Source organism: Brachyhypopomus gauderio, chromosome 3 (assembly GCF_052324685.1).
Source record: "Brachyhypopomus gauderio isolate BG-103 chromosome 3, BGAUD_0.2, whole genome shotgun sequence".
NCBI lineage: Eukaryota > Metazoa > Chordata > Actinopteri > Gymnotiformes > Hypopomidae > Brachyhypopomus > Brachyhypopomus gauderio.
The window spans coordinates 33,347,936-33,415,752 of NC_135213.1; the positions used below are offsets into that span (position 1 = coordinate 33,347,936).

The 67,817-nt window shown below is 44.2% G+C and overlaps 9 protein-coding genes and 1 long non-coding RNA gene across 15 annotated transcripts; 5 read left to right on the plus strand and 5 right to left on the minus strand.

The window, feature by feature from the left end:
* Window positions 1-842: 842 nt before the first annotated feature.
* Window positions 843-4,061, minus strand: nrarpb (NOTCH regulated ankyrin repeat protein b). Of its 2 annotated transcripts, none has more exons than XM_076997736.1 (3): window positions 3,597-4,061; window positions 3,298-3,439; window positions 843-3,164 (listed from the first exon to the last, which is right to left on the minus strand). In XM_076997736.1, the coding sequence occupies exon 3, from the start codon at window positions 2,834-2,836 to the stop codon at window positions 2,501-2,503; it is 336 nt and encodes a 111-aa protein (XP_076853851.1). In that variant the 5' UTR covers window positions 2,837-3,164; window positions 3,298-3,439; window positions 3,597-4,061; the 3' UTR covers window positions 843-2,500. The 2 variants fall into 2 exon arrangements, with proteins under 2 accessions (XP_076853851.1, XP_076853850.1); XM_076997735.1 differs by having other exon boundaries at window positions 3,298-3,477.
* A 2,119-nt stretch (window positions 4,062-6,180) lies between these two features.
* On the plus strand, window positions 6,181-9,073 carry LOC143509235 (uncharacterized). Its single transcript, XR_013129613.1, has 4 exons — window positions 6,181-6,793; window positions 6,915-7,004; window positions 7,680-7,749; window positions 8,253-9,073. It is a non-coding gene; the product is annotated as an uncharacterized LOC143509235 (long non-coding RNA).
* On the minus strand, window positions 7,256-10,116 carry lcn15 (lipocalin 15). Its single transcript, XM_076997737.1, has 7 exons — window positions 9,735-10,116; window positions 9,069-9,211; window positions 8,852-8,928; window positions 8,458-8,568; window positions 8,259-8,360; window positions 7,855-7,879; window positions 7,256-7,743 (listed from the first exon to the last, which is right to left on the minus strand). Exons 1-7 carry the CDS (start codon window positions 9,831-9,833, stop codon window positions 7,719-7,721), a joined length of 582 nt encoding a protein of 193 aa, XP_076853852.1. The 5' UTR covers window positions 9,834-10,116; the 3' UTR covers window positions 7,256-7,718.
* A 713-nt stretch (window positions 10,117-10,829) lies between these two features.
* On the minus strand, window positions 10,830-15,958 carry slc2a8 (solute carrier family 2 member 8). Its single transcript, XM_076997739.1, has 10 exons — window positions 15,653-15,958; window positions 15,293-15,455; window positions 14,806-15,012; window positions 14,133-14,232; window positions 13,294-13,505; window positions 12,919-13,068; window positions 12,645-12,753; window positions 12,346-12,513; window positions 11,834-11,979; window positions 10,830-11,582 (listed from the first exon to the last, which is right to left on the minus strand). The coding sequence occupies exons 1-10, from the start codon at window positions 15,739-15,741 to the stop codon at window positions 11,436-11,438; spliced, it is 1,491 nt and encodes a 496-aa protein (XP_076853854.1). The 5' UTR covers window positions 15,742-15,958; the 3' UTR covers window positions 10,830-11,435.
* A 36-nt stretch (window positions 15,959-15,994) lies between these two features.
* Window positions 15,995-27,520, plus strand: LOC143509236 (tetratricopeptide repeat protein 16-like). Its single transcript, XM_076997738.1, has 13 exons — window positions 15,995-16,319; window positions 16,759-16,919; window positions 17,004-17,094; window positions 17,182-17,325; window positions 23,274-23,374; window positions 23,694-23,823; window positions 23,909-24,123; window positions 24,348-24,625; window positions 24,946-25,087; window positions 25,204-25,369; window positions 25,948-26,084; window positions 26,205-26,355; window positions 26,587-27,520. Exons 2-13 carry the CDS (start codon window positions 16,759-16,761, stop codon window positions 26,752-26,754), a joined length of 1,884 nt encoding a protein of 627 aa, XP_076853853.1. The 5' UTR covers window positions 15,995-16,319; the 3' UTR covers window positions 26,755-27,520.
* A 1,827-nt stretch (window positions 27,521-29,347) lies between these two features.
* Window positions 29,348-31,782, minus strand: mymk (myomaker, myoblast fusion factor). 2 transcript variants are annotated; one of them, XM_076998627.1, is made up of 6 exons: window positions 31,512-31,782; window positions 31,123-31,237; window positions 30,672-30,820; window positions 30,337-30,453; window positions 30,096-30,236; window positions 29,348-29,933 (listed from the first exon to the last, which is right to left on the minus strand). In XM_076998627.1, the coding sequence occupies exons 1-6, from the start codon at window positions 31,644-31,646 to the stop codon at window positions 29,814-29,816; spliced, it is 777 nt and encodes a 258-aa protein (XP_076854742.1). In that variant the 5' UTR covers window positions 31,647-31,782; the 3' UTR covers window positions 29,348-29,813. The 2 variants fall into 2 exon arrangements, with proteins under 2 accessions (XP_076854742.1, XP_076854743.1); XM_076998628.1 differs by lacking the exon at window positions 29,348-29,933 and having other exon boundaries at window positions 30,090-30,236.
* Window positions 31,783-35,734: 3,952 nt separating this feature from the next.
* Window positions 35,735-48,878, plus strand: LOC143509238 (ADAMTS-like protein 2). Of its 2 annotated transcripts, XM_076997740.1 has the most exons (19): window positions 35,735-35,864; window positions 39,118-39,220; window positions 39,396-39,538; window positions 39,785-39,860; window positions 40,108-40,210; window positions 40,295-40,440; window positions 40,681-40,804; window positions 40,934-41,014; window positions 42,054-42,229; window positions 42,738-43,035; window positions 44,161-44,521; window positions 45,573-45,673; window positions 45,805-45,931; window positions 46,101-46,314; window positions 46,479-46,634; window positions 46,839-47,009; window positions 47,132-47,308; window positions 47,459-47,603; window positions 47,754-48,878. In XM_076997740.1, the coding sequence occupies exons 2-19, from the start codon at window positions 39,119-39,121 to the stop codon at window positions 47,873-47,875; spliced, it is 2,823 nt and encodes a 940-aa protein (XP_076853855.1). In that variant the 5' UTR covers window positions 35,735-35,864; window position 39,118; the 3' UTR covers window positions 47,876-48,878. The 2 variants fall into 2 exon arrangements, with proteins under 2 accessions (XP_076853855.1, XP_076853856.1); XM_076997741.1 differs by lacking the exon at window positions 35,735-35,864 and having other exon boundaries at window positions 39,100-39,220.
* Window positions 48,879-49,488: 610 nt separating this feature from the next.
* fam163b (family with sequence similarity 163 member B) lies at window positions 49,489-52,465 on the minus strand. 3 transcript variants are annotated; one of them, XM_076998630.1, is made up of 5 exons: window positions 52,211-52,465; window positions 51,984-52,053; window positions 50,995-51,138; window positions 50,777-50,892; window positions 49,489-50,350 (listed from the first exon to the last, which is right to left on the minus strand). In XM_076998630.1, exons 4-5 carry the CDS (start codon window positions 50,867-50,869, stop codon window positions 49,904-49,906), a joined length of 540 nt encoding a protein of 179 aa, XP_076854745.1. In that variant the 5' UTR covers window positions 50,870-50,892; window positions 50,995-51,138; window positions 51,984-52,053; window positions 52,211-52,465; the 3' UTR covers window positions 49,489-49,903. The 3 variants fall into 3 exon arrangements, with proteins under 3 accessions (XP_076854745.1, XP_076854746.1, XP_076854744.1); XM_076998631.1 differs by lacking the exon at window positions 50,995-51,138; XM_076998629.1 differs by having other exon boundaries at window positions 51,984-52,465.
* A 7,386-nt stretch (window positions 52,466-59,851) lies between these two features.
* Window positions 59,852-61,200, plus strand: LOC143509827 (natterin-3-like). The gene is made up of 2 exons (XM_076998632.1): window positions 59,852-59,963; window positions 60,110-61,200. Exons 1-2 carry the CDS (start codon window positions 59,852-59,854, stop codon window positions 61,198-61,200), a joined length of 1,203 nt encoding a protein of 400 aa, XP_076854747.1.
* A 2,381-nt stretch (window positions 61,201-63,581) lies between these two features.
* Window positions 63,582-65,064, plus strand: LOC143509828 (natterin-3-like). Its single transcript, XM_076998634.1, has 2 exons — window positions 63,582-63,675; window positions 63,900-65,064. The coding sequence occupies exons 1-2, from the start codon at window positions 63,582-63,584 to the stop codon at window positions 64,988-64,990; spliced, it is 1,185 nt and encodes a 394-aa protein (XP_076854749.1). The 3' UTR covers window positions 64,991-65,064.
* The last annotated feature ends 2,753 nt before the right edge of the window (window positions 65,065-67,817 follow it).

Sequence of the window (67,817 nt, forward strand, 5' to 3'; positions counted from 1 at the left end):
GCAACTGCAGTCCTCCAGACATTAACAGGATTCTTCAGCTCTCTGTGATGTCCTCATAAAACAACCGTACAGAGCTGCAGCAGAGATGTGTGTATTCCTGGAAATGTTTCTTGGGATGTTTGGCCTGATCAACTCATTCCAAATATAACCCATCATAAAAAAGTAAGAAACACCAGCCAAGCTGGAAAGGACAATCAGGTGCGTTTCAAAGCTGATATACTCATCGGGTGTAAAATACACACATTTGTCATTTGTCAACGTGTGCTGCGTTTCTACTTTTGATAACATCCATGTGCAATGGTAATGTGGTAATGTGATTAGTTATCGCACTTGTGCTGTTGACTGATGGTATGCACCAATGTAATGGTAGCACTTATATTCATTATGACACCAAGAGGTGTGACCAGTCCAGTTTAGGAACTGTAGCTTCAGGTTCAGATTCATATACTAAGCAGGATTTAAGTATTTTTTAAATATATGTATTAATCATTCTGCCTCAGCACATGACTGTATGTTTCCCCACAAGTAAAGAGTATAAGTCAGCCAGTTGCCTGTACAGTCAATTGAGTGGATAGCTAAGTTTACAGCCTGGCTAGGCAGGCTGTAGCACTATGGTTCACTATTGTCTGTGGGCCCCTAGCATCTGTGGTGTATGCTACAAACCTGATTGAATGGGTAAGTGAGCTAACTTTGGGTTTCAGTTTCAGCATGGTTACACTGTCCTGAGCTGAACTGGATTCTGTGCAAGGCTATCTTCAATGGAACCAGTTAGCAGGCTAACATGATCCTTCAAAATACCCCCACAGATCTGGGCTAAATAAAGACCTAATACGCTTACTGAATTCTCTTAAAACAGCAGAATTTAATATTTTAAAATGCTTTTGTACAATGATACAAAATACAGTATGTAATATCTTCCAAAAATATTACCACTCATAACATTTAAAACAAACAAACAAAAGAAATGCTAAACAGATACAAAACACAACATATCAAAAATTCACAAAAAGCATAACAATGAAACCAGTTAAAGAAAATAAGATTTCAAAAGGCGGTCCGATAAAATCACAGTCATCCGACATTTATCTCCTCCGAAGAAGGTATTTTTACTCTCATGTCATAAATGTTATGGCATTATCAAGTAAAGACTTGTGTGCATTGTGCAACCTCTTGTTACACTGATTTTACCATGTAACATCCCCCTAAAAAGAGGAGGACGGGACTACGAGGAAGTGCTCCAAGATTTTCTGAACACGTTACCTGAATGTTCAACCATGAAAAGAATCAACAAGGAGTCCATGTTGTTCCAACTTGTTCCAACAATTTGTTATACTTGTCTGACAGCAGAGTGTCAGAATGTGCATGGATGAACACCAAGCAAAGTGCCTTACAAATTCAGCATTTACAGACATTTAAATGCCTTGGCAACAGTGAGAGAAGACTAACCTAACATGGAGCTTCCATACAATATGATATTTTTTCCATTTGGAAAAAATTGTATCTTTAAAAGTTGGTTTGACACCAACTGTTCATAAAACAGCCATCAGTGCAATATTTGAAAACATTCTCAAGTATAAATGATGCATATTTTTATACTGGCTTTGAATGATACGTTATCAGTGTTCGATCGCAACCGTTTCGACTTTTGAACACAGCTTTCCAGCATTGGTAGCCAGACAGGGGAAACAGGCCACTGTAATTCAGTATGCAGTGCACTGTACAGATGTGTGCGATACCTCAGAGTCCTCAAGATTTGCTCAACTTCTGAAGGCTGAAGCCAGTCAGTATTTCTGAGTGAGCGACCTGTCTTTCAAAAATGACTATAGCTTAAAATGATCATGGCTATTGGCGTGATCTTTCAGAGCCAAGCTACTCATCTCACAGACTGTGTCACATTCCATGCTGGTCTGATACGAGGCCTTCTAATTTGCTAAGAAAGGAATTGTATTAACAGTTTGCTTAAAAAGACATCAGAGTTGACAGGGAAATTGGCAACTGGCTAAATTGTGTTTTTACAAGCTGAGGTTTCTATTTGAAACATCCATTTGCAGCAGGCAGCTCTTAAAAAGGTCTGGAACAAATGCATATTTAGCTGTAGATCCTGAAATTTGTGTGCTAGCTTTCACAGCAGTCTTGAGGTCAGCATCCTAGCAATGTGGACCTTATGCGTGCAGCATTGTCAAATCAGGCTAATAACAGTTCCATATATATATATCAGCAATCTTAGAGGAAGTTAAATATCTACAGACGGCAATCTAGGGGAATCTACAACCACGCAATGATTATGATTTTAATATCGACCAGATTTGCTGTTGGCAGACTATATCTTTGACATTGTACCAACCCAACACTAGCTGCATTTTGGACTCGAATTCTGTGCCAGGTGATGTTAAATCAATTTCCCGAACATGCCACACTACACGACAAATAAACCGTCCCTTACTTTGGCACAAAAAGTAGTCAAACGTGATAGGCGTATAGGTACAGGTGTAGGCTTCCCTCAGAGAGCGCTGGACGAGTACTTCGCCCTTGTTATGAGGTAAAGGACGATGTCCTGGTGTCCTCCAAACGCCGCTATGTGCAAGGCGCTCCACCCGTCCCTGTTGGCCAGACGGATGTCCGCGCCGAACTTCACCAGCAGCTTCACCAACTCCAGGTTCCCGTCGATCACGGACTGGTGCAGCGCCGTCTGCCCCTCCGGGCCGAAGGAGTTGACGTTGAATTCACAGTTGGTCATGTTCTGCAGGAGCGAGTGCAGCTCCTTCGTGTTGCCTTTCTTCAGGGCTTCCTGAAACACTCTTTGACGCGCAGAGCAAGTCACGTCCGCCTGGCTCATGATTTCAGACTCAAATCCACCGCTTCCTCGCACCTCTCGCCCCTCGCTCTATTTTAAAGGGTTATTTGGAGAAAATAATCCACCTCAGATATATTGCACCTCAGTCAGGAGCAATAAGCAAACGTCGCTCGCGTAGGATACGATGGCCGGGGGGTTGAAGTACACCCTGATTCAAGAGATTAAATGACTTTAATCTGCTATATTCCTGTCCTACAGTTCACGTGTTCTCCAGAACTGCACGGTATTCACTCAACTCTCGTCCGTCTAGTTCGAGTAACTTCACACCTCCATTCTGCGTCCCAACGGCCACAAACTGTTCGGGATCAATCTGTTTAAGTAGGCGGGCATGTAAGAAACAATGAACATTTATTATCATTTATATAAGTATTTTATTATCTTGCTACGATTCTTGCAGTTATTCTAATGCACGGCTAATGGTTAAAGACGTGCTGGTACATTACCGTGATGGTTCCGTGGAGCCGGTCTTGTTCATCCGTGCCTCATCCGCGCTGTGAGACCCGGTCCGGATCCTCCGTTATAGCTAATCCCCTCTATTCCCCGGTTGGGCTCATTTGAATCACAATGGCCAGTCATAAACTTCGTCTGTTAGGGGAGGGATTTATGGTCATCTTTTTTTTAGGCTGCGGGAAGACCAGCGGTGATTATTCACTTTGCACCAACGGTGATTTAATAATGATTTAACAGATTATCTTAAAATCTTCCAAAATAAAATAAAAGAAAAAGAATAAGATGTACTTACATTTTTTAATTGTTGCTGTTAGTGGAATTGTCGGTAGTTAATTCCAAAACTTCATGGGAGGCAATTTTGGTTAAAAGTCACACCAGTTTCTCAATACCCATTCGGTTAGATTATGATATTGCGCAGAGATTGCTCCATCGCTATTGAAGTGTTAAAAATACGTTTGAGAATTTCGCAGGTTCTGTTTCCCTACACACCCACTTCTCCTTTTATATTCATGGTTTCAACCTTAGGAAAGAATAGTATCAAAATAATAACAAGAACATGTCAACATATAAAAAAAAAACCCCAATGTTCTCTACAGCTATAAATGAGACACCAGTTACATCTGCATGTCAGCAATCCATATGTCTGATGCGTGGTAGCAAATGGGAGCAGTGTCTTTTGTAACCGTGGGAGTTCGCGGAATGACACGGAATCCAGGAGAACCATGACACAGAATCCAGGAGAACCATGTCACAGAACCCAGGAGAAGTATGGAGACTACACTATGTGTGCTGGTTTTGCATTAGCCTTAAACTAGGCTGCTGGACCCAAAGAGGCATGACGAACAACTGACATGCAAATACCCAGAAAACAAGCAAAAATAGTTATAAGAACTGAAAGCATTAGGATGGAAATTTTATTTGCCTTCCCTGGTGCTCATAAAACACTCATTCGATAAATATTATTTTCCTCTCATTGACAGTACAAGTATTGGATGTAAGATATTAAATTTCCCTGCATATATGCCCTGTGCATATTGTATGCATTTGGGGTTTAAACAAATATATTTTTCAAACTTTTTTTCACATTTTTGAATTAGAATCTGTCTTGAATTAAGATACTACTTAATAAATAGTGACTACTATACTAAATAGTAACTCTACTGAAAAACACCATTTTGAAAAAGTCTTAACTGTCAGACTTGACTGAACTGGAGATAGTGTGCTTTCTTTGAATTTACCATGCTTTCTTCCCTCCCATTTCAATAGACTTCATTCAAATGCCCTAAAAAATCTCTGGCAGTGTGACAGGATCTCAGTGGTCAGGTTGCAGTGACGTTTCAATAGGGAGGTGGCTCAGTTGGGATCCAATTTTAAACCACGTGCTCAAGGACCGTGGGAAAGAGTCGAGTCTTTCTTCCCAGCATAGGGCTATGCACAGTTTCAGAGAGAGAGGGAAAGAGAGAGAGAGAAAGAGAGAGAGAGAGAGAAGGAGAGAGAGAGAGAGAGAGAGAGAGAGAGAGAGAGAAGGAGAGAGAGAGAGAGACTAGTCTAAAACACTTGCTTGTGGAAAGTTGGCATGTAGAAAGGATACCAGTGACTGCTTGGATGTTTGATAACCTCGAGTCAGCTAATGGGAACGTTATCAACTCTTACCAAATAGAAAATGTAGTGTCCATTATAAAGGAACCAATTTTCTCAAAATATGTAAAATGGGGTTTATAACACTCAAATGAGACAGGAATGTAGAAGTTGGTGTTAGGTTTGCAGAATGGTAGGGGCGTGTAAAAGGTAAAGGGTTTCAAGAGGCCACACTCCCTGCTCCTGACTGTGACCTATTGATTATGCATGGGAACTGACCCCTGCTGCTCAGGAACCCCCCACCCCCATCCCTAACCCACACCCCCAAGCTCGAATGCCTCATGACTGGTCAAGCTTAACAGATAACAAGCATGAAGCAAGACTCAATTACCTGGGACAATGACTGGGGAGCTGACGGCTTGGAAACCGTACCGATGTTATCGGCGGGTTTGTTTTAGAGCCGTTCCTGCATTCTTGCAAAGAATCTGGCAAACAGATCCTATGCTATTAAAGACAAAAAGAAGAGTGGTAATAAGCCTATAACAATTTTAGAATACTTTTCTTGTCCATTGGGTTGGAGATGGCCTTGTCTTTGATTTGTCTTGTGATTTAGCTTAAAGGGAGATGTCAGGTAATGTGGAAGGAGCAGCTCTAATGCAGATGTGTAGGGTTAAAGCCCTGGGCATAATGTCTGGAGGACTCATACTGTTGACCTGCAGCGTCAGACACTAGGAATGTCCTGTTTGTCTTGGTGTGTTTGTCCACTGTACAGTGTATTATGCTTACAAGGTTGGCATTTGTGCTAGTGTGTGTGCATATGTGTGTATGTCAGTTTTGTGTGTGTGTGTGTGTGTGTGTGTGTGAGAGAGAGAGAGAGAGAGAGAGAGAGGCAGTGTGCACCGGTCTGGGCGTTTGATACCTTTGTGTGGGAACCAAGCTGCTTCCTGCCCTTGGACCACAACAGCAAGCGCTCCTATTGCCAGAACACATAAGGTCAGGAACGAAAGAGTGAGTGAGCTAGGGAGAGAGAGAGAGCAAGAGAGAGAGTGTGCAAGTGAGATAGAGGGCAAGTGAAAGAGTGTGTGAGAGAGAGAGCATGCAAGAAAGAGAGAGTGCAAGAGAGAGTGTAAGAGAAAGAGCAAGAGAGTGTAAGAGAGTGTGAGATAGAGAGCATGCAAGACGGAGTGTGTGAGAGTGCGAGATATATAGAACATGCAAGAGAGAGTGTGTGTGAGAGAGTGCAAGATATAGAGAACATGTGAGAGAGAGTGCAAGAGTGAGAGAGAGATAGTCACTAAGAGACAGTGAGAGAGAGAGACTGTAAATAGTTCTACATCTACTTATGTTGTCAACAAATGATCTCTAAAAGGTCAAATTATAGGCACATTCGTGTCATGAGCGTGTCATGTACAGGCTGAACACGTGTGTCACTGCAGAGCAGCAGTGTGAGTCTCATGTTCACGGGGGCCGCGGTGGAAATGTCAGCGCTGTCCGAGGAGGGTGGGCCCTCCTGCGAGCACCCGCCTTCCTGTTGCCCTCCCATTCCCAGTCTCTGTGTTTGGCGCGGATATCCCCAGGAAAAAGCCACGAACACATCGTGATGTCAGCAGCTGCAAGGAGGCAGCCCTCCGCAGTGGGAACCAAAATGAGCGGGACGCACTAGCCGGGCATTTCGCACGGTCCAGGGGGTGCGGTCCCGCACGGAGGGGAGTCCTCCTGACGCTAATGGAGACTTGCGTCTCGCGGCCGGCCTCTGGGGGTTCTTCTCCTTCCCTCACTGGACCTCTCGTGTTTTTAGGTCACTCCAGTGTATATGCAGAGGGATGACTTTGAGTATTGTATGAAAGTTGTTGGATAACTGGTGTTTTACCCGAGGGAACCAGCTGAAGGGAGAGAATAACGCGTCTTGAGGTCTGTGTTTAAGTGAAGGGTTCCCATGGTGCTTTGTGTAACTCACCTGTAAAGCCGACGTCTTTAAAAATACGATTTCACGTCAGTTTAGTATTTGCTGAGACAATGTTTCTTTCTGTAGAGCCGTTATAAGTTTTTTTGCATCCCAGACTCTCCAAAGTGAAACATTCACATGCATATATGCTGATGGTTCCTGGGATAGTGTAAAGTGGTAAGTTTTGTCTCCCCTTGAAAATGAGCCTGATTACTTAAATTATGCAAAACATTAGAATAAATCTTAATTACAATTACTACAACAACAGATTTTGTGCAAAATATCTCCAATAAGAATATTGGAGAATATTAGTGTATAAATGTTACTTTTCAACCAAATTTATTTTAGTTTGTTTCAATCACTTGAATAGACAAAATACTCAATTTTAGTAAAAAAATTGAGACAAAATGAAGTATACCTGACATGCCTAGATTACTCAGCTAAATTTATTATGAAAACAGTTCAGTCATCTTGACTTTGGGGATTGTTACATTTGGGATTTATTGGCATTGAGAGTTTAACAACACTGACCTCCACTGGCAAGAAGGAACTTCACAAGTCATAATATAATGCTGTACCAATCTTTACTATTCGTGAAGCTAGTTTTTGACATCACAGTGGATTAGAGGAGAGTAAATAGGCAGTACTGGCACAAAAATACACAAAAATAAATTGTTCATGATTAAAAATATCATTATTTTAAGTACTATAATGCTACATATCACAGAAATAAAGGGATTATAAAATTATTATCAAAAGCAACAAAATGTAATGCAGTTGCACAGACATTTGGTTGACAACAAAAGTGTCATTAGTTTGACTATCCCATTAAAAATATTGTCCTTTACGCAGGCTTTAGAGGCAGACACAATAGCCCATCGGACAACTCTTCTAGGTCATCGTTTCTGTTGCATTGCTGAAGGTAGGAGGTTTCATTTTTTATTGAAAACCGTTACGTTTCATTCATATTTCTTTTGTGAAATATCACATATTAAAATATGACATTTATGGATTGCTTTCTCCTTACCTTGGTTCTGTAAAAGGGCATGGATCTGGAAGGGGGAGTAGTAGAATATTTTCTTTACATATTTTAGACATATATAATTCCACAAATTGTAGTTTGATGGGTGTAGTATGACATCAGAATGACATGTTCAGAACTGCTCCAGCATGGCCAAGGTTCAAATTGCCCTTTTAAACCTGACAGAGGTTCAGCCACTGCTGTCCAAACTGTAACATTAATCCTCATAACAAAAACAGCAAAACTGGTCTCAGGTCAGTTTAAAAGGGCAACCTTCACCACAGTTTGTTTGTCTGGAGTCCGGTAGAGATTATATTTGCTATGTAAATATCACAAAGGCCACTGTGCTCATGTCAGTCTAATGTCTTGGTTGTTTTGTTTTGCATTTTCTTCCACCGATTCAGACTTACCTATCGTGACTGGAACAGCAATGGCCTCCTCAGAAAATCCCAAAGACAGGACGATTGACTTGAACTTTTCAATCAGCTCAGGCCCAAGAACTGGGGTTCGCCCTAAAACACACTTGTTAAGATTACTGACTTATACCTTTATGGGTGGCTGAGAGAGTGTGGCAGACTCAGGAGGCCTGCAGGAGCATCAGGAACGTACCATAAAGGGCCACCTGGGTGTACTCTTTGTCCATCTTCTTGTATTTTAGAACTATCCCATAATCAGTGTAGTTGGTATCTACCACTGTGATGTCTTTCATCATCTTGTGCCCTTGCAGAGAAGAAAATTATTACACTGAACGATACAGACTCCTGCCATCACTGAAGTGCTGTGACTATGAAGAGTAGTCTGATCTGCATATAAGATCCCCTCTGTGGCTGATAACCTGACTTCACTATTGACTTCACTCAGCAGTAGTAAGATCAGATTTCCTCAGCTTGCCTTTGGCTCAATAAAGCAGCAATGATCTGGTCCATGTGTCTTTCTGTGGTGTGGTGTTTACTCACACTGGGAGAACTGTTGTTAGCAGAGGTGTGAGAGGAGTGTGGCTTACTTTGACTGAAATAAGTAAACAGTCCAGGAACATCTGTCTTCTCATAAACGTAAAAACTCGGGAAGCAGCCCTTTGACCTGAGTGTGAAAATAAAGACCAGTCAAATAGGAAAAACGTCCACTGATTCAGGCAACATTGCATCAATAAATATGCATGCATAGTAGCATTATTGTCAGCATGCATGGTTTGTCTGAAAACAGGGCAAAATGAACTGTACCCAAGCAGATTCCACATGGTCAGATTGGCACCTCCATTTTCATTAGGTACCAACAGGCCCTTGGATGTCATAACTTGGTCTTTGTATTTAATGAATGCTGGGGATTCATAGGCAATGCCCACACGATACCATTCACCTGCAAACTAACGTGAAGATCAAAATCATGCATTCGAAATTATTTTTGTTTTATAATGATGAAGTTTCACAGTTATTCCTCTTCTTACTCAGGTTACAATGCACACATTAGCATCATCCAGCAGGTTATTCTGATGTTTTTCTTCCATCATGCTGCTGTTTCCACTTAATGTAGCCTTCTATGTGGTCATTAAAGGCATGACAATGTTCCTTCTGTACAGTATCATCCCCCTGGCACTGAGTTGTTCTTAAACGTCTATTTCTGGTGCATAAATAAAGTGCATGATATTTTCAAATAAGGGGATGAGATAAAGTCTGAATTCATTTACTTCTAAGATATAAGAGGTCCTCAGGCTGCGCTGGGCAGAAATGCACCATTCTGTAATCTGGTGTGAATTTCCAAAAAGAAAAAAAAAAAACCTGCCGTCCTGATTTATTTACTTGATAAATACACAAACACACCGAGCTCCACACACATTCTATCAGACCCAGATCAAAGCATTCTTTCCCTCAGGTGTTTATTCCACTCACCTGCTGCAGATCAAAGTCCTGCTGAGGCTGAACATCAGTGAAATGGAGGCAGTGTGTCCACAGCACTATGCTACACAAAACCGCTACAGCCAGTATCATTTTGGACTGTGATCCAGACCCTGTGTTCAAGAGCAAAGCTCACACACAGCAACGCACCGACAGGGGCCGAGTGAACAGGCCGTTCCAGGAACTCGCCAGTTTTTATGTGCACGGCCAGCACTGGGATGGCCCTGCAGCCGTGCGTAAGCCAGGCCCACTAAACTCCAGGCTTATGTTTCCACTTTTAAAGGGAAACCCAACAGCATATTCCTCCAAACATGTTCAGGTAAGGATTGCAGGCTTAAAAACCTCCAACTTCTTAGATTCCACAGTCTTTAAATGACCCATTTCCCTTTGGCTAAAATTCAGGAGACACTCCTGGAAAATTTCAAGCCGCAACACGTTTTCCTCATGCCAGCTAAGGCCGTTAAAGTACGTTTAAAGGCATCAGCAGTTTGGTATTCCAGTTTCCAATGCTAGAATAACAAAATCCTAAAATAAAACCACCCCCAAACAAACTATATCGAATGAGACAACTGTTGCATGACCACAACATAGGATATGCCAGGATAACCTAAAATCTTTCAAATCAGCGAGACTTGCACATGGGGGACACCATTTCAACAACTGGAGATAGATTTACAATACAACTTCATGTACAGCAAATTCTGAGAAATCCACTATATAGACAACAGCCTATTTGATAAGGTGTTCACAAGCCTAATACTGCCCCAATCATTTCAGCTTTGATAGCATACACAGGTATTTTCACTATTCTGTATTATATATATGGAAACAATTAGTTGGGTACAAATTTCCCAACAGTGTCACCTAATTTACTCAAACAGCCAAACAATAAAATATAACTTGAAAGGAATACATTGTGTCATTTGCGTTATCTACAGGAAGCAAAAGGAAAGGCCATATGTTTACATAAAATCACTCCTGCTTCTTGAAAAGAGTAAGATTACTTTGTTTCTTAAAATATCAAGATTTGTCAGTGTTTTTGTTTTTTGAGGCGGGGTGTTGGTATGTGTTCTCAAACAGTCAACCACATGCAAAAAAGTACTATTCATTTAATTCACCCTTATAAAAGCATAAACACCAATTGTAAATTGAAAATGCTCCTTATTCTTCAGTATGTGTTAAAGTACCATCCTTCCTCACCAACATTTGGATAAGTGAACATTTTAGCTTATTGAATCTGCAGTTTTAATATGTTATCCAGTGTGAAAGTCTTTGTACAAAAGTGGCTTAATCAAGTATTTTTAACTGAACTGCAGTAATGTGAAGCGTAATCGTCTTGTATGGGACTGAAACATACACAGCACAAAGAAACAAACAGGTCAGCATTGTAAACAGAAGTTATCACTGTGAGAAACTGCCACTTGCTAAAATATCCTTGACAAAGTTAGCTTCACAGAATACAATTTTGGTTTTATGCTTGAGTAATGACTACTACAACAAAAACAACAACAAAAAACAGACTTCTTTGGAAATATTTAAGCTTTGTATATGGCATTCCTCTTTGGAAACAGTTGATCATATGGATTTGTGTGAAGAGCAATTAATCATGTGAAGTTTGAATTTTATCCAGTACCATGCATTCAGGAACTATCTAACTTTGGTATTGGCTTGAGACAAGAACCTTAAAAGGTTAGCTTAGCGATAGTGAGTTCTTTTAAAATGGGCCTGAATCTCCTCCAGTGTTTTGCCTTTAGTCTCTGGGACGAAGAAGATTGTGAAGATCACATTGAGTGCACAGAGGCCCGAGAACATCCAGAAGGTCCCCGCACTGGTTAGGAGATCCTGTGGGGATCCAAATACAGAGCAAATAACTTGGGTCAGATCTGTGGCTTGTAAATGACGATTCACAATTAAATGAGGTTTCTGGTCTCCTGGCTCAAAATGGAGCTGCTCATACCAGCATGATATAAGCAAAAACCAGTAATGGCATAAAACACAATACATTCTATATTCTGACAATATCTGCAAACACTTAAAGCTCAATAACCTGCGGTTAGCATTTTACCAACAGTAGCAGGAGAAGATCATCTCACCATGAGGTTCTGGAAGGTCTTGGTTACAATGAAGGCACAGGTCCAGTTGGTGAGCACACAGATGGCACTGCCAAACCCTCGTGCCCTTGTGGGGAAGATCTCAGACATCACCAGCCATGGTGTGGGGCCCCAACCCAGTGCAAAGCCTGAGAAACACATAGGTACATGATCATTTAATAACGTTACTTAGACCAGACTCCTACACTCTCTGAGATGAGAAGAGCCTTTGATGCTATTGATCTCAAATGTCTAGTGAAATATATTACAGGGCAACCAACGCCCAATTCAGAAGCATTTGAGAACTATGTAAACTGGTCTGTAATAACCTACATAAACTGTTGAACAAAAACTACCATAAAATCTAAATAAAATAAGCTATATTAATTTCAGTATCATTCCCCTATATCATTCCACACCTTCCCACCCCAAAAGAAACCTCATATGTATAAAGTCAGAATGCAAAATATTGATTCAATCTTAAGTTCTGCGTTACTAACAAGAAACATACAAACCAGTTATAAAAACACCCATGCTGGCAAGAGCAAGCCAGGTCAGGTCTCCGGGCGGGGTTCCACCTTGGGGTCCATCGAGGGCTTCCAGCAACGAGGAGTTACCATGTTTCATTGTAGACAATTTAAAATAAACGCCAAAAACAATTTCACTCACACACATGGCAACGCCTGAAGAGAAATACAGGAGATAAAAGATGGAATGGAAGATCAATGAATCTGGCCAGTGGAATCTGAAGTAAGTCCTGGCGTAAAGGTCTTCATCTCCATAAACATGGAAAGGATGAGGAGGTCGTGCCAACCTGAAAAGACTAGGAGAACTTTCCTTCCAGCTCGATCCATGATGAAGGCAGCAACTGCTGTGAAGACCACCTGAGTGGCACCCACCACAACCGAGGCAACATCGCTATTCTGAGAGAACGCTTAATCATTAATCAAACATTAATCAAACCGACTTCCCTGTGGACAGAGCAGTACATGAACAATTAATCTTCCGAGTCAGCAAACTTGCTATAATCGAGGCTAAAATGGCACTTCAATTCCCCAAGAAGTCCCAGAACTTCCTTAAACTCCTACCTTGAAATGAGCTTGTTCAAATATGGTCTCTGCATAGAACATGATGGCGTTGATGCCAGTGAACTGTTGTAAGAGCATCATCATGACACCCACTCCTAAAGGCTTGTAGACTCCAGGGTCTTTCAGATCAGCAAACCTGAAGCATCCTTCCTGTAATTACGGTACACTCTAATAATCAAACCTACACTGTACACAAAACCCAAGCAACGTACGTATTTGAAATGCAGGCATGCACTCATTCTGCATGTGTATTTAAATATGTAGACGGAGTTTGAAGTTTCAATATAATACAAAAACAGACGGAGTATAATGGTATAATGGAGCTGTATGCAGGCTGCATAAATACGCCATTTTGGGGCAGGAGCAAACGCGGACCTCATCTCGAGAAGCCTCCTCTATCCTGTCACACTCCCACTCCACGGGAGCGTGGGGCCCGCGGAGGAAGCGTAGCGCCTCCTCTGCCTCTCTCCTCTTCCCCCGAGACAGGAGATAGCGCGGCGTCTCCGGCATGAAGCACATGAACATTAGCATGACGGTCGGAGGGATGGCACAGGTGATGGCCAGCCATCGCCAACCCTGGAACAGACCTGGGAGAGAAGCACGATCGGCTGGTCAAGCAACGCCTTCCATGACACATCGGTGCATGCTTGCAGCTTGTGTAATGGCAGCCTGAAACACACAGGATGTGTGGAAGGTCGCGCAGGGCATGTGCTCAGACGACATACAGAGCAACCTTACTAAATAAAGCCCTCCATCATAGAATAATGGAAGAACTTGTGGTACAAGCAACGTAGTCCGGCAGATCCCAACTCTTCCACACTGAACAAATGGTGCATTTAAGCACATCCTTAAACAGATAAGTAGCAAAAATCTTTGAGGCATGGGTGACTCATCCAATTACTGGAATCCAATCAGCTCTGGTAAATGTGGTCAGACCGGATTGTGATTTTGAACACTAGTAGGCTTTGTTACAAGTGCTTTCATGTTGCTGAGCACTTTAATGGGTTGCTGGTATGACTTAATGAAGTTGGTATTAACCAATGAGGCAAATTCAGCTAGTGTTATTGGATCTTGGATTTAGCTTATCGCCCGTTTTATTGCAGCTCTGGAATTAAGAACTGTGCCTCAAATCAGGTGACGTACTGTAACTGAATTGTATTCCAACAATGATTTTCTTCTGCATAGAAAAGAACGAGGGAATAGAAGAGTTCCACCTGCTATGTAAGCTCCCATGATTCCCGTCACCACCATGAGCTGCACACATGAGCCCATTGTTCCTCTGACACGTTCATGAGCCATTTCTGAGATGTAGAGCTAGAACGACAAAAAGAACAAAAATTGCAACAGGACCATGCTAACGGCATTACTCGACCCAAACACTTGAGGGCGCCTGATAGGATCGTAATTGCGAGGATTACTGAGCATGTTCCTTTATGCAACTCCACTAGTTGAGTCATTCAGTTCTCAAAATGTCAGCATTAGCACTTTCATTCAGAGAGATTATTTGAAAGGACTGAAGTTAGGAGATTTAACACATTGACAAGTCAACGCATTTTCTTAATTAAAAAATATATATATTTTCTCTGAAGACTAATCAAAATTTAAATAGATCTAAATCCTTAAGTGATTTGGTTGGAAATGGACACAACTAAAGAAACAAATTTTATGAGTCTTTAAAAGTATAGCACCAGTCTGCAGAAAATGTTTGAGGCTAAACTAAAGCCAAACATACCTAACTGCCTTTATTGTTTCCTTCCCAAAACAGCTTGGCAGGATTCAAGCTTTGAGAAAAACACGTGGCTCTTAATGTGACTTTTTTTTCAGCCACCCCTGATTTGATCTTTCCAACAGTTTGGAATATATAGTGCATATCAAATACGAACTCACAGGCACAACAAGAGAGGTCACGCCACTGGCAACACCAGTAAGTATTCTTCCCACATACAGCGTCCAGTGACTCTGAGCAGCAATCATGATGGTGAAACCAAAGATGAAGGGCATGGCGCAGAACATGAGTGTCAGTTTCCGCCCCATCCGCTCCACCACCCAGCCTCCCAGCAGACCTCCAAGACCCGCTCCGATCGTCACCACAGACTGCAAACACAAGACACACAATTCTGTTCTCACAGAAGAAACATCAACACTCTGCCAACTCCCGATCGGCCTTTCGAAGTTCCTCGTCTGACTTCAGCAGAAATGTTCAAGTCCTGCTTTGCAAATGTTGAAAATGGAACAAAAAACAAGCTCGGGTTGGGACCGCAGTCAAACTATGCATGCCTTTTGTTTTTTGTTAAAGTCAAAGAACGAGAAGGAGGAGGAAATGAGGGCTAGCCTTGCTCGTCTTAGCTTCACCGTGATGGTGAAAAGTTCTTACCCCAAACCAGGAAGCCTCTTCAGCATTGAGCCTCAACCTCTGATCAGGACTTCGCTGCAGATCTGGTATGGCAGGTGAACTGTAGCCCAGTACAAACCCAAAGCTCAGGGGGCCCAGAACAGCTGCCAATGTGGCTAGGTACAACTTCCCATTCTTCACCTTTCTGAAGAACAACAAGTTACCAAAGACAGAAGCTCAAAACACTGGTACCAGCACACTGACTGACACAGGTTCTCATAAATCAAGAACCTGACATCACATGAAACCCAAACATACTTGGTGGACGGTTTCGAATGAATGACTGGATGAGTTATTTCAGTAAAGTTAATGAAACTGTAGCAAAGCCACCTCAATACTTACTTTAGATATGCGTCCTGCTCTGTTCTATCCTGCACCGTTTGTCCGTTATCCTCGCCTGCCAGAAGCGGCCTCGACTCTTCATCATTCATTATGTTAACCAGATAGCTTATTGTTGGCAACCCGAAGTTGTTTTATTTTCTCAAACAACCTGTAAACTCTACTACATAACGCTTACTCATACTTCGTAAACCTTTTGGCCTTAACATCCCCTGATCAGTAGTCAGACTCAGCAAAATATCGTGGCAAAAGAGCACAAATTGTTGTCAGCTGATGTGCGTGCTGACAACAATAAACTCACTTCCGTCTCTGATTTCAAAATAAAAGCCAGGATGCTATCGCAGTGTTGCACTAGGAAACAAAATACACACGCGTTAAATTACATTCGTAGAATGCGATTAATTATGTTGTTGTTGTCTTTTTACAACACCCGAAGGCAAAATAAATATGTCGTTTTATTTAAGTTTCATATGCAGATGCGACAAAAGACTTTTTTTACTGTTCTATTCCAACTAGTGTTCCCATAGTAACTTTGTTTCCACATTGGTTAAGTACCAGGCTAGTTGCTGGAGGATTTGATTTTGGTGTAACAGTTGTCTGGTATCCAAGTAAATTCGTTTCACAGGCGTTTTGGACAGATTTACCCCTATGCAGATGTTCTGAAGACAAAGTAAGAGAATCCTATTTAGTACTCATACTGTAAAAACAAACAAACAAACAAAAAAGCAGAGTTATATCTATCTGACGATTCCAGGGAGTAAGAAAATTACAGGTGAATAACTGTAATGTAGTAAGTAGGAGTTTTCAAACTTGTAGTGAAGCACAAAAGGTTTCCACTGAAGCAGGACGTTTCAGACAGAGGTCCTTCATTAGCTGTGAAAAGTGCTTTTGATTATCTAGGAGGCAGAACCATTACGAAGAGTGTGTTAGATGTAAATCATAACATTCATTCTGTGGAGTCCTAAAATTCCAAGTGTGTTCTACCTTTACCGTCAGTTTAATGACCTCTGAAACGAGAATGAGGGTTATGTTTTCATTTTTTCCATAATGCCAAATATGTATGAATATAAAACTCTTAAGTCATTTTCATGCTTGTGTGCTCATCTAAGATGGAGGTCTCGGATAGGATGGGGCCAAAGAGCACATCTTCACGAGAGGCTGCAATACGAACACTGTTCGGCTCCAGCAGAATTTTCCAGAGTCCAGAGTTAAAACTACAGAGGCCGGATTTGTGTGCCGACCTTATATTAAAGGATAAGGCAAACCATCAGTAAGTGTTTGTTTCCTGAGAGGGTTTGCAGTACTTATAGCAGCTTTGACTGCACTAAAGTGGATCTTGGGCTGTGTTTTGCAGTTATGAAGCAGGCATGGCAGCTATGTTACAATCACACTTTGAGCGGGCTGTCATTTGTTTCTCCAAAGCCATAACATTACAGCCAGAGCGGGTAAAGGCCAAAAATATCTGAATATGGTATTAATAAACACAGCAAATATTCTATTATACATTTAATGACTTGTATGTGTTACTGTAGACTCAACTCTACGTAGAGAGAGCAGAGTCACATCTTCAGCTGTGTGACTTCAGATCTGCAGCTCTTGACTACAAGCACGCCTGCTACCTGGAACCACACACCAGGGTCCATCTTGACCGACTTGCATTCATTCATTATCTGCAGGTGACTACAATGGATTAGTGGTTTCACAGTTATACCAAATGGTGTGATATTAAATCACCTCACTGTGGACTGACTCTGGGTCAGTCTATTAGCAAGACCGGAGCAGTTTAAACCAAGAGGAAGCTCATTCACTATTGGTGACATTTCAGCCTTGAGCCACTGTTCACAAGTCCCAGCTGTGCCTTTATATACAGTTGTGATCAAATTTATTCAACCCCCAATGCTGCGAAGGGTTTTATGGAATTCAGTGCACATTTGTAATTGTGTTCATAATAAAATCTTACAAGGACTTGTTAAAGAACTAAATGCAACTAAGATAGCATCATTTTTTTTTGTCATAAAGTATTAAATGGCCTTTTTGTGATTTCTTCATTGACACAATTATTCAACCCCTTTACAACTACCACTCCTAAGAACAGAGGTTCATTCCAGTGTTTTCCATCAGGTATTGAAAACATCTGTGGATGTCAACGAGCAGCAATCAAGCATGATAAGCACCAATTAGGCAGATTTAAAAGGACTGTAATACTCAGCTCCTTCTAGACATCTACTGGTGTGTTTCCAAGCATGGTGAAGGCAAGAGAATGGTCCCAGAAGACAAGAGAAGAGGTTATTTGTCACACCTGGCTCCGCCCCCCTCCCTGTCTGTGTAGCCTGGCTCCTCCTCCTCTAGTCTTTTCGGTTTCTGTTTAGTTCCGCCTCTGTTTTTGTCATTGGATTCAGCTGTCACTTGTTGTGTGTTCGTTTGGGTTTGTATTTATTCTTTGTGTTCCAGGTATTCGGTGTGGGTCAATGTTTCATTTCATATGTATGTTTGAGAGTCTTGTTTCAGGTCGTAGATATAGGGTTGGATCTTGCGTGTGCTTCTGTTCTGTTTGTTTCACTCTACGTCTTGCATGTACTTCGGTTTGTATGTTTGAATCCGTTCTCCTTGTTAAAGTCTGCTGTGTGTACTTCGTTCTAGTTTAAGTGTGTAAGGTGATTCAGTGTTATCTTGTCCTTATGTTGTAATCAAGCTGTGTGTTATTCTGAGAGTCTGTGTTCAGTGTAGTAGTCGATGTGTTCAGTGTTTCCAGGTTTAGAGTGTATAGTATGTATTATGGTCTTCGTTTCTGTTTGTTCTGCTTAGGTCTCGTGTTTAGTCCCGGTGTCTTTGTATAGCCTCTCGTCGTATGTTGTGGTTCTTTGTGTATGATCATCTTTCTCGTATACTTCACATAAATCTAGTTGTATGAGTTACCTTGAGTATGTGTCGTGTTCCTATCTGATTAGTCTGTAGTCATTGTGTTTGTGTTTTGCCATGCCACGCAAGAGTAGAGTTATCCGTGTGGGCGCTTCCCGGTTAGCCAGTATGGCAACCTCTAACAGCCTTGAGTCCTGCTCTCTAGCGCCAGTGCGTCCGCCCCCTAGTCATGGTACCACCCCACCGTTACAGATTGACCCACCAAGTCAGGACGCAGCGAGAGAGCATAAGGTGGAGGTCCTCGCTTTTCCTAGGGACCTGCATGAACGGATAAAACGAGGAGAACCATTTGAACTGCCTTCGGAGATTAGTCCTCCACATGAGTTTAATGGGGAAGGCCCTCTGGAAGGTTTTATTTACCAGAGCAGATTGTTTTTTGACTGTTTGCTCGGCCCACAACCTCCCGAATTTCTTAAGGTTAGATACCTGCTACAATACCTGGAGGGGAAGGCCCTACAATGGGCCGATCTCCTAATGTCACGGAGAGCCCATGAGATGGAGACTTTGGATGGGTTTTTTGGAATGCTTAGAGCTCGCTTTGGCAAGTATAATGCAGAACATTGGACACACGATTGGTCCGACCCAGAGGTTGTAGCAGCCCGTAGGGCTGAACAGTACCTCAGAGCGATGCCAGCCGCCCAGCCTGCGCCAACCGCCCAGCCTACGCCTACGCCAGCCGCCCAGCCTACGCCTACGCCAGCCGCCCAGCCTACGCCTACGCCAGCCGCCCAGCCTACGCCTACGCCAGCCGCCCAGGAGCAGTCCGAGAGCGTACCCGAGGTCCAGGAGCGGTCCGAGAGCGTACCCGAGGTCCAGGAGCGGTCCGAGAGCGTACCCGAGGTCCAGGAGCGGTCCGAGAGCGAACCCGAGGTCCAGGAGCGGTCCGAGAGCGAACCCGAGGTCCAGGAGCGGCCTGTGAGCGTCCCCGAGGTCCAGGAGCGGCCTGTGAGCGTCCCCGAGGGTCCTGCCTGCGAGTTCGAGGTCCCGGAGGGCCCTGTCAGCGAGTTCGAGGTCCCGGAGGGCCCTGTCAGCGAGTTCGAGGTCCCGGAGGGCCCTGTCAGCGAGTTCGAGGTCCCGGAGGGCCCTGTCAGCGAGTTCGAGACCCCGGAGGGCCCTGTCAGCGAGTTCGAGGCCCAGGAGGGGCCTGTCTGTGCGTTTGAGGCCCAGGAGAGGCCTGTCTGTGCGTTTAAGGCCCAGGAGAGGCCTGTCTGTGAGCGTGAGGCCCAGGAGAGGCCTGTTTATGAGTGTGGAGCCCAGGAGAGGTTGGCGAGTGTGCCGCAGGCCCAGGAGGGGTCTGCACCTGTTCCCTTGCCCCGCAGGAAGTCTGAGCCATTGCCGCCGCCTGTTCCTGCTGCCCGGAGGGGGTCGCCGTCGTTGCCGCCGCCTGTTCCTGCTGTCCGGAGGGGGTCGCCGCCGCTGCCGCCGCCTGTTCCTGCTGTCCGGAGGGGGTCGCCGCCGCCTGTTCCTGCTGCCCGGAGGGGGTCGCCGCCGCTGCCGCCGCCTGTTCCTGCTGCCCGGAGGGGGTCGCCGCCGTTGCCGCCGCCTGCTCCTGCTGCCCGGAAGGGGTCGCCGCCGTTGCCGCTGCCTGTTCCTGCTGTCCGGAGGGGGTCGCCGCCGTTGCCGCCGCCTGTTCCTGCTATCCGGAGGGGGTCGCCGCCGTTGCCGGCGCCTGTTCCTGCTGTCCGGAGGTGGTCAGAGCCGTCGCTGCTACCTGTTCCCGCTGCTGGGAGGTGGTCGTCGCCGCCCGTCCCGGTGTCCTGCAAGGGGTCTTTGCCTGTCCCTCAGATTGCTAAGTTTGGGCCAGGACCTACTCCGCTTGGGCCAGGACCTGCGCAACCTGTGCCCATTACCCTGCCACAGGGATTGCTGGGAACAGCCACCCAAGAGGACTATGACTGTGTTACAGGGGTCAGCGTAACCCCTGTGATGTGGGAACTATTGGAACATATGTCCCAAAAGAAACTTTTGTTCTGGACTCCTGTCCCTGAATATGTGTTTGTACCAGTTCCTGTGACCTCATCTTGTTCCTCTGTAGTCTCTGTACCCATGTCTGTTTCAGGTTCATGTATTTTTGTACCCTGTATGGTTCCGGTTCCTTGTCTGTGTGTTCAACTCATTCCTGTTCATGTATCTGTTGTTTTTCGAATACTCACCGCGGTTGTCTCCTGTTCCTCCAATCCGGTTTTTCCCCCCAGGTCTCCTCCTATACTTACCTCTTCTCCCTCTGATGGTTCGGCTGGTTCCTCACCCACTCCCATTCACACTCCCGGTTATGTTTCCTTTTCCGCAGCCTCGCCTTCTGGAGTGCCTCCAGTGGGATCCAGTCCGTTCTCGGCGTCTGGGTCACTTGGGCCTGTGCCATCCGGTGATGTGCCAACAACGACCAGTGTTCCATTTCGGTTCGCTTCCCCTGTGTCCCCTGCCTCTTCCGTGTCCTCACTGTTTGGTTCTGGTTTTAGGTGTTCACCATCTTCTGCTTCTGGTCCTGCCCCCATGTCTCCTGTCTTGTTCCCTGGTTTTCGTGTTGTTCGTCCTGGTTTTGCCCCGGTTTCTGCGTGACTTTTTGTTTTCTGGTATAGTTTTAAGCGCCCCGGAGTGGCGCTTTAGAGGGGGGGTTCTGTCACACCTGGCTCCGCCCCCCTCCCTGTCTGTGTAGCCTGGCTCCTCCTCCTCTAGTCTTTTCGGTTTCTGTTTAGTTCCGCCTCTGTTTTTGTCATTGGATTCAGCTGTCACTTGTTGTGTGTTCGTTTGGGTTTGTATTTATTCTTTGTGTTCCAGGTATTCGGTGTGGGTCAATGTTTCATTTCATATGTATGTTTGAGAGTCTTGTTTCAGGTCGTAGATATAGGGTTGGATCTTGCGTGTGCTTCTGTTCTGTTTGTTTCACTCTACGTCTTGCATGTACTTCGGTTTGTATGTTTGAATCCGTTCTCCTTGTTAAAGTCTGCTGTGTGTACTTCGTTCTAGTTTAAGTGTGTAAGGTGATTCAGTGTTATCTTGTCCTTATGTTGTAATCAAGCTGTGTGTTATTCTGAGAGTCTGTGTTCAGTGTAGTAGTCGATGTGTTCAGTGTTTCCAGGTTTAGAGTGTATAGTATGTATTATGGTCTTCGTTTCTGTTTGTTCTGCTTAGGTCTCGTGTTTAGTCCCGGTGTCTTTGTATAGCCTCTCGTCGTATGTTGTGGTTCTTTGTGTATGATCATCTTTCTCGTATACTTCACATAAATCTAGTTGTATGAGTTACCTTGAGTATGTGTCGTGTTCCTATCTGATTAGTCTGTAGTCATTGTGTTTGTGTTTTGCCATGCCACGCAAGAGTAGAGTTATCCGTGTGGGCGCTTTCCGGTTAGCCAGTATGGCAACCTCTAACAGCCTTGAGTCCTGCTCTCTAGCGCCAGTGCGTCCGCCCCCTAGTCATGGTACCACCCCACCGTTACATTATTGCTCTTCACAAGAATGGCAATAGATATAAAAAGATTGCGAAGTTGTTAAATATTCCAAGAGACACTATCGGAAGTATCATTCGCAAGTTCAAGTTAAAGGGCACAGTGGAAACGTTACCTGGTCGTGGCAGAAAGAAGATCCTGACCGCAACTGCTGTGCGCTACCTGAAGCGTAATGTGGAGAAAAATCCCCGCGTGACTGCTAAGGAACTGAAAAAAGACCTGTCAGATGTGGGCACTGAAGTTTCAGCTCAGACAATAAGGCGCGCACTGCATAACGAAGACCTCCATGCCAGAACGCCCAGACGCACCCCCTTGCTGACTCCAAAGAACAAGAAAAGTCGACTGCAGTATGCCAAAAGTCATGTGGACAAGCCACAAAGGTTTTGGAACAGTGTACTGTGGTCAGATGAAACTAAATTAGAACTGTTTGGGACAATGGACCAGTGCTATGTTTGGAGAAGGAAGAACCAGGCTTATGAACAAAAGAACACCTTGCCTACTGTGAAGCATGGCGGGGGGTCAATTATGCTTTGGGGCTGTTTTGCTTCTAATGGTACAGGAAAGCTTCAACGTGTGCAGGGTACCATGAATTCCCTTCAGTACCAGGAGATCTTGGAGGAAAATGTGATGGAGTCAGTCACAAACCTGCGGCTTGGGAGACGTTGGACCTTCCAACAGGACAATGATCCGAAGCACACATCCAAGTCCACTAGAGCATGGTTGAACATGAAAGGCTGGAACATTCTACAGTGGCCATCGCAATCACCAGACTTAAATCCAATTGAGAACCTCTGGTGGGACCTAAAGAAGGCAGTTGCAGTGTGCAAGCCTAAGAATGTGACTGAACTGGAGGCTTTTGCCCATGAAGAATGGGCTAAGATACCCATAGGTCGCTGCAAGACACTTGTGTCAAGCTATGCTTCACGCTTGAAAGCTGTCATAACTGGAAAAGGATGTTGTACTAAGTACTAAAAAATAATGTCACTAGGGGGTTGAATAAAACTGATAATGATGTGAGCACAGTAAAGACATTTGTGGTTATTCCATCATAAATATTATGTTATGTTTGTCTAATTTATAAGTGCCTCTTTGATATAATTGTAAATAAGATGACTGAAATGATCAAAATCAATGTCAAACTGGCCAAAACACTTTATTTCAGTGGGGGTTGAATAAATTTGATCACAACTGTACATGTGGATGCTTTTGGTGCCGAAATGCTGTGTTGGATTGATATGTTTGATTTGTGTGCTTTTTTAGGGACAGTGTCATTGTGATCAAGGGATGTTCTTAGAGGCACTCGAGTCTTTTGCCAAGGCGATCGAATTAAGGCCTGACTTTAGACCTTATCACATGAGAAGGTCAGTATGAGCCTATTGTCATTTATAGAATTTTGTGTTGCTTTTCTGTTAAAGTCTTTGTGATGTTGGTGTCAGTCACCAGCAGAGGGAGCTGTGTCTCCATCACTCCATTGTAGCTTTCTTCAGCCTGTTTCTGTGTTCTCTCTTGCACCTAAAGCCTAAAGCATATTAAAGAACCAAATGATTTATTAAAGCTTTGATAATTCCAAGTCCTGTGAGTTATTACTAATATTTGGAATAAATTGCAACAATCAAATGAACCCACAACAGACAATTTCTTTATTTCACTCTCTTTCTCTCCCTCACTTTCTGTTTCTAGCTTGGTATGTCTGTCTGCGCTAGGCCGTTATTCTGACTGCATTCGGCTGGTCACTAATTGGATCGAAACTGACACCCCAACGCCTGACCTCTTCACTCTAAGAGCCCGTTTGTACCACCAACTCAATCAGGTCAACTCCGACACACCACACATATCTCTCGGCCAGCGTACCCTTACGTCCTTCTGAAGGTTCTCGTGCACTCTTTCTCTCTCAGGCCACGCTGTGTTACTTCGACCTGAAGTCGGCCCTGAGGCTCGATCCGAACTGTTGGCAAGCGCGGGACCTGCTGGAAGACCTGCAGGAGGCCGCGGAGCGCTCCAGTCAGGGGGCCATCGCAAAGGCTCTGGAGGGAGAGCTGTCGGACGCTCTGGTCAAGATCACCAGCGCTCTAGAGCAGAGCCCAGAAAAGGCACAGTATTACCTTTTCAGGTGAGAGGATTAGGAGGAAAGCCAAGCGATTCTTCTGCATGACTGGATGACAGCGGGGGCATTTTTATGCCAGTAATGAGCTGACATAAGTTTGTAAAAATCTGGCAACGTAGTAGATATTGCATTTATCAGATATAGATTTTTAGTGCATATTCTCGTACCCTGTGTCAGTATGCTTAAGTACACCTACTAGATGTTAGCCTTGCAAATCTGCTTTGCCACAGAGGAATACTGTACCGCAGACTGAAAGACTTCACCGCTGCCATAGAGGACCTGGCTCTAGCGGTGGAGCTTGGCGATGCCCGAGTGGATCGTCCTGTGGGCAGCGAGCCCGACCGCTCAGCAGCTCTCCAGGAGGACGGGCATGCCCAGCTGGTTCTAGCTTACAATGACTTTGCCGTGCACTGCTTCTCCCGGGGCTTCTACAACGAGGCCGTCATGCTCCTGACCCGGGCCATCCATGAGCAGAGAGATGAGAGTGGCCTCTTCATCAACCGGGGAGGTGAGCGTGGAGGCAGGGGGGTTTCCACGCTGAGGCGGTCCGAGGTGGTCAGGAGAACTGAGGAGTGTGATTAGCTTCCTGGTTTGTGTGGAGGAGCCCGGACTGCTAGAGACCAGGCCCTGCAAAGCGAAAGTGTTTTGAAACCAGTTGCTTTTAGCCAGTTAAGTTGCCATCTCTGAATAACGCAACTGGGTTAAGTTCAACATAACCAGGTTCACCTACTAGCATTGCTGAAACTGAACAAAGGGTCTGAGAGTGTTTGTGTTTGAGAAGGATCTGTTTGCATGTCCACTTTACACGCGTGTCTCTTGGTCTTGCAGATTGTTTTTATATGCAGAAAGATTGGCGATTTGCCCTAGCTGACTATCAACAGGCTGAAGAGCTCGACCCCAGCAACGCCTCCATCCCGCTGCGCGTGGCCACTGCTCACAACGCCCTTGGCCTCCACAGTTACAACGACCTGTAAGTTCATTTAGCCATTCACATCATCTCCACGGGACCTATATCGGCCTAGGTCGTGATTCGGTTTCGAGAACGAGCGATGGCACTGAGGCGCATTCTCGCCTCACTCGGCTCAGGAAGTTCCAGGAGGCGGTTGAGGAGTTTTCTGCCGCCGTCGAACGCAGCCCCGGGATCGCACGGTTCTACAGGAACCGCGCCAAAGCCTACAGCCGAATGGACCGGGTGGAGGAGGCGAAGCAGGACGCCATCTGCGCCCTCATCTTAGATCCCTCCGACGATGAGGTTAGTCCATGGCCATGTTGTGCGGCTCTGAGTGAAGCCTCTCTCACCAGCAGGCTCGGGGACTCGGGAGGTCCGGTGCAGGATTTTGGCTCGGTACATCACAGTGGATTCATCGTGTAATATTACACTGAATAACTATTGCTTTCCAATTACTTATGAAGTACATTATGTTAGCATTATCATTGTAAGGGATACTGACAAATTGTGCAGCTGTCAGAAGAAGTTCACATCACAGACCTCATCATACCTGCCAAACACAGCAAGGGAACGAGTAGATGCCTGTTAAGAAGTGAGGCACCGTTTGACGGTAGTCTCATCCTTGCTATCAGACTTCAACAGAGTAGCCTTCCTTAAAAACTTTTATTGTAATAAGGTTGAGTGAGGAAATCTGCAGTGTTTGCACCAAATTATGATACTACGTGATATTATTATTACGTGTCAATAATAATTATAGTAACACTATTATTAGCATGAAGCCAAATGTCAGCATTTAACAGCACTCATATTTACTTTAATGCATAAGAAGAGTCTGAATGTGTGCAAAGAGAGCCATGTGTATTAACTCTACTTGTGATCAGTTGGTGCCCCTGGTGCTGAGCCTGTTCCCGGGCTGTTCTTTGTCAGATGTCACATCCAGTACCGCTGTTCAGACGGTCCGAGCCGGCCTGATGAAGCGGGTCCAGGCCTGCAGAAGAACAGCTTCTCCCGTGTCAAGGTGCGAGAGAGACGAGGCTCGCACGAGGGCACTTGTGTATAACTCACAGGTGTGCTGTACTGGGGGGAGGGGGCATCTTAGTGGCCTGAGCTTGCTGACCACTGCCTCCTCCCTCTCCAGACTCTGTGGCAAACTTGAGAGGACGGTCCTGGAACACGACGGCGACGGCCAGTCAGACACAGACTCCCAGAGCTCGTCGGGCGGGCGGGATGTGGAAGCAGGGCGTGAACCACGGCTTTTCTCTCACCAGCTAGCCAGGGGCGAGGAACAGGTACCTGCCCAGCACGGCCAGCCGCTGCCTCTAAAGTAGACGGCTGCTTCTCTGCTTCTCTTTGAAAGCTTCACGTCTGGCAACGCTGTATCTTCTTCATCACTTCTAAATAGTCATAAATAGATCAAAACATCTACACATCTCCATTCTTTATGGTTTTACCTCACGTGACAGCTCTGTTGTTCAGGGTCTCCTGTGTCCGCTGAAGGTAATCCTCTCGGTGTTGTGCAGGTGGCCAAGGCTGTGAAGAGAGTCCTGCAGCAGAGACAGCCTCTACATCACCCGGGACCACGCCTCGCCCCACTCCGGACCACGCTCCGGGCCCAGCAGCAAACCTCCTCCACAGCCCCGCGTCCGTATGCCTGGAGGGACTTCGGGGGTGTAGGCCTCAGTTGTTAATGACCTTGTCAGAATGGGTCAACAGTGGTTAGCTTGGCGCCACAAACAGTGTGACTGTTACGGCACTGTGCTTGACAGTGCAGGTGTGTAGTTAGAAGCTCTTAGAAGATTTAGAAATAAACATTCTCAGTGCAAAGGTTTTGCTTAAGGCATGATGGGAGCTCTCTGAAATCTATTTTGTCATCACAAAATTTGTATTAACGGGCCAGGAAAGGTCCAGGTCTTTGGTGAGCTGAAAACAGGAGGTTTGAATGCAGCGATTGACACCAAATCTATGTATGACGTACAGGTGAAAACAGTGAGTTCTTGTCATTGTGCATAATGCAGATATTTCTGGCACAGTGTAACTCCAATATGGGCTTCCATGGTGAGCAGTGGTGGGAACTGGTGGCAAAAGCACCATTGTTGGGAGGGCCGAACTGGGCGGCCGGGAGCGGGACTGTGTAGAGTCTGCGGCATGCGCGTGACTTCAAGGTGTTTGTTCAGAGGGAGGCCCGACTATGTAGAAAAACAACCCAGAGGATCGTTTCTTTGTGGCTGTTCGGCTGTGAGAGTTTAGTGTGGAGCAGCTGTACTTCAGCAACTGGGACAGCAGCTGAAACAGAGTGAGAGAGAGAGAGAGAGAGAGAGAGAGAGAGAGAGAGAGAGAGAGAGAGAGAGAGAGAGAGAGAGAGAGTATGACAGAGTCAGACAGAGAGAGAGGGAGAGAGAGTCAGACAGAGAGAGAGAGTGTGTGTGTAAGACAGAGAGAGTCAGACAGAGGGAGAGAGAGAGAGAGAGAGAGAGAGAGAGAGAGAGAGAGAGAGAGAAAGGCAGTCAGACCGGGGGAAGGGCTGGGATGCTGTCTAGAAAACCCAAACAGCTGATCTGTCCCTGCCGGAGTCTTCCAAACAGCCTCACTCAAACGCTGCAGCACATACTTTGAGTCTTTTGAGAGCAGGATTCTAGACGTTTTGGCACAATAACAGTAGAATGTCAGACATGATATGGTGTTCTGAGTCGGATGTTCTTGACCAAATGATAGAACGTTTTCCTGGAAAATCTACAATTAACCATGCACAGTCGCTGTCTGGGAGGGGGAGGTGTGTTGTGTGCGTGTGTGTGTGTGTGTGTGTGGGGGGGGGGGGGGGGGGGGGGGGGGGCAGTATGCAGCTGTCAGGAGGATAACCACACACACGACAGACCTTATCGAGTCTAATTTATACAGTAAATCTAAGTGTCGATGCTTCTTAAAATCCTCTTATGGAATGTGTTTATAGCAGTTACAGTAACATAATGCTTAGAAATTTCGAGTGAGATCATTTTGAGACTGTCCTATCCTTACTGTCAGATTTAACAAAAAGCCTTATGAAGAATGAGGTTGAAGGCATTAAGCTGTGGTGTCCAAAGCATTTCACACATTTCAGTTCATTAAAACCTAGCAAAGGCGATCTTCAAAGACCATCACTTAAAGCACGTATGAAAGCTTTAGCATCGTGTCTGTAAATCTCAAACCATCCCAGGCCATTTCCGCCTCCAGGGTCTCTCTTTGTCAGCTCTCATCTACATCTTCATGTCCCGCTCTGGGCAGGTACGCCCACCGCCTGACAACAAAATCCGCGTCTGTTTTTGAAATACGAGGATTTATTGTCCGGCATTTGCACGTCTGTCTCAGGCTGCTTTATTTGGGCTGAGTGATGAAACAGATTGCAGGTCGAAGGCGTTGCCGAGCAGTGCTTCTGTTTGGAAAAGAGCACTGCGAAAATGAACTGCGGCTCTGAGGCTGTTGTAGACTGTGGAGCGGAGCCAAACCCCGCTGCCTCCGACCAGTCGCAGTAAGCCCCACACAGATTGAACCTTGTGGTAGCAATGGCTGGTGGAGCTTCCTCAGACAGTACGTGTGTGTGTGGGGGGCCCGAAACCGCGAACAAAGTGCTTTCGAACAGACTTCGGCCATAACGGAGCTCAGAAGTGCTTCAAACTCACGCAATAAAAGTGTCCAGTTACTCTTTTTTTGGCAGGGGCTGGGTCTTGCAAGAGAGACAGGAGCTAGCAGTTCACCCCCAGACAAAAACACCTTTCTCTGGGCACGAGAGTCGAAGGCCTGTCCCTCAGTCCAAAGAATGCTTTGCGGACCACAATTTCATTCACGTTTGGCAGAAGGCTGTTTTGTCTAAAACATGTCACGTGAGTTTGTACTTTTTGGAAGCAGTTGGCTGATGGATTGAATGTAAATGGATGGAAGTTTAGTGAAAAGAAAGTGAAGGGAATTAATGCTAAAGATCCTAGTCTAAACTTTGTGGATTGCACAGACAAATTATCGTTTTTTGCATGAAACAAAATAGCAAGACAAACATTTGTAATTCAAAATAAATATTTTCACTTTATTTAACCATTTTAGTTTAAAAAGGGAAGATAAATCATGAAGTGACAGAAATCATGTACTACTAAATATTTGTGTTATTACAATAAATAAATAGATTTACACAGAATTGCTAGCATATTGGGTATGACATTAAATAATCACCAAAATACACTGGGATAAACACACTACTTTCCACCTGCTGCAGAGCACATCATAATGAATGCTTGCTTCCTGTTTCTGGAACATTTTTGCTGCTTTCACTTACGTTTAGATGTCTAACGTACCAGATGACATGAGGATAAATATGAGGATTAACACGCTTTTTACAATCCTGCTGTTTTTCATAGTCTAAGCTGCATTTCATAGCCCTCTCTCTGAGAGAAACGTGGACAAGCGCTCCCTCCTGAGATACATCTTAAAAGACAATTTATTTATTCTGGAGAAATAAAATGTCTGCTATGTTTTGCGACTCACTAACTTTCCAGCTGGACGTAAGCACCCTCAGTAACCCTAAGATTATTTGGCTATACGCAACCATTTATTTACCTTAATCATGTGTTTGGAGACAAAGGCCATGGGTCCATTGTCATTCTGAAGAGGACGTTCTTTCAGCCTTATATTGTGACTGCGTAGGTCACATGCACGTCGCCTTAGACACACTCGGCCCTGCCTGAAGGTCGTCTGATTCTCCTCGCTGCTGACAGCCATGGTTGTGTCACGCGGTGCATGAAGGAGAGCGGGTTGAAGGCAGACCGGGTCCACAGGCCCGCATCCAAGGCCTTCGGGCCGCGGTCCAGATCGTCCGAGCGTTCACCTTCGCCGGCGGCTGGGAAATCTGCGATCAAGCCAGTCAAACAAACCGCCAATCTAAACGTTAAGGTTTCGCTATTAAAGACCGACGAGCGCACGTCGACCAAGGGGCAACATGCATTCTAGCCCTACCGCTACGAGAAATGAGTGCCATCGTAAAGGGGGGGGGGGGGGGGGGGCTTCATACACAGCAGCAGAGGGTGTAGCAGTTGAGCTTGGCGACGTTGCGTCCCGTCCCGGCGTACCGGTTCTTCTTGGGGAGCAGCAGAATGAACGACACCGCCAGCGACAGGTGGTAAAAGCTGTGCACGTAAGCATAATCCCACTCCTGCACAAACAAATGGAAGCCATTAACGCAGGCGTGGACGGTCCCCTTCTGGGCAGCATGTGGTGACACATAGACAGCAAGTGCCAGAGGAGTTTATTACCTCGAAATAGAAGCGGAGCATCAATGCCAGCGCTCCGAAGCAGCACCCGGGCCCCACTTGCTGCGTGTACACACTTTTATCTGGATACAGGCCCTTCTTTTCTTTCATTTTTTGCAACTGGAACAACAGAACCCAGTGCCTTTAGGACACAAGCGGATAAATGTGGAGCCATAAGGGCCTACAAAAATCTATTCTCTTTAATTCACGCCAGCCTTTAGCTCTGTTGGCAATAAGGTTCTGGAGCAGTGGTTCGAGCACTATGGTTCTGCCACTATGGTTCTAGACCCAAGAGCTGCTGACAGGCAGCACGGGGCATGTCTCCCTCAGTCACTCACCCATTTGACTGTGATCATCAGCACAGCTGTGCCAATTGGCCCGGAGTAGATGCCGTAACCCCAGCGGTCCTGGTAGATCCGTACGCCAGACGTGAGAACTCCGAACATGGTGAGCGTGGAACGTTTGGGCTCGTCAAAGTCTCCCAGAGCTGGACAAGAGTGGGGAACAGGAGAAAACGATCACGCACTCTCCATCACGACACGGGCGCCGCTCCCAGACATAAACACACGTCTTATTGTTAGCATGACTCTCAAAAATTAATTTTTAACTGTCGTCTGCTACAAGCAGCGTTTATGCTGCGTTCCAGAGATCTATGTGAATCCTGAAGTTTCCATATTGGGGTGCTGTGAAGCCTTTGCAAGAGTCTAGCTCCAAGTTACAGTTCATGTTCATTTCACAAATCCCTCACTCCAAAAATCAAAACAAGAGCCCTTAAGCCGTTACACTCACCTAACAACGTGACCCATATGGAAATAGCTGTGCCATAAACACTGAAATACTCCAGGATTTCATACTTCATGAAGCAGAGAATGGATAGTCCTGGTCCATCACACGCATGGTAGATCTGCGATATAAACGGAGAAGCCATTGCTGTACACGTCGATGGCATCCACACCTCAGCACCATCAAATGATTTTAAATTAGTAATAAATGATTAATTATTACTAATAATATATTAATAATTTAATTAGTAGTAATTATTAGGTTACACAGTTCAACAATAAATTCTCGTTTTTATAAGAACAGTTGTCATAAACCAGAGGAAATTATTGACTGCAAACACATATTATGATTAAATGGCATTCAAGCGATGCATCATGAATACACAAGCCTCTTACCGATGTGAAGAACATGGTGAAGAAATACACCATGGCCTCCATGTGGAAGCCTCTCTTGGTGGCTACGCTGGCTGCAGGAAGAAACACTAAACTGCTAATGGTAGGCAGCAACATCTTAGCAATAAACGCACCCATTTTTGCTGAGCTGAGGCCTTGTGTAAATCTTCAGAAGTGCTCAAAGGACCCTTAGAAGGTGCTCTGTGTACAAAATGGCCCCCTGAAGTCCACAAAGTCGGGGAGTTTTGAGGGATGGAGTGAGAAGCTGCTTCACGGTACACACGCTCACAGGGCTACAGCTGACCCTTGCAGGGGCTTTAAAGTTTAAATGGCCCAGGGAACAGCAGAGAGGGTGGCTGTGCTCCTCCTGCGTGAGCGGAGCAGCTGTCAGCATGGGGCAATTGGAGAGGCGCGGGCCCCTAACCACCACCCCACCCCACCCCATACTCTCCCGACGTGTCACACATTTTCCAGATTCTATGAAATACAGCGGCGTGACGCCGAGCTGAAGCCATTAGTGGAGGCGTGCGAGTTATGGTAACTCATTTTTTATGACCTCGGAGTTGCCATACCTTAACGCTGTCAAAACCTCGCCCAAGTACGCTGTGGCGAATATGCCAAGGCTGCCTCCTGGTTGGGTGTGAGCTGCAAATTGAATTCTTTGAAATATGTTTTTGCTTCTTTGCTGGTCAGACTGGATCACACCGCACCGAGTCTTACTCCTTATGGGTGAATTGATCTTCAGCGGTGGCTGGAGAAACAACTGTCTCTGTTGGGTTATTGACCTTGGCCATGCTGGAGGGATCTGCTGTACCTGTGCACGTCACTGCTGCTTTCCTGACGCCAGCGTGGTTCGAAGTGGTGAACGTCTCTGATTGGTTTAGGGGTAGCGACATGGCAGAGATGTGGTGCTGGGAGGCCTGCTGAGATGATTGAACTTTTGAGGATTTACAGACAAGGCTGGTGTCTTCTGCAAATGGAATAATCAGGGGGCCACAATTCAATATGTACTGTATATTTTTTTATTTCATGCTCAGGTTTAGATGGCAAATGTTCCTCTGTTGGTCGAGTGAGTCCTGTCCTGCGTCCTGTCCTAAGAGAATATTAGAATAAGTGGAACTTTCAGTCACATAAACAAGTCACGTAAGTCACGTAAACAAGCTCTGAGGGAAGAATCACGTGAAACAGCTCCTTTACGTAGCAGTAGAAACCGAAGCCATGGCTCCTTCACCTTGAACTGTTTTAATATAAAATTCACTGAGTCACTCTGGAGAATCTGTAGTTTCCCCCAATTGACATCAAACATTGCCATGTATGAATGCCCATCAGCGTGGAGAGTTCTCATTGTGCTATTTCAAGAAAGAGTGAGAGTCTAGTTATGGGTTTAGCGGCTGCTTCCAGTTGCTCTCCGCCCTCAGCTGTCGCACCTGCCTAATGGGGCACAAAGCGCGCTGTGTTACCCGGGTGGATACGCCCCCACACCCTGGGCCTCACATTCCCTAAGTGACTTTGCAAATCTATCTGTCAAGAAAGCAGAAAAAAGAGACCCTGAGCTCAGGCTTAGGATGAAGGCTCGAAGGGAGCAGTGCAATGATGTCGGCAAGGGAGAGCTCCTCTTATGTCCGGCACCGGAATGTGTAAGAAAGGTTTGTTCTTCCTGGGGTCATAGGTCACATGATGAAAGTCATTGCTTTCACCCCAAGCTGACGTCACGCCTCGAGGCAGCCATGTTTGAAAGGGAATGTTCCTGGATTGGGGTGTTTACATTCAGCAAATGTGAACTGTGTTCAGGTTCAATTCAGCACATTTCGGTTCCGTTTACCACTTTGATTTTTATGCGCGTGTGTCCTGTATCCACCTTGAGTCTCAGACTCAAAATATTATTCTGCATTTTCAAACAACAATGCTTATTACTTAAGAGTAGACTTAATCTCTGTCCAGGATGCCTAGCGTAAGTTAACACTGTGCCATGGAAAAGCTGACAAAGTAGATTCAATGGGAAACTATACATTGCTTCTGTCTGCTGATTGAATTAAACCACATAGCCAAATTCTTTCAGTGAAGAGGTGAGTCATAAGGATATGCTCAATTTGATCCTCAACCATTTCTACCAAAAGCAATAATTAAACATTATTAATCTTTTCTATTGCGGATTAGACCCAAATGTTTGTGTCTCTGCAACAGATGATTCAGAAAGCTGATTGATTGTTGACAAAATGATGGATAGTTCTACAAATAAAGTTGGTTTTTTGTTCCATGATATAATTTTATAGTCTCTTATGATGACCACATACTTGTTTGGTTTCTGCTGTTATTTAAGTCACAGAGTAAACTTCCTGCATGATTTTACTGGAAGATACTTAACACATGCTGACTCAGAGCTTGGCGCTGTTTCACCACAGAGTTTCCCTCATACTGGTTAAACTGAAGCTATAAAAGCTTGCGAACCAGCCCTTGAAAGTTATCACTCACTCTCCAGACTCACCCTGAGCTCACAGCTGGTGTAACTGGCGTGCCGACAGACACTGTAGGATTACTCGATCTTAGGTGAGAGGTACGACTCTTTCGATTCAGACTGCAGTGGATGCATTTGGGTGCTGCTTTAGACAGGACCACCAGGTCAGACTGGGACCCGACGGTTCCACCCACACATTCCCTGGGGGTAATTATCACACAGGCTTTTGCAATTACCCACACTAAAATAATGTTACATTTCACACCGAAAAACTTTTTTTTTTTTTGCTTTAGAATTGTTTTCCTTTCTTGATAAGAATTTGAGGAGAACTAAAATGACAAAAGCAAACAAGTGAGCTTTTATTTATTCTGGTCTTTATTTAATGTTTCTCAGACCTGGGGTTTGGGGATTCTACTTTTTGTTAGAGTAGGCACGATTCACACAAATTCTCCTGGTCTTACCAACCAAGTCACTCAGCTTTAACAAAAACTCATACTTTTTCTAGTGTCTTTAACACCAGTATGTTCTGAAAGATCATCTCACGCGACACCTCACGTTCGAAGCTCTGACACTCACACGTACACACACACTCCCAATGTTTTCTCTCTCGTAATTTTGGGCTGTTATTTTTTTTTTTTAAAGAGCACCAATTCCTCCAGACTTGCAGACTGGGCAAATCTCCTGAACTGTGTCTATCACCATACAGATCTGTGGTCTGAGAGCAGAGCTTGATTGAGCTTTTAGTGTAGCAGAGCGTCTCTAATGCACAGAGCAGACGTACAGGCAGCCGACAGAGCATGTGGTCTTGAAATGCACACGTCACACGCAGGCACGGTGGTCTCAGCTATCTGCCCCCGCTGGCCAAACCATCTCTGTCTCCCTGGCTCTCATGCTCTTTATTTCATTCTGCCTAGGTGTACTCGTGCACATTTAGATGTTTCCCGAGGTTCACCCACAGAAAGCCTTCTGTGTGCCTAATGCAGGCTTTACTTTGCTTTCTTTTTGCCACGTGTTTGGTGCTCAAGCTCTGGGCATGCTGTTGGCCCATGTCATTTTATTTCCACTGTCTTCTCATCTCCACACGCCTTTCTCCCACCGTTGCTGGCCTGCCGTGGCCCATTATATCAATGCTCCAGGCCTGCAGCCAGGCATAATGACGGGCCTCTCGGGAGGGGGACAGCCGTGGCTAGGGGCAGCAGAGCGGGATTAGGCAACAAATGCTAGAGGGAGTCTGGGAAGAGCGTGTTATTGGACTAGGGAGCGCCAAAGAAAGGGGTGTGGATGAGGAACAGGCCTCTGTGATGCAGAGGGGAGCTGGATGGGCAAAGGAGGAGGGGGGTGGGATGGGGAGGAGGAGGAGGGGGAGAATGGGGAGGTATGGGGTGCGGAGGGGGGGCGGGGGGGTGTCGGGGGGTTGCTCTGTGGGAAACGGCGACTTCCTCCCTGTCTGTCTGTGAGCCGAGCCCAGGCAACTGCAGTCTGGCTGAGGCTCGACGGGGATGAAGCTCTGCTCCACAGATCAGTGGTAGCAGCAGGCGGAGGAGGTGGAGGAAGAGGAGGAGGAAGAGGAGGAGGAGCGGCGGTGGCCGGCGCAGCCCTCGAGCTTGGCACCAGCTGGAAGAGCGCTTTCACGTGGGCGTTCCCCTAGCACTGCCACTCTCTTCCTGCTGGGGTACAAACGGAGCAAGGGAGGGAAGGAGGGAAGGAGGGGAGGAGGGGGGAGGAGAGGAGGGGGGAGGAGAGGGGAGGGGAGGAGGGGGGGGGGAGAGGAGGGATGCAGATGTACACCTTACCCTCTTTATGAGACACATCCTTACAGCACACCATTACAGACCACGACTGCCACCACCACCTACACTGATCAACGGGCATTCGGCTCCACCATAGCCCCCAGACTGCAGGTAAGGACATGGGCAAATATTTACTCTGTGTGCGTGTGTGTGTGTGTGTGTGTGTGCATGTATGTGTGTGTATGCTATTAAAGCAACTTGTTTGAGAACAGACAGCTGAGCCAGACAGGCTAGACACTTGTTCCACAGTAAAACAAACCCAAACAAACAGTGCTGGCTTTTTTTGCAGCTCCACTATGCTGACAAAATACTTGAAGTGGACTATGGACGTTTCTGGGGGAGCTATTGATGTGCTGGATGGGAAATGTCATAATGCAAACTGAGTAATGACATGACAAGAATGTGTTACTGTTTTCCTCTTAGAGTGTTTTAATATCACCACTTTTTTCACTTTAACCACCTAGAAACAAAAAAGACTTCAAGAGCTTTCAAGAAACATTTTTTAATTATCTTAGCACAGAATGCTGATCTGAATATGGGAAATAATCAAATAAATATTTCACATTTCTTTGCCACTGAAAATGTATAGTTTACATCCCCTTAAAAAACAAGGACTTTTGTTTCAACTTAAAATCGAAGTTGATTATGCAAGTAAAGCATTTGCCATGAAACTATTTAGCTAGCTCAGCTGTCAGTCTCTAAATAAATGTGCTAATATATGAAGTACTCTCAGCTACTTGAAGGGCTCAAATAAATATTTGGAAGGATTCACACTGCATCCCCCGTGGAACCCAATGGGTCGTTGTGATGATTTGTAAGTGAAGGGAGAAATCAATTTAGCGTTGGGCTAGCTAGACTGCTGCTGCCTTCAGTAAATTAGTCAGGACGAGGAATGGCACAGGGCACCACAAGACTTTAGGGAGCAGTGTGGGTGTGGACAGCCTCCAACACAATCAAGCATGAAATTTGCAGGTCACACATCTTCTGGGAAGAGCTTGGAAGGCTCATAGGAGCTAAGAGTAAAGCAGGTGATCCTGATGAGGGCGCAAGCATCTCAAAGACACATTGCAGCAGAGAACAGGCATAGACTAAGAGAAGTTTTTGAATGGAGGGGCCAGGGTCTTAATCGTAACTTTTGACACTGCAACCTTTTACAGATGATTCTAGATCAGGGGTACTCAACTGGCGGACCGCGGTCCGGATCCGGACCCGAACGCAGTCCTGTCCGGACCCAATCTCATTCCTGATTAACTGGATACGGACCAAAACAAAACCGTAGCATTTATTTCAGGGCTATTGAAAAAACACTCCGTCACGAGTGTTACGTTTGCCACCCCCGCTCAACAACTTACGTTCGCCACCCCCCGCTCAACAACAAGCCTGCCTGGTTGACGCTTCGCGAGCGGCGCGAGGGTCCGTGCGGCAAAAATGACGTAATCGCTGTGGCTCCGCGTGTGCGCGAGTGCCTCGCGCGCTGTCGGTTCGAGAGGTCGTGCACCTCTCGAATTTTGTAACTTCGCGCCGCGCTTCAGCGCAATGAACAAAGTCACGTTTTCAGGGTTCATACACCTTTATAAGGTGGAATTAAAGCACTTGTACGTCACTTTCAAGGTCCATTTCAATATTTCCCAACATGTTAAACATAATTACGTTAAATATTTATACATATACTCGAAATAATTCGCTTTTTATCACATTATTTAATGGTTGTTTATTTAAAAAACGCCCAATCTTCACGTCTTCAAGTTCTCTCATGTTTCGTCCTGGAATTACAAGAGGCTCGTATTTGTTAACCTAATACAAGAGAACTATTCAGTCAGACAGCTATTTGTTGTGAAACCAAGTAGTTACAATTTCAAGCATTTTAAAGTACTTTAACCTAAATTCCAGCACTTTTCAAACCTGAAACATATAGCAACATTAAAATTGGTCAGGTAAATGTTCATTCCCCTGTTTTGAGGGGTGTTTCTACCACATATCGTTTCGGACAAAACGCCTATCGTTTCGGAGAACACTGCAGTGACGCTCGCGAAAGTATAAACGCCTCCACCGTTCGCGCACCCCCCCCCCCCCCCCCCCCCCGCTCAACAACTTACGTTCGCCACCCCCGCTGCACCGGACCTCAGGTCACAGGTATCTGCCAAAATTGGACCGCGGACAAATTTAGTTGAGTACGCCTGTTCTAGATCCTTCTTCATGCTAGACAATGAAATCACCCGTCAGGAGCAACCTGACGGTGTTTTTGTGGATGGATTTTGTGAAGCACTCGCTGCTCCTCGAGTGCCAAGCTCAGAGACATGTTCATGGTTTCAGCTAACGCTCCGTCCTTCCCCCTGTGGCCTGGGCCATCCTCCTGCTAAGAACCGAGGAACCCAGATATCTGGTCAGAAGCATTTTTTTCTGCAGAATTACAACTTTGAGCCACCAACAAGCTATGGCGCACACCCCCAGTAAGCACCCCCCCCCCCCCCCCAACCCCCAAACTCTCCCTCCCCCACTCCAAGAGGGGAAAGGCCACGGTGTCTGTCGGCTTCCAGGGAAAGAAAAACACTTCCCGTTCTCTCCCACTTTCCCCTGAGTGAGGGCCTCAGGCCTCTGGTGGGGTGGGGGGATGGAGAGGTAGGGAAGTTGTGAGCCTGCATTTACTCTCCTCCATGGCCTGGGAAGCCCAGAGGAGGAAGGTCTGTCTCAGCGGGCGCGGGCCCGTGGCGCTCGTCTGTGGGAGTCGGGTGTTTGGCGAGCTGGCGGCGGTCCAGCTCTGTCTGGGCCGGATAATGAACTCCAGGTGCTCCTGTGGGTAGCTTAAGACACCTGTCACCAATATTTAGTGCCAGAAAAAGCTAGACTGCAAACAGAGCAAGACGATCTGTTTGCTTATTTTAAGTGGCCAACCTAACTGGAAGCACAAGTCCTGATGAGGAGACACCAGATGCAAGAAAGGTTTTCCTCCAATCAAGTGTTGTTAGTATGCCTGATATACATCTGCTCAATAGAGGACATTCATCTGAAGGGAAAGCCATAAAGGTTCTCTTGTGCAGGACACAGTGAAGTCTTCTCTATTTCCCGCAGTAGTACTGGAAGCTTCAGGTGTTCCAGCTGCAAAATCTATTGCACTACAGTGCCAGCAATTAATATATATCAGCCCACACCTGTTCTACGCCATTACTGAAAATTCACACAGTTTAAATACTCTCTAGGTATGAGATTAAGCAATCATTAAGTACTTAAGCTAAGCATGAGTATTAGGTGTGAACACACAAGAAACCACTTCTTCTTGCTGGCTTTGTAGTCGTTAACAGAGCCAATTAACTTGGTGTTTTCAGCGGTACTAAAGTTCCCTTTTATCTCATCGTCAACTTTTTAGGATGAAGACCTGGTCAAGGGCCCAGTGTGGAGGTTGCTGCATGTTCCTCCTGGGTCTCCTAACATTGGCATCCTCTCTTGGCAATATCTCAACTAGAGGACAAGTTCGTTTTTGGCCACACACCTTTCCAAACAGAGCTGTCAACATGTAGTGGGGCAATTGTAACAGAAGCATCTGCGTAATTGTGTGTTAGCTTATTACTTGACTGACAGGAAGTTTTAAGCATATACACTTCGAAGTTTCACTTGCTTCCTGAATGGCATCTTTATTCATGGCAGGACGAGGGCGTGGCCTCAAACAGCCTGGAAGATGGGATGGATGTGACCACCTATTGGTGGGGAGAATGGGCCAAGTGGACAGCCTGTACACGCCCTTGTGGAGGCGGGGTTATGTCTCAGGAGAGACACTGTCTTAAGCAAAGGTCGGTGTATAAACCAACACTGGCTTAACATTCGTATTTGATCAGTGTTGCTGTTAATACTTTTCTTTTCTTCCTTCTGGTGTTGGCCTTCAGACGCTGGCTTTATGGCAGATTTTATCACTTTGGAGTCTTTAGAGAGAACTTAAAACTGAATTATTGTCAACACTTTTGAATATAATTGGGGGTTTCTTACTTGCAAAAATACCCCACCAATAATATAATTGCACAAACCTCTATCATTCAAAGGAAGAAAAAAGCTACCGGTAAGGACAACATGACCTGCATAGGAAATGCAAAAAGATACCACCTCTGCAATACAAAGGTTTGCTTACGCCAGGAGCCCCCATCACCATCACATATTTTCTCTCTAAAACACAATGTATGTGTGCGAACTCACAGAGAACCCACACTTGACAGCGCAGTAATTTTCTAGACATTAGACATACTTTCATTATGGTAAGTAAAAAAGTCCCTGTTGTTTAATCTGAGGTCCCCATCGGTTCCCAGTAGATAATGGTTGATACCGTTGGTTTCCAGTCTCCACTCTGACTGTGGTCCGTCACTTGCAGGAATGTCCTTCAACTGGAAGAAGTTTTCGGGAGGAGCAGTGCTCATCTTTCAACTCTCAGGTGTACAACGGAAAGAATTACTACTGGAAACCTCTTTACCCAGGTACCCAATGTCAGAAGAGATCCAGCCTCGTTTTGCAGGGCATGCTACGGGTTAGACACTGATGCCATGTCTGTAATTCTGTAGATGACTACGTTCATATCTCCAGCAATCCCTGTGACCTTCATTGCACTACGTCGGACGGTCAGAGACAGCTGATGGTGCCGGCCCGTGACGGGACTTCCTGCAAGTACAGCAGTTATAGGGGTGTCTGCGTAGACAGCAGGTGTGAGGTAAATGTATGGATCTCAGGTTGATGTAGCCTCATTTTCAGATAGACAGGATCTAACGCAGCACTGAGAAGCTCACGCTCCTGTCAGGATTGTTCATGTGCATTTGAGGAAAGCCTATTTGAGCCTGCACTCTGCCAGGTGGCGCTTAGAAGAAGAGTCCATCTTCAATCAATTTGCTTAGTCAAACGTGTGGATTTCTTAGACCCCTTCAGACTGGTGTCTCTCTCTTTCTCTCGGCAGCCGATTGGCTGTGACGGCATCCTCTTCTCCCCCAACACGCTGGATAAGTGCGGAGTGTGTCGAGGGGACGGGAGCAGCTGTAGCCGGGTGAACGGGAACTTTCGGCGGGGAGCCGCCAGCCTCGGTACGGACATCTCCGTTATCTTAAACATGCTACATCTCACCAGCAGACGCAGATCTCACCATCTTGCCATCACTCAATGAACACACAAGCAGTAAATTCAATAAACATTGTTTTTTTTCCTTCTTGAAGGATATTCCTTCATTACTCAAATCCCAGAGGGCTCATGGGACATCCAGATAATCGAGAGGAGGAAGTCTGCAGATATCCTGGGTGTGTAGGTCCAGCTCAATTCATAGGGCAGAATAAATCTCTTGTACAAGACATTTTGAGATGTATTATGACATTGATTATGAGCAACATGACTCTCTGTGTATCTTATCTGATTTGTCACAAGCCTTAAACTAATGATTAAATCATTAAAATATTTTAATTTTCTTTCTTGAAGGAAGAGCAATGTAATTTATTTGCTCATCAAGTTAAGACAAACAAGAGACTCTATGTGAAAAGCAACTTCTTGTAAATCTTTTGCAATTAGCATGATTTAGCATGGGGTAATCAGAGAAGATACAACACCTGACCATAGGGTAATGAGAGAAGATACACCTGACCATAGGGTAATGAGAGAAGATACACCTGACCATAGGGTAATGAGAGAAGATACAACACCTGACCATAGGGTAATGAGAGAAGATACACCTGACCATAGGGTAATGAGAGAAGATACACCTGACCATAGGGTAATGAGAGAAGATACAACACCTGACCATAGGGTAATGAGAGAAGATACACCTGACCATAGGGTAATGAGAGAAGATACACCTGACCATAGGGTAATGAGAGAAGATACACCTGACCATAGGGTAATGAGAGAAGATACACCTGACCATAGGGTAATCAGAGAAGATACAACACCTGACCATAGGGTAATGAGAGAAGATACACCTGACCATAGGGTAATCAGAGAAGATACACCTGACCATAGGGTAATGAGAGAAGATACACCTGACCATAGGGTAATCAGAGAAGATACACCTGACCATAGGGTAATCAGAGAAGATACACCTGACCATAGGGTAATCAGAGAAGATATAACGCCTGACCATAGGGCAATCAGAGAAGATACACCTGACCATAGGGTAATCACAGAAAATACAACACCTGACCATAGGGTAATCAGAGAAGATACACCTGACCATGAGGTAATCAGAGAAGATACAACACCTGACCATAGGGTAATCAGAGAAGATACAACACCTGACCATAGTTGGATTAAAATATCTTTGATGTTCGTTCCTGTGTCATATTACAGCTGTGACTGACCAGGCTGGGAATTTTTTCTTCAATGGCGCATACAAGGTCGACATTCCTCAGAATTTCCACGTGGCCGGCACCATCTTCAAGTACCGGAGGCCCACTGACGTGTACGAGACAGGAATCGAGTACATTGTGGCAAAAGGGCCCATCGATCAGCCCATCAACATCCTGGTACTGTAGCAGAGGTTCTTCCTCCTGCCCGGGGTCCCTGGGTAATTTCACTGGCTGGCTGACTTTGGTGTTCAAACCACAGATGCCATTTGACTTAAATGGCAGACTGTAGGGGCCACTGGACTTAAACTTCACATCCTGACTACAGCTGGTTGTTCTGAGAAAAAAAACTGCTGCATGATGGTCCTTGGCTCTGTAATAAGCTAATAAAAATTTTAACGGTCAAGAATATTTTCTAGGATATGATCCTCCCTGCCTGTCAATTATTATGTGTGCGCATGCAGCACAAAAAGGCTAGGTTGAGGGCCAAGCCAAGGAGGAGGGGCCAGGGAGGAGGGCCCAGGGAGGAGGGGCCAGAGGAGAGGGGCCAGGGAGGAGGGGCCTTGGAGAACGCCTCTGATGGAGCGCTTGGGATTGCAAAGAGAGATGCATACAAAACAAGTGTGTGTTACCTGTCTTGCGTTCTTAGTTTGTGTGCTGTCTGATCTATTGTCTCCTGTCCCCTGAGGTCTGGAACCAAAATGGGCGGAACCCTTACATTACGTACGAGTACACTGTCATGCGGGACCCTCTTGACCCCGTCTCTCAACCACCCATATACACTGGCTCAGACAGAGGAACAAGCCACCACGTCTCCATGGACATGGACAACGTGATGCCCCACAACGACAGCTTGCATGTCCGAGCTGTCCCCAAGACAGAGACGAACCCGGGGGGCACACAGGACGAGGAACCAGATGTGGCCGGGAGACAGAAGCCTGGCCAGGAGACCAACGAGGTGTATGAGGATGCAGCTGCCATAGACTGTAAGCAGGACAAACTGACACCGTTTCGACATTTGAGTTGTCTTTAAGCATCATTCCACATCGTTTTTTTCATTTAAGTTTGTGATGGATTGGAAGACAAATGTTTGTGAGTCTTATTCTTTTCTGCTCGGTAGGGTTGTTTTTTTTTACCCATTATTCAACCATGCTGCAGATAAACCATAATTATAGACAGTTTCTGTCAAATGCCGATTCATCTCATAAAGATAGAGCACATGAGTACACTGTGTTGTCCAGAGCATCTGTGTCAAGATACATATTTTCTCATGCAAAAAAATGTAAAACAACAGATATTTTAACTCTCCATTTTGTAAATGGTCACCCACAACCTTTAACCCAGATGCCATGTTAGTGCACGATAAAGATACTTTTACAGTACATGGAACAGATAGCCTGTAGTTCTTCTGTAGAGCAGACAGCCTGTAGTTCTTGGGCCCATCAATCAAAGTGGTAAAATGGCAGAGTTTTTCTTAAGAAGGCCCTCTCTGCTGGCCCTTTAAAGTCTTCTTATAATGCACGGTCAGCAACAGTAACATTATGAAGTACGAATGAAGAATTCAGAGTACTCTGGCACTCTTTCTGTCTTTGCTGAGATAAGCAGACCATAGGCGGGTGCAATAATGGCCTTATGCTGGCATCTCTGAGTCTGGGATCTTTAAATGGAGAGCTGGAGTCGTGACAGAGAAAGATGGAGAAAGAGACAGAGAGATATTCGAGAGAGGGGTGTCCAGGGCTCCAGTGTAGAAGGTGCAGGAGTCTGTTTATGACCTCTGACTGTGGAAGACGTCCACCACGCCCTGACAGTCATGACAGTTACCACAACCACATAGGATAGAGGCCAGTCAACATGTCTAAGGTGGTCTTCTTGGATGTCAAAGGCAATAAAAAATGCTGTGAAATGTCTTTCGAGTTGATATGATGCAGTACGAAAATCTGGAAAGGTGTGTTAGAGATGCTGGTGTCCTGTAGTAGTCTTGCTAGTTCGTAGCATGTCACACGTTTTTTTGTGAACTCTTCTCATTCGTTCTCCAAACCAGTAATTTCCAAAACAGGGAAACCTCTACTAATGATATTTGGCCATCTTGTCTTAACCTTTTATTTGTGAAGATGGAAATAGCAGCTGGCCAAGTGGAGTGGTCACCCCTGGCATTGTTCCTGGCAGCAGACCTGCGGAGGAGATGGTAGACACGGAGAACCTTATATGGAGGATGCTTCTTGGGCAACGGATGGACTCGGGCAACATGCATTTCAACATGTCTGCCAATCAGCTCCTGAGTGAGGGGGCGGGCCTCTCCTCTGAAGTAGAGCCATTTGAATTAGACTACAGTAGCACAGAGCAAGGGATCCTTAACGGTTCATTGCTTGAGTTCACCCTCGGCCATCAGCACAATGAAACAGGAGACCTCCTGCTTCAAAACCGGACTCTGAGTACCATCTTCAGGAGCAGCAACCGCACCAACCGCACCAGGTAAATGCAGTTATGTAACCCATTTCAAATCTTTTTTGCTCAGGTTCTTGCAATATACCATTGGAAATTGTCCCATGGACCGAGAGGCATTAGCTAGTGGTTGTCAGTGAAATGTTCAAATCAACAGTTCCAGTTTTGATCCTCAGTATAAGTCAACAAATTCGCCAAAGCCACCAAAGTCACTTTCAGTGACAAAGGCCTTTGATTTATTACCGTCGTAAATGATGACAACCTGTCTTGCCAATAAACATCACATAAAGCATCACCGTGCTCCCTTGTCTTTTCACCTAATAAAGACGTATTCTCCTGTGTTGAAGTACCGCTACAGGTTAAAGAAATCCAAACCAGTCGCCATCCCCTGTCCCTCTGTAAGACACATGTAGACGTGCAGGATGGCTCCAGGCGGGACAGCCCTGCTCCTGGGGAATGGAATGTACTCTCCTTGGACCGCATTCTCTTGCTTTTAACGCTCTCCGAGACATTCATAGAGTAGCGGAGAGAGACGGCCAAGTGGAGGCATGGTGGGATTGCATTCCATCATATTTATAATTCATGTTGGCTTCCCTGCAGTGTCCAAACACCAGTTCACCAGCCTCCCTGCCAGAGGTCGTAAAGCACATCACATGGCACACCCTTCCTCACACTTGAAGGAAAAGAGAGAGATTCCAGGCGGGAGGAGAGAGATAGACTGAGAGTTAGGAAGACGGTCTTTTGGAGAGGCATAACTTATGGTGTTTTGTTATTTGTGGAAAAAAAGCACCATAGATCACTCGGGTACAGGCTATACTTGTCACATCTGATAAATTTACAGGAATCACAAGGTGCAGGTTTTATTATCTCTTTTTCAGTAAAGCGCTGCAGTTTTCCATGCCTGCCTTTCAGGTAATAAGTGTGACTAGGAATTACAAGAATGTTTGTGGTTTTATGACCGAACTACCAGTTGGTGTCTCGTCTTCAGCAAGCTAATATATTTTGCCTAATGTACGATGAAGGCGGCTGGGGCACGTTCTGGTCTGAGACGGACTCGGTGAAGCACTCTGCCCTCTTGCAGGAGCCATCAGAGGCTGCTACAGAAGAACAAGCCGAGTGCTGCTGACATGTATCGCTGGAAGCTGTCCTCTCAAGAGCCGTGTAGCATGACATGCTCCATAGGTATGGCTCACCTCCCAAGCCACTGAAGATATAGATACTGTATATATATACTATATATAGATAATATGACCTTTGGTTTTCTTTTTTGTTGATCATTGTATTAAGTCGTTCATCAATTGCTCGTTGCTCAGGTGTGGCAAAGTCATTCGCTATGTGTGTGCGCTATGACGGCGTCGAGGTGGACGACACTTACTGCGATGCTTTGACTCGCCCCGAACCCGTGCACGATTTCTGCATAGGACGGGAGTGCCAGCCCAGGTCTGCGGATGCTGTGAATAAATATATAATACCATGATGCCCATTGACAACCTTTTTGTTTTGCCAGTTAATATTACCTGAGTTACATATCTTTAAAACTTATTAAAGCAATGGCAGTAAATGGCAGTAAACACTGGTGCAACGTGACATCACTTCCTGTTGAGTGCAGGTGGGAGGCTAGCAGCTGGAGCGAGTGCTCGCGCACGTGTGGCGAGGGCTTCCAGTTCCGGCTGGTGCGCTGCTGGAAGATGTTGGCCCCTGGGCTGGACAGCTCGGTCTACAGCGACCTCTGCACAGATGCTGAGCTAGAGCGCCCCCCAGAGCACAGGGCCTGCAAGAGTCCCACGTGCGGGCCGCAGTGGGAGGTGTCCGAATGGTTGGAGGTGGGGTCAGAAGGGACGTGTGTCTGAAGCGGTTGTTGCTTGAAGGGTTGTGTTTCACAGCAGTGAAAAGATTTGCATTTCATTCCGTTCTGAATGCGTTTGTGTTCGGCAACCAGCACGGATAACAAAACCCGCAATAAAAACATGCTTTGTTCGTTGCGCAGTGCCCAGCAAAATGCGGCCGGCGAAGTGTGGTGAACCGTGAGGTCAGGTGCTCGGATGAGGTCGTGTCATGTGACGAGGTGACCCGTCCCCCGTACGCTAAGAACTGCACTGGTCCGCCTTGTGAGCGCCAGTGGACGGCGTCCGAATGGGGGCCGGTAAGACATCTACAACATCTTTCATAAACAAAATGGACACACGAGCAACCAAATCAACACCTTTCACATTCACTGTTGGGAATTTATTGCACTGCATATATTTTGTATACATATAGCTTGATGTTATATTTCATTATGCATTTTTTTTAATCAGTAGACACTTTTTAATTGGTGTCACTGGTCTTTTGTTGAAATGGTGTTCAGTGCTCTGGGGCATGTGGACAAGGGAAGACAGTCCGGCATGTGTACTGCAAGACACCAGAGGGCCGGGTGGTGCCTGAGTCTCAGTGTCCACCTGAGGACAAACCTTTGGCCATTCATCCCTGTGGAGACAAAGAGTGTCCAGCACACTGGCTTGCACAGGACTGGGAAAGGGTGAGATGTGATCAAAATAAATCATTACAATTTGTCAATGCGTGTATTTTTTATAATGAATGAAACATTTGTGATCACTGCAAGTGCTTTGGGCATGATTAAATTTTTTTTTTTAATGTCAGTGCAATACAACGTGTGGACGTGGTGTGAAGAGGAGGACAGTGCTTTGCACTGGCATCACAGGGGGCAAATTTCAGATCCACGAGGACGAGGCATGCGATGCTAACCAGCGCCCCGTGGACGAGGACACCTGCTTTGAGAGGCCCTGCTTCAAGTGGTACACAACTCCTTGGTCAGAGGTGGGAAACGACCTCCCCCTAACGTCCTATGTCTTTATTACACTCCGACACAGTTGCAGTGTCCTGATTGGGTCTTTTCATGAAGGACATGTGGATGGGCGGGTTTAACGTGCTGCATCTGACCACTGTATTGACTGTTCCTCTCACCAGTGCACCAAGACGTGCGGTGTGGGCGTGAGGATGCGGGACGTGAAGTGTTACCAGGGACGAGAACTTGTACGCGGGTGTGACCCTCTGACCAAACCTGTTAACAAGCAGACCTGCGCCCTACAGACTTGTCCTACAGAACCTCCAGGTAGATATCAATCGGAATTGCGCTAGAAACCCTGAAAAAGCTCTGAATCATATCTGTACCCTCAACCTATACCTTTTATTAAGATAGGTTCTGTTTCCTTGATGATGTAATCATTTACGCAGAAGTTCAATGGCTCATTTTTCTGCATAGATGAGAACTGCCAAGACCGGCCCACCACCAACTGCTCTCTGGCGCTGAAGGTCAACCTCTGCAGCCACTGGTATTACAGCAAGGCCTGCTGCCGTACCTGCCGGAGCACGCGCACTTCATAGTGCTCATCATGTGCCCTCACCAAAAGAGAACTAGGGTATTTGGAAAAGTATTGAAACAGTGCACTCAGGAGTAGTGCCAAAGGGCATTTCTGAAAGCTAGAATTCAAAGGGTGTTGATATGCCTAAAAATCATGAATACCCAATATTTATAGGAGATTCTGGACCAATGACCAAAGACCTGCAGTTTTTTTTATCTTGGTTTTATCCTTCAGATGCCTTTTATTGTTTATTACTTAAACTAGCTATATTAAACAACCATTGATGTCAGTATTATAGTAATAATACCTATTTTAAGACATAGTCCCAGTGATTATGGGATACATTAAGGAAACATTAAATTATTTTGATTATTGCTCAGTGAAACGTAATTATAATGCATGAAAGTGTTTAAAATCCATCAGACTGGCAGTGATGAGGGCCAGGACTGAATGGAAGCTGGAGGGAAAGATGGCAGACATAGTACTGTATGTGTAAACAGGAGCGGACTCGTCCTCCCTGTGCCTGGGGCAGTGCTCTGACCTTCTTTGTTTCTGAACTTTTCTATAGTTTATTTATTGGTCAGGGCCAGGGTTCTATTACACATTTCCAGGGTTCTATTACACATTTCCAGGGTTCTGTTACACACTTCCAGGGTTCTATTACACACTGCCACCTTTTGTTTTTACCATTCCGACTTCTTTTTTTCTTCAATCACTTTCCCACTATGTACTGACTATGTGCTAATAGCTCTTTTGACAACAGGAATAGAACACCTGTCCTTATACTATTCTTGCATCATGTTATCTCATTCAGTGAGTCCTGACACTTGAACATGTAATATTTCAAATTGTATGCAATTTATATTTTGCTCCTTGTGCCACAATCCAGCTGTTAAAATATCGAATTGCTAATACCTCAGTGTACAAAAGGCAATCGAAAGAAAATGTCTTGATTTTATTGTATAAAAAAAGAACTACATTTTATGTTACCTCTCAAAGTATTATAAATAAAAGATTATCACTAATGACAATAAGTGTGGAATTTTTCATCTAATATTCTTTTCATTTGGACAGTGATTCAAAGAAAAACAATACATTTTGTTAGTCACTGAAATTCTGGTGCTATATGGCAGTGACTCAGTAAAGGGGACAACATTACGACCATCCTGCACACAATTTCTTAAATATCACAGAAAATACCACTAGTATTCCTCTAACTTTTCAGCTGTTGCCAAAGTAACGGACTATTAGAGTGAAGTATCTATCGCCACCTGCTGGTGAAAATATACATATATCTATGTTAAGAACACGATCCACAATTTGCTGACATATACAGTAAAAACAGTGAAAACATAGTAAATTAAAATATAGTCACACCATAGTCAAAATAAATAACCAAATTATTAAATACAAATTATTCATAACACCTGTTTTTTTTCAGAAATATTTGATAGAAAGAAATCTGCATCAAAATTGCTGGAATGTCAAGGAAGTCTATTCATTTAATGACTTAAATAAGTTGTCAAAACATAAAACAACAGTCAAATCTGAAAATACTCATGAATTTCATTTCATACATTACAGACTTCAGTAAACAGCACATCATAATTTCAGGTAGATAATAAAAAACAGAAATGTTACAGTACTATAGTACTATAGTTTGAGGAGTCTAGTGACAGACACTATGTAACGCATCATATCTTTTATTTTTACCTTTAACAGTTGGCAGTGAGCTGTCGTCCTTGGATAGATATTATTAGCGTATTTATATCAGTTCCTGAAACTCGGGGTGTGGTATACACTCTGCATAAGATATCTGTATCCTTCAAATGATGAACACAATCTTTCTGCATCTCCTGTCCTTTGACATGACATAATTATCTTACAGACGTCTCCACATCAAAAAGGCAGGGACACTTCTCTTGCATGTATGGTAAATATAACACTTCAGCTTTAATGGTTTGAGAGGGTATTAGAGTCCCAGAACAGAAATTCCTAAAGAATGGGTGGAGCATCTTTCTGTCAAAGTCCTCCACTGCATGAGGGGGCGCTAAACATCAGTGCTGACGCTGTGGTGAGTCAGCACCTCCCTCATGCTGACAGACTGGAAGAGGTTCAGCTTGTGAAAAGCGGACATGTCCACAGGCAGGTCCAGATCCCGCCCCTGCGTGCTCCTATAACTGACCCCTCCCAACTCCTCCGGGGGGCGCAGGTAGAAGGGCAGGTAGCCAGAGCAGGAGGGGCAGTAGCTGTAGGAGCGCACAGGCCTGCGGGGCAGTGCAGGGCTGCAGGGGCAGTAGAGAGCCCGCCCATTGGGTTCATAAGGCTCGGTGGTCATGAGGAGCTGGTTGGAGGAGGTGTATTCCAGGGCGGGGCAAATGCTCAGTGGGCTTGGTGGACTTGGAGGGATTGGTTGATGGGGTGGACTGGGTGATGTAATGGTGAAGTCTGGCTCCTCCTCCTCGCCATCTGACTCCTCCCTCTTACAGCAGTAATACTAGAAGAAGGACAGGTAAGGGACATTTAAAGGTTCTGTTGTGCATGTAGGTTAAAAGTAGGAGACAAAAAACAAAGAAACAAGGAGACAGATGAGTTTTTCTAATTAAAAGTCTAGTCTTTTTTGATTTGTTGATGTCATGATTAGTTGATTGATTAAGGTAGTCACCAAACAGTAGTGGACAGTTGCCAGTAGTGTCATACAGACAAAGAAGTCTGAGTCCTCCATTAATTCAAGGATGTACTGAATCAATAAACCTCTGCAAAATGATACTTTAAATGGGAATGGGGGTGTATCTCTGCATACCACCAAATTGGCATGGTCATAACACAAACAATACACAGCTTCGAAGCAATTCCAGAAATGACCTATGTCAACCTTATTAACCACAAGTAGAGCATAATAAGGCTGACGCAGAAGATTCACCTGCAGTCTGCAGAAACATAGAACTGTAACAATCGTCAATAAGATGACTGCAGCTATGAGTCCACCTGTGATGACCACGGTTCCGGCTGTCATTCGAGATCCTCTCCATCAACACCCTGCACATGTGGGAGAAAAACAGATGAGCTCTCAGGCCACATTAATATAACCCATCCACACGCTGTGGACCTTCTGAAACTTCAGCGTTGGCCCATACTCACTCTTCTGTGCAGTGAGATCCCCGTGTCCTTCAAGTGACTGACATGTCCATTCTGTATTATGCCATTTTCAGATGATATTCAGGGGTGAGTGAGGAAAGCAGATCGAAACGTGTGGCGCTGAAGGACTGTCATGGGATGATGAAGCTGATTGGTTGAACAAAAATTAAATCCCAAAATAGAATCCACTCGGGGAAAGGAGATGTCTTTGTGAGAATTTTAATGAAGAGCTCAGAAGCCGGATGGATATACCAAGAATTTCAGATGCAATCACGATAGCAGTTAGACTTATGCCCAAGACTTAGCCCAAGCTATCAAGACTTGCACACACTATTTAATCACTATAAAGCACAAATCATTGGAACATTTGTAAGAAACAAAATACAAAGGTAAGCAGAGGTCATTCGGAAAGTTTTGTTTTGTGCGTTCTATAATGTCAACCCAAAAAATGCAACACATCTCAGATCTGATTATGATCCTTTTGATCAAAGTGAGAAATTGAGAGTACAAAACTAGTGATGTTGTTCACAACAGCTGGTCTTAGGAACACTTCCATTTGTATTTATGTGTAAATGTGCACTTGTGCACTCCTGTCTGTGTGTTCCTGTGTTCCAGCATGGGTATCTATGTGTGCAAGTGTGAAATGCACGTGTGTGTGTGTGCGTGTGTGTGTGTGTGTGTGTGAACATTAACGATGGATAAACACGCCAACAAAGACCTATGGTGAGGAACAGTTCTAAAATGAGCACTTATACAATGAGCACAATAAGGATTCTCTTACAGCTGATATTTGGTAGCTATAATTTGTTAGCGCATATTTGGAATGAGTATAGTCTTCATCTTAGTCATTCGTCTTTTTTATTCGTATCACAGTTTGATTGATTAAAAAATTTATAACACATGTACGTACATTTAAACTCATTTCCCGTAAGTTAAATCTATTAATGTTAAATGTTAATTTAAAAGTCGTTACTCTGTTTTCATTAGCCTACCTTGAAGAATCCCGTGGACTGACATCCCAAGTCCCCTTGTCCACTCTCCGGCCACCGATGTCGAAGTGCTCTCCATCCAAAAAGAACAAAAAAAAGTTATCGAGAGTTTAACAGGTCAGGTATTAGATCAACTTCATGACGTTAGCTGTAACCATAACACGAAAAATATATGATTACAATTTGACGAGCATGATAAAACATGTTCTCAAAGTGCAGAATCCAACAACCTCAAGTCAGCCAGTCTTCTTAAAATATTCCCAGGAAATTCAGTGTATGAGAGAACCTGAAATGAGGAAATACTCTCGTCCTTGTTCGTTTTCTCTTGTAACCTTATTCACGTTTTGTTGAAATAACAACCAGACAAAAACAAAAAGTCGCAGCGAGGGAATTTGGTGCTTTCTGAGCATTGCAGAATAATGAACGCGTGCTCAACCATCCCCAGTTCTTCATCTTTTAAGTGTCCAGCAGCGCACGCGATGACACGCGATGGCACGCTCATCTGCGGTGCACCTGAGATAGAAAAGTGTGTGTTTTTGTGGGTGCGCGCGCGCGTGTGTGTATGGTCACAGAGAGAGAGAGAGAGAGAGAGATAGAGAGAGAGAGACTGAACATATTGTGTAACATTTTGTGTTAAAGCAATGATCTTAAGACTTAAGTGTGTGTGTGGTTGGTGTACTTTAATTAATTAATTTGTTATACATTTTTTATGTTCTTACTAACTGCACAAAACTGCACTGTACAACACAAAATTGCTGCTGCAATAATTGCTAAGAAGCGATTAAGAAAACATAATTTACCATATTACGGATGTATACATTCATATTTATATCATAAATCTTTGAAATATGTCACTGAAGGCTTCATAAAGATGTACTGTGTGCTCTTATATATGTGACACTCACCCACATACACAAGAACACACTATGCATTCAGTTATCTTCAACATCTCCAGACTCTCTTAACTACTCACTCTTTTTCTCTCTTCACTCTTCTGCTACTAGTAGCACTTTGAGTATCACTAAGAGTACATAGCAGTATGAAAGAAAAAAGCATATTTTTAGTACATGAATTATTAATCTTTTAAATTTTAGAGGAGGCTGTGATTCTAGTGTATTGTACAGGCTAAAGCCTGAAATATTCATATGAGGATGTGCAGTGTGTGGTGTGGTTCTTTTCCTACTTTTTCCATTTCTTGTGCATCCTCACACTTACACACACACACACTTTTCTTAGTAACAGAGTCATCAATCTTTTAATTATTATTTCATGATTTCTTTCAGATAATTAAATGAGACCAGTTGACCAGTTGCAGATCACACTACAATTCCCATAACATTACTATTGCTAAAGAAAGTAACATTTGTAACTTTTATGCAGTAACTGTAACATTACTGCAATGTTTTTCTCATCGCCCAAAAAAAGCTTAATTTGTCAGTCTGTAAAATACCCTCTGAAATCAGAACAGTATCAGACTGTGTCAGACTATGTCAGACTGAGTCTCTATACATTTCTCAGAAGAATGAGCTCTTCTCTCCCCCTCAAATTTAGCAGCTGGACAATCCAGCACATAACAATGTTTCACACAGGTGTGGTGAGAAAAGCGTAGCAAGTCACAAATCCAGACGGACATCTTTGTTCTTTTACCTTCCTGTATCACTCCTAAAGTGCTGAGACGGTACAAGTCTTTGGCTTCAGCACTACATCTGCTCCATCAGACCCGGTGGCGTGTGGTCACTGTGGCATCTATCACAGGTTTGTCTAATTAAGCTTAGACCAATATACCTGAGGGCGTATGCCGGCAAGGCTGCCCCTGAAAGATTTACAGTCACTCGAGAACCCCCAGCATGCCCTGCATGTGAGATTGTGTGCAGATATGAAGCGAGGTTGTCGGAGAGCAACGCTTAGTCTGTCTGGATGTGGCATCTGGCGTGGTCCACACTTCTGTTTGATAAGTCACTTTACACGACATCTTGGGTACAGACATTGAGGTTTTTATTTCTGTTATCAAACTCATAACCTCACGTTTATGGTTAGATGAGGTTTCCTCATATCACATTATTCTTTCCTAATTATTAATTAAGCTCACACCATCGTTGGATCTTGGTGTCATCTGAGGTGCTATAATTACTCTGATTAACTTCTCTTCCTCACATGACGGAGACTCCACACATTCTTGCAGCATCACTTGCTGGAAGCTACAAGACACATACAACCTCTGACAACCTCACCCAACCTCTGACATTTAGAGGACAGAGTAGCTTCTATGGCATGAACTTCCACTCCACAGTGTAAGAAACACTTACTGGCCTCTTTGTCTCTCTATATAATGTCAATGCCTGTCTACAAGCAGTGGCTGTGGTTGTATTTACCTTCATATCCCACATATAGCATGTTTGGCATACATTGAATGATTTTATCTTCTGTTTCTGTAAAATACATATGCGATAATCTTACGAATAAAATAAAATTACGAAGAGAATAAAATTGAAAAAAGGAAATAAAGTTAGAGTCAGTGACTAATCGGTCAGGTATAGGACAGTGTTGAACTTCATTTTCTTTGCTGTTTGTTTTCGAACAGCACATCAATACCCTAAAATTGTGCAGCATTGCCAAAGAAAGCTTGATATTAAACAAACGTGATCTCACCAATTCACTCCCATGGCTCCTATATACATGCCAACCCCGTCAGGGCAACTATTATGTGAATGTTGATGTGATTTGAAGGCGTTTCCTTTCACACAAAGGTGTGTGAATTCAGATGAGCTCCTGGCTTGGTGCATTAGCCCAAATCCTGACGACACCGAGGCACTCTTGAGTGGAGAAGTAAGGCAGATGCGGAATGTTCGGCACACCTTTGCCATTATTCCACATGAAGGAAACTTTACTAGAGCATCTCATCCTGGAAAAAGGAGACTAGAAGAGGAGAACATCTTTTATTTATCTCTGCAGTAGTTGTAGAAAGTCCTGAGTCCTTGGGGGACAAAAAAATACACTCCTGCTTCTGCATTGCAGTCTGAACATGACTCCCCTCACACATCCCTCATGACTTTCAACGAAATAAAATTTGAATACGTCATTGACAGAGACAGAAGAATCATGCAAATGGTAGTCTCACTGACGAGTCTCTGGACACAGGGATCATTGATCATTTGGTTTGCATTTATAGTGGAATAAATTATTGTAGCCTATGGTGATGCTTTTTTATCAATTTGACCCACTGGATATGAAATTATGTAGGCTAATGGCTATGAAATTGAAGGGCAAAACAGAAAATTTAATTTGAAGGTTTCTACATGTTTTTTGTGGGAATCACATTGGAAACACTTAGTCCCCCATTTTAAGAATTCATAATTACACAGCTAACATCTCCCTTGTTCTGATTGTTTCAGGCTGAGGCTAGCTGAGGTTAGCTGAGGATAGCTAGGGTTAGCTGAAGCTAGCTGTGGCTAACTGAGGCTAGCTGAGGTTAGCTGAGCATGCGTCTCACCTGCCAATGACCTCACTGAAGAGGCAAGACCACAAAACTAGAAGTGTGATGGGGAGCCATGCAGATGCAGAAGCATTCACCGAGAAGAGCCAGATCCAGAATCTGAGTCTTTCACATCATCCAAAGTCAGTTTACCAACACGTAGAGTCCAAGCCGACATAATACAGGGAAACACAACGAAATACAGGCTAAGGAAAAAGCAAAGAACACAGGCTACAAGACTAGGGCTGTGTTCGAAATAGCCTACTATATACTGGATACTGCATACTGCACTCAGTAGGCTATATACTGGTCCTTGTAGTAGTATGCAGTACAGTTTCCAGTATGCGACAAAAGCAAGGCATACTACGGGGTCACATGAATGTAGCGTTGCATGACGGGATGCAGTACACCACGAAGATAGCTCTGAAAGAAAATAAACTATAATTGCTGCAGGATGGCGCCTAGCGCACGAGTCATTTAATGACCATACACCCTGCCCACCCCGAAAAAAACGTACGTTCGCCACCCCCCCCCCCACCCCCCGTCAACAACTTTCGTTCGTGCGCGCCCACCCCAATTACACTTTGGCCCGTCCAAAAACTGTCAGCTGCATCCGCCACTGTCACGTACTGGAATATTTTGCGGAAGTAGTACGTCATCCAGGGATGTTTCATGGGAAAATTCTTTTTATTTGCATACTGCATAGCTACTTGTTACCTGACCTGAAGCCACCTGTTCTCACTAATCACTTGTGTGAAAAACACCTGTCCACAGAATCAGGCAGATCACACAGATTTCAAGTCTCCAACATGGGTAAAACCAAAGAGCTGTCACAGGACCTCAGAGTCAGAATTGTTGACCTTCACAAAGCTGGAATGGGCTACAAAAAGATTAGTAAGGTGTTGGATGTGAAAGTAACAACTATTGGTGCAATTATCAGAAAGTTTAAAGAGTATAACATGACAATCAAGAGACCTCGGCCCGGTGCTCCAAAGAAGATTTCGCCTCGTGGGGTGGCAATGATGCTGAGAAATTGCAGAAATCGTCCTGCAACCACTCGGCAGGAGTTAGCAAATGACCTGAAGGCAGCTGGGACCACAGTTTGCAATGAAACAATTGGCAACACTTTGCGCAACAATGGATTCACATCCTGCAGTGCCCGAAAGGTACCCCTGCTGAAGAGAGCACATGTGGAGGCGCGCCTCAAGTATGCCAATGATCATTTGAAAGATGAACCAAGTTATTGGGAGAAGGTTTTGTGGTCAGATGAGACCAAAATTGAACTTTTTGGCCTCAACTCCACCCGCCATGTGTGGAGGAAGAAAAATGCTGCCTATGACCCCAAGAACACTGTGCCCACCGTCAAGCATGGAGGTGGAAGCATAATGTTTTGGGGGTGTTTCTCTGCCAAGGGTACAGGGCTACTACACCACATCACTGGGAAGATGGATGGAGCCATGTACCGCACAATCCTGAGGGACAACCTCCTCCCCTCTGCCAGGGATCTGAAAATGGGCCGTGGTTGGGTCTTCCAACATGATAACGACCCTAAACATACAGCAAAGGCAACAAAGGACTGGCTCAAGAAAAATCACATTAAGGTCATGGAGTGGCCCAGCCAGTCGCCAGACCTCAATCCGATCGAAAATCTATGGAGGGAGCTGAAGGTCAGAGTTGCCAAGCGACAGCCCACCAACCTTCATGATTTAGAGAGGATCTGCAAAGAAGAGTGGGCCAAAATTCCCCCTGGTGTGTGTGCTAAACTTGTGGTTAACTACAACAAACGTCTCACCGCTGTGCTTGCAAACAAAGGCTTTGCCACTAAGTATTGAGTGTGTTTGGCAAGAGGGATCAAATACTTATTTTCCTCATTGAAATACAAATTAATTAAAATATATTCTTTAAAATTATATTCTGGATTTTTGTCTTGATATTCTGTCTCTCCATGTAAGAATACATCTACCATTAAAAGTATAGAATGATCATGTCTTTATTAGTGGGCCAACGAAGAAAATCAGCAAGGGATCAAATACTTCTTGGACTCACTGTATATATATATATATATATATATATATATATATATATATATATATATATATATATATATATATATATATATATATATATACAGGATAACAAGTCAAAGTCATGAATCAACAGGGGCAGAAAACCAAACAAGAGGGGCATGTAAATTAAAAACAAAATGACTGACAAATGACTGACAAAACTACATGACTGACAGCTGGGGGAGGGGCCATACAGGACAAGAAGGAAGTGACCATGTTTGTATTACAAGGCTGGCAGATGTTCAGCAGGGAACATACTACACCATCAGCAGGGTGCATACTACACCATACACAGGGAACATACTACACCATCAGCAGGGTACATACTACACCATAACCAGGGAGCATACTACACCAACAGCAGGGTGCATACTTCACCATACAAAGGGAACATACTACACCATCAGCAGGGTACATACTACACCATAACCAGGGAACATACTACACCATCAGCAGGGTGCATACTACACCATCAGCAAGGTGCATACTACACCATAACCATGGAGCATAGTTCACAGTTAACAGAGAACATACTGTACCATTAGCAGGGAACATACTGAACGATGCACCTGGAAATTTCTTCTGGCAGTCATTCACTGCATAGAAATTCCCATCAAATACTAAACCTCATAAAATGAATAGAATATGTGCAAAAAGGTATTATAATTGTTCAATTATTTACCCAATGCACTGATGCATTGAACTGATGCTCACTGCTCATGCAGTTGTAGAGTGATGCTTCTGGTTTTAACTTTATGACAGAAGCACCATTTTGGCATGAGTGCCATTTTAGATCTCTTGATGCCCCCTGCTGTTCTTGACCACACATCTCTATGTTGCTGGTTATGTAAAGGACACAGCATTTCTGAGGATTTCTGCGATCAGGTGACATTTATTACAAAGTGTTACCGGGGGAACTGCTGTCATAACAACTAATGCTTTTGTTTGTCTTGTTTTTTGTTTTGTTCTAGACAGAATGTGAAGACTCCTCAAAACCTCACAAGAAACTTTGTGATCCATCCAGTATGTTTCCTCTATTAAGAATTTGGCATTTATGTTTTTCTGGTAACAAAAACATTTAATTGTTATGATGGTATGTAATCTTTCCAATATTACCCTGATATCCTGAGATCCACCCTGGGCCAGCCACCTCCTGCCTAACCAGTTATGATGAAGGATCAACCCACTGCCCTGTCTAACCAGTTATGGATGAAGTATGAACCCGCTGCCCTGGACCCTCTCACCGCCCCGAATTCTCCCCTGCTATGGCTGTATCTATGCGGCACTGGACTACCATTACCAACCATCAAGAAGATTAGGACTGAATAGGAATTATAAAATATATATATAAATACACACAAAGATGAGATTTATTTATCCTTCCCATCTTTTCTTTGCTTTTCTATCTCTTTAATTGTTTTTATGGTGACCGGCGTCAGCCAGAGGAGGATGGGTCCCCCCCGAGTCTTGGTTCCTCTCAAGGTTTCTTCCTCATGCTCTTAGGGAGTTTGTCCTTGCCACTGTCGCCCTTGGCTTGCTCACTGGGGGACTGGGGGCTTGGACTCAGACACTTGTAAAGCTGCTTTGTGACAACAACTGTTGTAAAAAGCGCTATATAAATAAATTTTGACTGATTGATTGAATATCAAAGAAAGCCAACAGAGGTAAGAGATTAGTTCTGTAATGCCTTATCCAAATAACCTTTACAATCTTTAATCTTATCTTGGCACAAATAACACAAATAGCCTGTCAGCAGTGTCCCTGCAGAATCTTGAGAACTTCTGCTGAATGTCAGACCATAGTCTAAAAGGCCAATCAAGACCGTGATCATATTTTCAGGACAAGGAGTATACAATTGTTCTAACAAGAATATTATAGAAGAATTAATATGATAATTGCTTTTCTGTGTTATTTTTAACAGTACATCTTCACAGAACAATTACATTTATGCTTTCAACATTTCTAATATGAAAATCTATTCAGATATATTTGCTTTTCATTTTTAGGATTGTAGCTGTTGTCCTCAGTATGACAGTGAGCCCAGAGAGATGATAACATGAGAGTGAGGTTTGGGATTTATGGCTTAAGAGGCCATAAATAAGATATATAAGTCTGAACAGTCAGAGTGATCCGCACAGAGGGGTCAGACCGCAAAGGTATGTGTACTCTTTTATTAATAATCCTGTACATGAAGTATGAGCAGTCGAATGTTAAAATGGCAAGTAACATTAACTGTAGAGACAATTACTATCTCGAACATTTCCAAATACAATGCTGGATCGTATCACTTTGCTGCTAATTCTGGATAATCGTGAATCATGTGTCTTTTGCAGATGAAGCTGTTTGCTCTCATCACACTTCTGCATCTGGGAGCTTTGTGTGTCCTGGCTTCTGAGAAACCCCCAACCAACCTCAAAGAGATAGTGAAACAAACCTCAGGCAAATGTAGGCTATTTCACACTTAATTTTCTATCATGTCCTTGTTGACATTTTGAGACTGTTTTGTTTATTTTGAATTTTCTTGTGTCTCTCATAGCTTTCGTTCCTATAGTATTTCACAAAGATTCTTTGCTATCTCTTTTTTGATTCAGCCTCCCTCCTTAACCCTCTGCTGGAGGATAAAGTCCCACCTCTCTCTGATAATGTGGCCGTCACTGGCCCACTAACACCCCCAGACCTTGAGGATCAAGTGAACTTTTCACATTTGTTTGGTGACAATGTCAATCTAAACTGGACGAAGTGGGAGGGATCTCTTCCCAATGGTGCAGTTGGCATCTACAATGGGTACACCAAGCGTTCCGATTACATCTGCAAGTACAACTGCGAAGCAGGTTTCTATACTCCCAGCAAAGGTCCATATTGCAACTACCCTTATGGGGACAGAGAATACCATGCACCTGAGTTTGAGGTATTAGTCAATGTAGACAACTTTGAGTTTGTGGAGTGGAAGAGTGAGTCATATGGGTCGGTGCCCAACCATGCTATTAGAACTTGTGCTGGTGTTGGTATCTATGTAGGCAAGAACAAGTATGGTCTTGGCAAGGTTGTACCTCAGTTTGATGCCTTCTTCCTGCCATGGGAGGGTGATGAATATTGGTACAAGAAGTATGAAGTATTGGCAATCAACCAGGACGCCTACTCCCAGCACATCTCTCACGTTGAGTATGGCATTGATGAGATTGAGCTCTTCCAGTACCCACCAGAGACCATGAGGGTCTCCACTGTCACCAACAATGACTGCCAGACAGTAACCAAGACTGTGACCATCTCCAAGACCACAGAGGTGGAGAAATCGTGGAACATTGGTCGCTCCACCATGCTTGGTGTTACAGGGGGCATCACTGCCAAAATCCCAATGATTGGCACTGCTGGAGTGGATTTCTCTTTAGAGAAGACCCTGCAGTTCGACCGTGGCACCACCGTAGTGGAGGCTCTCAGCCACGAGGTGTCAGTCCAGCTGACGGTGCCGCCCAACCACTCTTGCTCCGCACGCATGGAAGGCCGCAAATTCACAGCCGACATCCCCTTCAAGGCCAGGCTTAGCCGAACATATGCAAACGGGGAGACCCAGTGGACATCCATCAATGGCATCTATGATGGCGTGCAGATCGGAGAGGTCAGAGCAGTGGTGGACCGCTGTGAGCCCATTCCAGATGCCAAACCATGTCCATCAGCTGCTTAAGCAGATACAAACACAACACTGACATCTATACCAAGTTATGCAAATAATAAATGATCATCTTACACATAGCCATCAATGTAACGGCAGTTTATTTCCATAAGTGCAAAATGTCATTTGGGAAAACCCTTGCAGAAGAGAGCTGGCTATGTTTGTATGTGTTCAAAAAATAAAGCACTGAGAAATGTGAAAACCTGACATGGAATCTTTGTTGCTGTCATAGTTTTAAGAAGAGACTTTATTGTCTCTTTATGTATAAATTCTAGCATTTTAACAATGAAAGAATATATAAATATATAATTTTGAATATACTGGTTCCTCCTCCTATTATTTCAGAAGCATTTTGCTTGCACACCTGACGAACTGATAAAAGACAGAATAAATGTTCTGTCTCTCTGGAAACTTTGTGTGCTTAACTATAATTTTTATTTTTTATATAAATAATATTTAATCTCTCTCTCTCTCTCTCTCTCTCTCTCTCTCTCTCTCTCTATATATATATATATATATATATATATATATATATATATATATATATATATATATATATATATATATATATATACTTTTTTTCTCTCATATTCTCCCCCACTGGACCACTGTTGACTAATGTTCATGTTGCAGTTTCCTCACCAACATGATTGGGACATGCAAGGTGTTATACCTAATAAACATATATCAGTCACTGCTAAGCCAATAGTGGTCTTTCAAAAAGTATCTAGCCAACAACTGCCCAACTCTCATTAAGATTAATTAAAACATAGCTAAGAAAAGTTATGCATAGGCATAGAGTTTCTACTGTCTTTACTGAACATAAACAATGCACCTACTAATTACGATTTTCTAAGAGTGTGGTTGCTGATTGCACATGCCCAAATTCAAATTAATGCAATCTTGTTCGCACGTACAATGTATCATTAACCAAATCATAACATTACATAATAGTTATATAAAATGACAATATAACCATACACACAAAAGTGATTTTTCTAACATCGTGTACATGAAAATCTGAAAATATCTTATATAACTAAATTCCTGAAGTTGCATCTTAGTAAAATCACCTTTATCACATCAGCAGATAACCCATATTATCATGACTGACCCTCCTATAAAGAACAGTATATCATCACTTCTAAGTCATAAAAGGTCTGATAATCACACTCCAGTGGGTCCTCATAAGTAGTCTCTCCCATGACCTTGACCCTAAACCCATCTATCAATTTTTATTAGAGATCAATCAGCTATTTTGCCTGATAAACAATCATTTCTGAAGAGGTCAAAAATCCAGTATTAACTTGTTACGCAAGTGTTTTGTAAAACATCAAGGACACTTGAGATACTCATCTTTACAAAAGAAAAAAAAATTCAAATTCTTTGAATTCAAAGACAAATTACGTAGCTTTTGCTTAGAATGAATAAACTAACAGAATATCTGTTCCTGGTTGAGACCTTAGTTATAATAACTTATGTTTATAATGACTAAACTGAATTAACAGAATACTGCTTGTATCTGTTCCTGGTTAAGATCCTGGATATCTTGACAAAAGATGACACTTTGGTCACTTACTTTAAATGCATATAATGTAGCTTCAGTAACCAAACATTTTAGAAAAGAACAAAATGGTAAAAGATTGTGGAAATGAATCATTTATCAAATGCCTCCAACTGAAAAATGGATATCTTTCACTTTGTCACTCTATGGAAGCTTATTGTGGTTAACATTTTTCTTAACAAAGAATTCTGTTCTTCTTATTCCAATTCACTCCAATCACCACCAAATCCAGTTTAATTCAGTGGCTGTGCATTGACAGTGAGGATATTGTTTTCCCCTATGCTGAGGTCACCAATACTGGTTTATTGGGGGCAGTTATAAGAGCTTAAGAGCCCTTTGGCACTACCACTCATCAGCATTTGAAAAGACATCTGACAAGGTAAAAGACACTCATTTATCGCTCCAATACAATAATGGTCTCATGTAAAAACAAAAAAACAAAAATAATGTCTCATTGTGCATAGTGGTAGATATGAATGAATATTACTGCAAATAACTTCTGTGCTATGGAATATATTTTTATTTTCGATCTTGCAATGCTGCACAAAAAATGTGTTAAATGCATGGACACATTTATTTAGAATTTTGTTGTTGTACAAACATCATAACATCTTTTATTTTGCTAGAAATAAAAATATTATTTGAATCTGAATACAACTGCATGATTAAAGTGTTTTATTAAACTAAGCAAACATAAAACTGGTTATATTTGTTTATTTAACTTTATTTAAATCAATTGTGATGTATTTAATGCCAGTGATTTACAGTAATAAGTATTTAAAAACGTTCTGCTGAAATGGCCATAGTCTACATTTCCCTTTCTCACCAGATGAGGGCAGCACTTGTCTTGGTGTTAGCGGTGCTGCAGCTGTGCTTGCCGCCACTGCTCTGTGTCCCCACCCGAGATCTCAATGCGGCGAACAGTGAGTTCCATTTCCAATCACGTTAATTAATGACTCACTGCATGTGGAATCTCTTTTACACGTGATATAATATGGGACTATGACTGAAAGTCAGTAAACTACAGTGTCACAGGTTATCTTCTGTTAAATTACCAACAGATACAAACACTTGTAATATAGACCAGTTTCACTGCAAACACTGAATACCATCTAAATAATTAGCCTACACCTGTCTTTTGATGTAGAGGTCCAGCTAAACCCTGCCTTGGGTGATGTGATACCACCTCTCGGTGCTTTGACTGTGGTGGAACTCCCTAGCGCACCTCCGGAGTTCACCTCAGAGAAGGAGCAAGAATGGAGCTCACCGCTCATGTTCGACGACAACGTCAGCCTCAAATGGGTCAGCTGGAACGGCTCTCTACCGAACGGCGCTGTAAGCATCTACAACGGTTACACAGAACGCACCGACTACGTGTGCAAATTCAACTGCGAGGCCGGATTCTACACCCAAAGCAAAGGTGCTTTCTGCAACTACCCTTACGCAAACGCTGAGTACTCCAACCCTAAGTTTGAGGTCTTGGTAAACGAGGACCACTTTGAGTTTCTGCAGTGGAGGTCAGACTCCTATGGCTCTGTGCCCACAGATTCGGTGAAAACCTGTGCACATGCGGGAATCTACGTCGGAAAGAATAAATATGGTTTAGGGAAGGTTGTTCCCCAGCATGCAGCCTTCTTCCTGCCTTGGGAAGGCGATGAATATTGGTACAAGAAGTATGATGTCCTGACCGTGAACAGAGACAAGTACAACCAGCACATCTCCCATGTGGAGTACGCCATTGACCAGATCGAGCTATTCAATCATCCTCCTGAGACCATCCAAACGGCCAAAGCCACCAACTATGAGTGTTCTAGCATTGAAAAGACAGTCCTTTTGGAGAAGTCCAGCACCATTGAGAAGTTCTGGGACATCGGCAGACAAACCCGCAACGGATCCACCTCCTTCATCACGGCGAAGATTCCCATCATCAACCCAAACAATGTGGATTTCACCAAAGAACAGACTGTGAGCTTCTCAGAGGGGACGAAGATCATCGAAACCATCAGCCACTCCATGTCCGTGCAGGTCCTCGTTCCTCCAAACCACTCGTGCTCTGTGAGGATGGACGCTAAAAGGATGACCGCTGATATTCCTTTCACGGCACGCCTGAGTCGTACGTACAGTAATGGGGAAACCCACTGGACCACTGTCACTGGGACGTATGATGGTGTGAAGATCGGGGAGATCAACGCCGTAGTGGAACGCTGCAAGCCAATCCCTGATGCACCACCCTGCTGAACGGTTGAAACCAGCTTCCAATCCAGACTGGCCTCCTTTAGTGATCAAAATCATGTTCTTATTAGCATGGCAGCAACATGAATCACCTGTTTGAATGTTTTTTCACCATCAATAAAACTGTCTATGCAATTAAAATGTACTTTTTCTGTTTCATGATTTCAAATATATATTTTAAAGGAATCAACTTTTATGAAACGTGTACCAATGATACATCAGTATTATAGATAGATAGATCGATAGAGATGCAAGACACGGGTGCGTGGTTAATATTTTCAAATACTTAATTGCCTTCTGTGTCCAATGAAGGCACTAACAGTGAATAACTATTTGATGGACACTTCCCATACATTTTTCCTTCAGGCAGCCTGTTAAAGCAAGAAGTTCCAGTTCACAACATATTTTGCCAGGTGTTCCAGCTGCCTGTCAGCTATTCTCTCAGATGTTCAAAATCACACCCAGGTGTGTGAAGGTTTAATTGTTTATATTTTCCTGTGACAGGTGCTGTGTTCACTGAGATAGTCTTGTTCATGTGGGCCCATATTTATACGGTGAAGCACCAATGACATTGTCGGTCTGCTCCTATCTAACTGTTGATCAGTTGCGCAATCAGCCAGTTCAACTCTGCATGCAAACCCATGCAAACTAGCACCAGACACCAACTGCCCACAGAAACCATCAACCAGAGTAAACACATAATTTAACCTCACCAGATTTTCTCTGACAGCACAGGCAAGGTCTAAGTCTCCAGTTAGAAACTTTATTACTGTTGTGACTGAACTGGAAAGCATTGACATTTTATATTGAAATAGGAATGTGTGGGGGTTGTGGTGTTTGTATCTCTAGGGTTTGTTTTGGCAGTTTGAAGTGTAAATGTTGAAAGAATCAATGGCCTGTCTTGGTTTTAGTCACCACATCTTCTTTACCCTGTTCTCAGTAGCTCAGTGAATTCATATTGGACCAAACAGCTGTCAGTGCGTACAAATTTTGGACATACATACTCACAGCATCCAAAAACAAAAATCAATGCAAATTTAACCCGAGAGTCCTATAGTCCAACTAGTGGGTTAGAGAAAGATGAAGTCCTTCATTAAACTTTCTCATTACACAGCCTTTGCAGTATTCTTCCTCTCTTTCTCCCTCTCTCTTTCTACTCTCTCTCTCTCTCTCTCTCTCTCTCTCAGTGAGGGAATCGATCCACTGTTATAAGGAGCACTCTAATGAGGATGAGGAACATCTTCATAAAGAATCCTAATCCCCCCTCTAATCCGTCATTACGGCCCGAGCCCCACTCACTGCTCACGCCTCCATCATAACACCACCCTCACTCCGCCCCCCACCATTGTACTTCCACTTAAGTATGTCTCACTATGGACCAGGCTATTTCTGTCTCTGTCAAATACCGCTTATAGCTGATCTGCTAATTAGGCTTGGAGCCAAAATAGGGTTTTAGGATGAAATATATTTCTTTTATCTGCCGCACGATATTAGATGGTTACAATGGAAAATAAGACATATGTTTAATGAACCATGGTCAGCTAGAAATGGACTGTAGGGGAATGAGTGTGGAGGTATTTTGAGGCCGCAGTGCTGAGAGAGTTGTGCTTTTGTTTTAAGGTAAGACAAATAACAGGCAAAAACTACAGTTGGTTCTCATTTGAAGAGTTTTCGTGTGTATATCTCCAAGTCGAGCGTGTTAACCCGGGCACTGACATGGCTGGTGTTCACATGCACATATGGTGCTATAAAACACTTGCAATTTACATTTGTAATTTTAAACATTCTAAAAATGTACATGAAATTTCAAATGTGTAAATAGGAAAATAGGAAAAGGTCAATAAAAAAGGCAATGTGAAGCAATTTTAAGAAAACCTTGCATTATTGCACTTTACGTATTTGTGTAAACATTGCAGAAATTAATATTCCAAGAAAAAAGCATTGGGTCCTCTTGTTGTCATTTTCAAATAAACTATACAAAAACATGCTGAAACAACCAGCGCGTATTATGCCTTGTTTTGCAGCCACAAGGCAAAACTTTTGAAAGAGAAATAAACACACACACACTCACACACAGACAAACACGTCGATACAGTCTAATGAGAGAGGTTAATGTCGGCTCGTGTACATAGAGGGAAACGCATTTCCTGGAGGCCACGCCACGAAGTGATCAATGTGTGAAGAAGCTAATTAGACTTGGGTAGGTGAACAGAGGCGTGATGTAGTAGATTTCAGCTGATAGAAATAATCAAAACAAAAACAAAAAACACAAACAAAAGGTGTGAGGGAGGGAGGAGGCAGGCCTTCTTAACCCACTGCAGCCCCAGATCACTAATATTGTCCATACACCCCAGAATTCATTCATTATTAATGGGCTGGGGAAGAAGGAGACCTTATTTAATGATGTCAAAATAAAGGAGCTCCCCATTCCTTCTTACCACAGTGCAGTGCTCTTAGACCAGATGATAGACATTTATTTTTTCTGCTGACAAATGCAAATTAAATACCTATACTTAGGGCATAATTGTGGAGGATACTGAGTCAATAGGGGGTGTTGATGAACATTTCTAACAATGAATAAAGTGTCCTTATACACGGTTAGCAACTCTCTGTCTACAGTCTGATCTATTTTGTTTGTTGATTTCACACCCAAGGGATGATGGAGAGATTATCACAGAGGCAGCTAGGCCTGTGTTTCAATCAGTAAGGCTTCAGTTGACAGCAATCTGCTGGCATGTGCGAACAGATTACTGCCTGATCAAGTGTGGGCATGCCATTGGCTCAGGAGAGGGGATCAGACCAACACCATTCGAAAACATTTCAACCTACAAAA

Coding starts and splice junctions, on each gene's coding strand:
- fam163b (XM_076998631.1), bottom strand. CDS start 50,869: ATGACAGCCGGAACCGTGGTCATCACAGGTGGACTCATAGCTGCAGTC. Junction 50,351..50,776: donor TATGTTTCTGCAGACTGCAG/GTGAATCTTCTG, acceptor TCCTTCTTCTAG/TATTACTGCTGTAAGAGGGA.
- lcn15 (XM_076997737.1), bottom strand. CDS start 9,833: ATGATACTGGCTGTAGCGGTTTTGTGTAGCATAGTGCTGTGGACACAC. Junction 9,212..9,734: donor AGGACTTTGATCTGCAGCAG/GTGAGTGGAATA, acceptor TCTTCACGTTAG/TTTGCAGGTGAATGGTATCG. Junction 7,880..8,258: donor TGCTGTTCCAGTCACGATAG/GTAAGTCTGAAT, acceptor TCCCCCTTCCAG/ATCCATGCCCTTTTACAGAA.
- LOC143509828 (XM_076998634.1), top strand. CDS start 63,582: ATGAGGGCAGCACTTGTCTTGGTGTTAGCGGTGCTGCAGCTGTGCTTG. Junction 63,676..63,899: donor AGATCTCAATGCGGCGAACA/GTGAGTTCCATT, acceptor CTTTTGATGTAG/AGGTCCAGCTAAACCCTGCC.
- LOC143509236 (XM_076997738.1), top strand. CDS start 16,759: ATGGAGGTCTCGGATAGGATGGGGCCAAAGAGCACATCTTCACGAGAG. Junction 17,326..23,273: donor CATTCATTCATTATCTGCAG/GTGACTACAATG, acceptor GTGCTTTTTTAG/GGACAGTGTCATTGTGATCA. Junction 25,370..25,947: donor TAGATCCCTCCGACGATGAG/GTTAGTCCATGG, acceptor ACTTGTGATCAG/TTGGTGCCCCTGGTGCTGAG.
- mymk (XM_076998627.1), bottom strand. CDS start 31,646: ATGGGTGCGTTTATTGCTAAGATGTTGCTGCCTACCATTAGCAGTTTA. Junction 31,238..31,511: donor TCACCATGTTCTTCACATCG/GTAAGAGGCTTG, acceptor TTTATATCGCAG/ATCTACCATGCGTGTGATGG. Junction 30,237..30,336: donor TGCTCCGCTTCTATTTCGAG/GTAATAAACTCC, acceptor TTGTTTGTGCAG/GAGTGGGATTATGCTTACGT.
- LOC143509238 (XM_076997740.1), top strand. CDS start 39,119: ATGAAGACCTGGTCAAGGGCCCAGTGTGGAGGTTGCTGCATGTTCCTC. Junction 39,539..39,784: donor AGACACTGTCTTAAGCAAAG/GTCGGTGTATAA, acceptor TATCATTCAAAG/GAAGAAAAAAGCTACCGGTA. Junction 45,932..46,100: donor GGACGGGAGTGCCAGCCCAG/GTCTGCGGATGC, acceptor TGTTGAGTGCAG/GTGGGAGGCTAGCAGCTGGA.
- LOC143509827 (XM_076998632.1), top strand. CDS start 59,852: ATGAAGCTGTTTGCTCTCATCACACTTCTGCATCTGGGAGCTTTGTGT. Junction 59,964..60,109: donor GAAACAAACCTCAGGCAAAT/GTAGGCTATTTC, acceptor TTTTTGATTCAG/CCTCCCTCCTTAACCCTCTG.
- nrarpb (XM_076997736.1), bottom strand. CDS start 2,836: ATGAGCCAGGCGGACGTGACTTGCTCTGCGCGTCAAAGAGTGTTTCAG.
- slc2a8 (XM_076997739.1), bottom strand. CDS start 15,741: ATGAATGATGAAGAGTCGAGGCCGCTTCTGGCAGGCGAGGATAACGGA. Junction 15,456..15,652: donor GAGCAGGACGCATATCTAAA/GTAAGTATTGAG, acceptor GTTGTTCTTCAG/AAAGGTGAAGAATGGGAAGT. Junction 11,583..11,833: donor AGACCTTCCAGAACCTCATG/GTGAGATGATCT, acceptor GGATCCCCACAG/GATCTCCTAACCAGTGCGGG.